Source organism: Sturnira hondurensis, unplaced genomic scaffold, assembly GCF_014824575.4.
Source record: "Sturnira hondurensis isolate 20B ecotype Veracruz unplaced genomic scaffold, ASM1482457v3 Scaffold0022908, whole genome shotgun sequence".
Lineage (NCBI taxonomy): Eukaryota > Metazoa > Chordata > Mammalia > Chiroptera > Phyllostomidae > Sturnira > Sturnira hondurensis.
Window position 1 is genome coordinate 2,027,614 of NW_028095539.1, and position 60,948 is coordinate 2,088,561.

Sequence of the window (60,948 nt, forward strand, 5' to 3'; positions counted from 1 at the left end):
CCGGGCTCCGCGCCCCCCGCATTCCACGGCCCCTCCAAGGGGAGCGCGCGCCCTGCCCTTCCTGGCCCAGTGCCCCCAACCTCACCCCTTGGCGCCCCCTCCCGCCCATGCCCCTCCTGCCTCAAGGATGCGATCGTCGCCCTGCCGCCCTAGGCAGCCCCCAATCCCTCCAACCTAAACCCTCCTTCCAGCCTCTGCGCCCCGAATGCTTCACGGCCCCAAGCTGCTATCCCTCGGCCCGCTCCCGAGCCCCATCCCCAACCCCAACCCAGTCCTCGCCCCACCTGGGGGCCAGGCGACTCCGCGGCTGCTGGGGCTGCCGGGCTCCTCTGACCATCCGGCTCCTGCTCCGCCGCGGGAGCTGCTCCGGCGGCCGCAGGGCTCGCTCGGGAAGCTGAGGCGGCGGAGGATGGAGTAGGCGGAGAGGCGGGAGGAGGGCCTCGCGCCTCTGCCAGGCTTGCCGCGGGGCCCGCCTCCTCTGCGCCTCTCCTCAGCTCCTATTGGTTATAGCTGTACGGTACCCGAAAGTCTGGTGGCCGATTGGACGCTCCGACCGTCACATCCCGCCACCTAGAGTTTGGTTGAGACTGCAGGTGGCGGCAGAGGTGCCTTAGAGACGGCTGGCAGGGCCGGGGGACCTGAGCGCCACCGTGCGTCAGAAAGTGGAATCTGCACCTTTGGCGCCAGACACCTGCAGGCAGGTTCAGCTCGCTAGGCGTCCCGCATCCCACACACCTGCTGGCGCCCCCGTACACTGCACCACGCCAGGACTAAAAGCCAATCACCAGAATTACCCAAACTCCTCTGGCAGATGCGACAGTGAGGCAACTCTCCAAAATGAGCTTCATTTTGAACCACCTCCTTGTATGCGGCTCGTCTGGACATCAGCGATTTTCAACTGGTGTGCTGCAAGAATTTTTAAAACCTGAATGCAATACCTGACTATTTAGTCAGGGGCAATTGACCTGTTTTCCCTTAAATTGACAAATAAAGAAATGACAACAACCATCCGGTGTGAATCAAAATTATACCTATTTTTTGTCAGATCGGCAAAAAATATATTTTTGGTGTGTTGCAGAATACTAGTTTGTGTGCCATGAGATGAAAAAAGTTGGAAATCGCTGCTCTACATTATGCTGAAGAACAAAATGCTCTCACAGCACCCAGATACCCTTCATAGAGAATCCAGCCAGAAAACTCTTAAGAATTTACCCAAATAAAGAGTGGTTTAGATACTCAGTCTTCAGAAAAGATCACAAGCTTGTATGCAGGTTTCCAAGAAAGAAAGATTTTTCTTTCATTGCCATGTAAGAACAACACTGCAAACAACTGATGCCGTAACTAAGAGCAGTGTTCCATTTTGAAAGACCTGAAGGGACTGATCCCTGAGTACATGCTGTCCTGTGACACTACAAATTTTAAGTTCTATGCCAGTTAATCCATTAAAATAAATTTCACTGTATTCTTATTGTTGACGGACGACCAGCACACAAGCACAGTCACCTGTAACAAGGCCATCCTTCAAACGTAAGACGTGGTTCACTGACGTGTTAAAGAACCCTCCCTTGAAGGTAGTATCCCTTTCAGCCTCTCTACATTCCTTGCGTACTTTTTATTTGGTAGATCCTCAGCACCCACAGAAAAAGCTGGGAGGAGACATAAAACCTTCTCTTAAACTACTTCCACTAAAACATTTTTTGCATTAAAAATGAGACAGCCTGTACAGATAGAGGAGGCAGAGTAAATTCACCCCGTATACACCTCAGCCCAGGCCCTTTGCCTGGTTTGTACTGTGAATGAGGGGACATGGAGGGGGGGAAAGGGAAAAAAGGAAGAAAAAAATGAGACAGCTTAGAACAGGACACACCAACAAGTTAGTTTAAAGACAAGTCTCTCACTGATTTTCAAGTATATCAAAAATGATACTCGTTTTTCACAAAACCAAATTTATGGTTGCCTTTATGCAGAAATGGCCTTTTTTACATCTGTGATGTTAAAAATGACCTTCCTTCTATAAAGTAATAATGGTGGTGGTATATTATAGAGAAATTTTTGTAATGGCTATGAGCTGCCCTGGCTGGCTAAGCTCAGCTGGTTAGAGTGTTTTCCTGATATATCAAGGTTGAGGGCAACCAATAAATGCATATATCAATGTAACAATAAGTAGATACCTCTCTCTCCCTCTTCCACGTTCTCAAATGAATAAATTTAAAAAATTCAAAATAAATGGCTACAAGCTATGACAAGGAAAAAATGTCAAACATCTGTTGGTCCCCTATGTTAGCATTTTATGTAATCCTAAAATCATAGAACCACAACCACTTCAATCCCAACCCACGGTATCCACCTGTAACATCACCATGCCAGAAAGAGTAAAGAACCCTAGAATAATGCCAGACAAGACTGGAGAAGGTGGAGCCAGAATTCTGATGGAGAGGATCATATAGATTAAAATCTTCTGCCTGCTTTCCAAATTGGCCAATGCCTCTCTGATACCTGGTAGACATCACCGGAGCTGTAGCTATTCATGAGCACTGTCCAGAGAAGTACCTTCGAGTCATATTTTTGCTGTGTCCAAACTCTACAATCTCTGCTTTTACTATAAGGAATGCACACCCCATCATTCCAGTCTGCATTCAATTCATACTTCCTCTTTTAAGCCTTTCCTGATTACCCCACCCTACATCAAACATTTCCTTCTCCAAATTCATTGTACTAACATAAGCTTTACTATGTCAGCAATTACATATTGCCTCGGGTTATTACTTCCCAACCACACTGAATTTGGACAAATGGTATATTACTAAGTACTCAATAAATAGTAGCTTTGGGCCAAGGACTAAGAGCTTTAGGAGTGCTTTTTAATCCTGTTAACAAGCCTGTATGTATCCTGAATAGCTACAGAATTTCAAGATTCAGAAAACCCAACTTGCTCAGGATCACAGAGCTACAGTAACAAATATTGCCTAAAATTTACATAATAGGACTTATGAGGGACTTTGGTATGCCCGGCAGGGATTCAAGTTCCAGCCCTCCTGCGAAACCTTGGGCAAGTTACCCATCCTCTTTAGGTAACTATTACTCATCTGATTTTTAAAAAAGTAATATATTTTCATAGAACCATAGTAAGGGTACCACAAAATAGCGTATCACATTTAGCTAAGTGTGCTCAATACAGGTTGGCGGCCAGGCATGGTTAGGGTTTCTACTTCTATCTGATCACAAAGCCTATGTTCTTCCCTGTTCCACAATGCCGCCATGCAGTCTCCTCGATCCCATTCCCACTTGCACACAAAAGCAGGTTGCTGAGAACAGTGGGTGCCCAGGGAGTAAGTGGAACTTACTTATATAATAAGTATTTTTGTTGACACACACACAAAATAAAATCTTCATAAATTTCATGCATTTTTGATTTACAAAAAAAAATTTGAATGATCTAAGCCAGCATAAGCATACTCTCACAAGGGCAAGGCACACATTAGTAAGAGGAGAATAAGGAACCAAACTTCCTCAAGCATCAACTGTGTCTGACACCGTGCTAGGGGGCTTTGCGAATGCTTCTTGGTATTTTACTACTGCATTATTTCCCCAGCATGAGCGCACACTGTAAATGTACAACCGAAGGAACTGTGACAATCTCACGAAGCATGGTTCAGGGCACGGACCCAGGACATAACGATGATGCCTTTAAAGGATGAACACTTAGCTCAGAGTCAAGTGCAAAACAAGGCAGTTTCACTTCTGTTTACTAGTCAAGCAACCGAGTGAAGGAATAAGCATTTTTAATTTAAATTGCGTTATATAAAATGCTAACTTCTTGTTGGGACATACTACAGACTATGCATTAGATAAAATTTTCTGACAAACTTCCTATAATACTTTTATTAATTTACACTGGGAATATAGCACCTTTCATCCAAAGAACTAAAGGTGCTTTACAAACATTAGCAGTTAAAAAACAATTACATTTTAAAATCTGGATTCTTGCTATTAAATCTCTTCAACTCCAGGTACACAAATTTCTGGAGGCTCATGTAAAGTAATTCTATTTCTCACAATGAAAGAGGCTCAGAAAGTTTAGATTTGCTTTCACAATACAGGCATTTTCCAAAACCTGGTGCTGGCTTACAAAGCAAAAACACACAAATCTTAATGCAACAATATTTCAAACCTTATTTCAAAAGCAAAACCCAGAATTTAAGACGTCAAATCTTCCAACAGTTCTAGACATCCAGACGGAGTAGGAGCTGATGCAGGTCGCACGTTAGGTGCTCTTGATCCAGGCTTTTTAGGATCACACCCAAAGAAACACATTGCAAATGGTGAGATATTTCAGGAAAAAGCACTAATCTATAAAAAGCTAGCCAAGAATATATTAGGCAAGTAAGGAAAGGGAGTGATTGGCAATTAAAGTAGACAGTTCTCACTATAGCCTAGGATACTTTATTAAAAACCAAGTATATTATAGGCAAATAAAAATAGTTATTACCCCCATTAACACAACATAAGAGATTTTACATTCAGCCTAGATCCAGGGAGTAACAGATCCTTCTGCCTACAAACCTGACTTGTGAGTATCTTCCACCACCTGATTACTCCGTATAGTACATAGCCCTTATTTAGCAGAGGAACCCAAATATTCCTTTTAGGCTTACAAAGTCCAATACATTCACTCTCTCTTCCCTTTATATGTCTAATAGTAAAAACTATTTTTTCCCATGCAAAAAGCCATTATTCAGTTGGAGAGAAAAAAAATCAGGCAGAACAAAGATGGCAGTTAAGGAATGGACAGAACATTATTGGCACTTGCCCAACTAGTGACAAAGAAATGCAGTACACCATGACTTAAAAATGAAAGTCACATCACGGGGATAACTAAAACAACCACATCAATCTAAGCTAGGGAGTGTCAAGTGGGAAGGGAGGGCTCAGGGTTACTGGTTTTATTGGTACAACTTAAAGCAGAGGTGAGCAAGCACTTAAATACAATTTATGGTAACAGAAAAAAAATACTGCAGAGAGCTGTTTAAACACCACACCAAGTTGTCTGCATCATCAGTTTCCAGTGTTCAACAATTAGTAAAATACATAGCTACATATCCCTGTAAGATTAATACCTTTCCCCCTGAATTACACTAGGGTCAGGGCAATGACACGAAGCTACTGACCCAACAGTTCAAGTGTGTGCAGCAAATAGCCACTTCCTTCACACAGCTATACAATCAAAAATTACACAAGTAGCTGGGCGGTTGGGGAAAAAATTGCAAGTGTTGTGCTCATTTAATAAAAGAAAACCCTGATGAAAAATTATGTTCCAAGAAGCATAGACTATAAAGACTTTTATTGCATTTTTAGATAACCTGGAAGTTCTTATCCTGAAGGGGAAAAGTTGGTTTCAAAACTACCTGAACAGATGCTAAAGTGCTTTATTAATTGGCTGGCTTCACAAAGATTTCCTGGAATGACAAAAATTAATTATACTAGTAAAATGATACCAACTATTTCACAAAACGGTAAATTCCAACATCATTTATGACCACAGTCATAAGAGACACTGGAACACTTGTCCTTATTAGTGGACATTGCATATCAAGAACTGATCATCACAACCCTTTGGATGTTCAAATTACTTACACAAAGCCGAAACATATTATCACAGACCTTTACAAAAAAGGACAATTTGTTTCCTTCTACATTTTTAAAAACCTGCTTCAGATTACAGTTTACAAGTACAAGAGTCCTGACTTTTCAACCTTTCCAGTTGCAGTTAAAAAATGAACACTTTCTAAAAGTTAAGGTCAAGTGTTACAGCAAGAGAATGATTCCTATTGAAAAGTACATAGATTTACTTAATGATACTCATGATAGATTGTAAACTGGATTGATCACATTCTACTCAACTGGTATCAAATGAACACATTAGTATTACAAGTATTAAATGTTTTTCTATTACTATAGAGGATATAAACCAAAACATTAATATGGCAGTTATGTTTTTAGGCACAGTTTAGTGATTTTTTTCTTAAATAAATAGTACTGAATTTCAGTTGAAGTTTTAAACTCAATAACCAAAGGGTCAAGAACTCTTAAAAAAAAAAGAATAACTTTAAGCTAACAATGTAAGCTGTTTAAAATTTCTAACACTTTAACCTATCTGGATTTTAAGATTACTTTATTAAAAAATACAAGGAATCTGAAAAAAGATCAATACAATTATCTTAATGTACAAAGTCATAAACTGTAGCAGTTTTTAACTGAAATTTAAAAACACAACAAGGAGGGCAGCCCTTTAGACCAATTTATTTTTATCCATTTAAAATATCATCCAACAAAGGACAATGAAGTTTACAGCTGGGACAAGTATACATAACTCTAGGCATTGCAGTCCATCGTGCCCACTGAATAACAACTTTGCTGCTGAAATTTCTTAAAACTTACCAAACTAAAACAAAAGGCTGAATGATACAAAAGGAGGAGTATTTCAGTGTAGTCTTTTCTGTCAATTGGCTTTTTATAAAAAGGAAACACATCTTGTTTCCCCCAGACCAGTAAATAAGCAAGAGCTACATGCAGCAGTATGAGTATTAAGACATTTCTCAAGTCTTCTCAGATGAGTCCAAGGTGGGGATGGGATGGGGGAGAAAACTGATAGGAAAACATTGCTATAAACACCATAACAAACAATAAATTTAGATAATTTAAAATTAAAAAAAAGGCAAGAGGCAGCATTTCAGCAGCAAAGTGCTCAATAAAAAGTATATTATAGAGGGTAATACACAAAAGTCGGGATAAGAAGAGGGCAGAAAAATGTGACCGGTCAGCAGGATGGGCTAAGGCCTCAAAGGAAATACGGCGTCGTTGTTCTGGGAGGAATAACACGTTCTGAATCTGGAACTGCCCGGAATAACTTTGGTTCTCTTGTATTTACATCTTTGAAGACCATGATCGAAGCAATATTTCCACAACGATAGCAGTAATTAGGAGCGGACCATACTGTCACCAGCTTTTCATCGAACATAAACTTATAGCCTTCGTGCACTAGTTGGTGTGCTCTGCAGATGAGTTTTAAGTTGTTGATATGAACAAACTGCAATTTAGAAAGGTGTTGTTAAGTGTCCAGCATATTGCTTTTTTAAAAATCAACCTACATATATAATAAACAATTAAATAAAGTATAAACCCTGTTACTAAATACAGTTCTTATGATCATAAAATCCATTCTACAGTTACCCCCAATAATTTCACTAAGTTATAAGCTACAGAAATTTGTGTAACATATGTTTGTACAACTCATACAAACGTCAGGAAGTTTGGCCCAACTCTATTAAGCATTAGAAGTCATACAGCCACATAATTAGAAGTTTCTGGAAGAAAAGCATTCTACAATTACTATCAATATGAAACCAAGGTTTTATGGTTTAATAGTAAATACATTGCTACCATATCTATAATTTACTGAGGGTTTAGTATGGTTCCGGCAGAACTTCTGCCAGAGATTTACTGTCCTTCTTTTGCAATTTAAGGGAACAGGAATTCAGACAAGGTAAGTAACAAGTTATTCTGAACCTAGTGCTCTGAGTCCATGATGGATTACTTCCCAGTACAGCTCACCTGTGTGTGTATGTGTGCGTGGAAATAGCTGAACCTCAAAAAGTTGCTTATTCACAATACATACATATATGAAGTCATTATGTTGTAAACCTCAAATTAATATGACATTTAATTGTAGCACAATTAAAAATGTAAATATTAAAAAATGTTTTTTAATATTATTTTAATTGATTTTATTTTTAGAGAAGGGGAAGGGAGGGAGAAAGAAAAGGAAAGAAACATCAATGTGTGGTTGCCTCTTGTGTACCCCTTACTGGGGACATGGCCTGCAACCCAGGCATGTGCCCTGACTAGGAATCAAACCGGCAGGCCTTTGGTTTGCAGGCCAGTGCTCAATCCCCTGAGCCACACCAGCCAGGGCTAAAATATGTATTTTTAAAGTTGCCTATCTTACTCTTGCTTTATCTCATAAGAAAATACCTACATGAGAAATTTGATATCCATAACCACCACAGTTAAAATAAACTAGGCTAGAAGTTTGTTTACTGCCACCATAATTCTTTATTCATTAGCAACCAACAAATCAACATTTTCTGAAAACGTTGGCTTTACCTCATTTGTGACCTTTGCGCCAAAAAGCCAACCTGCTCCTCGGGGACTGATAGCCCAAGTATCCACATCTTCAGGATCGGACCAAACCAGATCACAAAATGCTCCTTTATGAGGAATTTCTTGATTCCGTTCAATGGTTCGAATTTGATCCAGTGTTTTGATATCAGGAGATAAGCCACCATGAACACATAAAATTTGCTCATCTATTAACTAACAAAAAAGATAGAGTTGAACATACAATAATAAACTCAGTCACATCTAAATTCATGAATGAATCCTAATAATATCAATATAACTAAAATGGCAATTAGATAAAAGTATGCAAAGTGCTACTGGTAAGAAAATAATTGAGGTTTTAAAAAGATTTATATAAACTTACAGCTGCCACTGTGAGCATGTCAAAAACTTTGGTACAGTATCTCCAGGCATTAGCATTTCCATATTTGGTTTGGCACTCATCTGTAAAAGAAATGGGAGAGACCTCAGTAAATGCAATTCTGAGTCTGCCGATAAAAATAAAGAATACGTTAAATACTGGGACAAAAGAAATTCAGCTCAAATTAGTAAGAGAGTAAGAGAGGTCAGTTTACCTTTATACTGACAAAATATAAACAGAATATTCAAAATAAAAAATCTAAAACAAAAGGGTTATAAAATTTTCAAACCTTTCAATATATGCCTTAATTATGGGCAAGAAAATGCATATTAATAATCTCAATGATTCTTTTTCAAAGAATTTCTTAACCTTCTTCATTAAAACCTTCAACCATATAGGAAGTGTTTCTAAAAGCAGCTATTTTGCTTTAATGACTGATTTCTGTTTCTCATCCCTGAGGTCCTGGGATTCCCTGGAGCAAGGGCACAGATTTTATATATATATATCATTTTATACATACATGTAAAAATATATTCCTGGATCGTTGGGATATCATATATATGAACATGTGTGTGTGTACACACACACATATAAACACACACGAGGTCTGTCCAGAAGGTACCCAGTCATTTAATATGAAAAATAGAGGCATTTATTGAATATACAAGAAACACTGTATACAGGACAATGACACCTCAGTCTCCTTCAAAGTAGGCACCTTGGGATCTCACACAGTTCTCCCAATTGCCATCAGCCACCTCATCATATTTTCTTGAATCTCATAGATGGTCTGAGATCTCTTCCCTTTCAAAGGTGATTTAGTTTTGGGAAAAGTCAGAAGTTGCAGGACGCCAGATCTGGGCTGTAGGGTGGCAGAGTCACCAGGGTGGTTTCATGTTTTGCCAAAAACTCTGCACTACACATGATGTGTGAGCAGGCATGTTGTTGTGATGAAGCTACCAATCACCAGTTGCCCATAGCTGCAGCCTTCTGAATAATCCAATAGTTTCCATGGAAGAATGTTCAAGCTTCATGCAAACTTTGATGCAGATTCATTGCTCCACTCACTCAGTCATTTTGAATGCCACAGCCAAATGCTACACATGCTCACTCACTGGCGACTACAGCTCCCACTGACTAGTACAGTGAAGTCGTCATTGTTCATGCATGTGCATTCCAGTCCACTCTCCTTGAACACTGTTGCACAACCTGTTCTTGTCACGTTAACAATGGCTGGACTTTTTGAAGACAAACCTCATATGTGTAAAAGGATATTCACTCAGCTATGCATTTAAGAGCAACTTAAGCAGGTGTGATCTCATTTTAGTGTGGTGTGTATGTATACAACAAACACACACAAACATGTACATATATCTAGAACAGATTCTCAAACTTGAGTGTGCAGAACATTCACCTTCAATAGATTCAAGGATCCAACGCTGAAAGATCTGAAGGGAGATCCTAGTAATCTATATTTTTAACAAGCACCCAAGATGATTCCAATGAGGTAAACTGAAGCCTACACTTTGAGGCACTGATCTATTGGGCTGGCCAAAAAGTTCATTTGGGTTTTTCTGGACAATGGCTCTGGTTATCCTTAGTTGCCTCTCACTTTATTTGAAACATTTTCATTAGATTGTGATAGCTGTCATATCAGCATGCATTAAAAAACATCAAAATAGGTGAATATTTGTACAACTATTTTAATACTGAAGATGGAAGAAGATACACAATTATTTCAACATATTATGCTTTATTATTTCAAGAAAGGTAAAACATAACTGAAACTCAATAAAAAGATTTGTGCAGCATATGGAGGTGGTGCTGAGACTGATCAAAGATGTCAAAAGTGGTTTGCAAACTTTCCTGGTACTACTGACATTATGGCCCAGTAATGTCTTAGGCACTGGAAGATGTATAGCAGCACCCCTGGCCTCTACCCACTAGAAACCAGTAACGGGAGATAGGCGACATACTCAAAATATCCAAATCAATGAAGTTATTGGTGAAACTGAAAATGTGTCTTTTATGTTACGGAAAAAATGTAATGGACTTTTTGGCCAACCCAATAAAAAGATACAGACCAAAAAGTTAAGAATGGTTGTCTCTCCAGGAAAGACTTTCCACTGACTAAGGGAAGAGAGGAAGTTAAAGAAAGTGAGAAAGCAGAAAAAGATGCATTTTCTAATTTTACTATAAAGCACATGTATGACTTGTGTGGATTTTTCCCCCAAAGAGAAAAGTAAAACAATATTCAGAATCACAAAAACAGAAGGTCTTACCATAAAATCCATACACCTGTGTTATCTGTCTACTCTCATGATTTCCTCGCAAAAGTGTAATACGATCAGGCCATTTAGCCTTTAGTGCAAGAAGGTAAGTGAAGGTCTCCAAACTATAGTAACCTCTGTCTACAAAATCACCCTGTAAAGTAAAAGTTTACAGTTATTAACAATATAATAAAAACAATATTTTAAAAAATTATATCAAACTTCACGAACTCAGAGAGAGCCCCAAATAACAAAAATGTGGAGTTATACACTGAATTATTTGGAAACTGAGTTTTGACAAAACTTCAAATGGAAATAAAGGGCTATTTTTACTAAGTGTTAGTGCTAGTCTACGATTTAAGAGGCCTACAGGTACCTCCAGCACAATTCTCTCAATGGTTTTCCCTGCAAAACCACCATTTTTCCAATTCTCTATTACCTACATTAATAGTTTTTTCTAAAAAAATCGTGTAAATCCAAATTTAAAAATAAATTTCAAAAATAATTTAAACTGTATCAGAAGAGCTGCCAACTTGAAGAAAATAGGGTTATTATGTAAAAGCAAATACCACAATTATAAGTGTTCCAGGTTCAGCTTGGTATTTAACAATGGCATATGATGACATGCCCATTAATGTTTCACTTAGGCCAATATTAGACCAATACGAAAAGCTAAAAAAATAATAGGAAAGTGACATAGAAACTTTCATAGGACGGAACCATGACAGAATGATTCAGAAAAAGTAAAAAAGTAACATTACATTCTGAAAGAAAAGTTAAGTAAATATGATTCTTAATACCAAGCGTATATATTCATCAATCCACGGATTAGTAACAGATAAAAATGAATGCTCAAAAAAGTCTGGTAAAATAAGAGTAAAGATTTATGCCTTCAAGCAGCACTCCTGGGACACCTTTCAGCCCAACCATTACTGAGGGCCACAACCCAGTCCTACGTACATAGCAGTTTACTAAAGCACTTATTCTCAACTAGAGGACAAGGAAAAATGTAGGAAAATACAGAATCACCTTTTCAGATATTTAGATAGTCATTATCATATAGCAAAAATTACTTTTTAATTTGCATGTAATGGGATAGATCTTTTTATTTTTAAATAAGTACTTGATATCACTGGTGTTTACATACCATAAATATGTAGTTTGTGTCAGGAACCTGACCTCCAGTTCTGAATAGTTCACAAAGGTCATAAAACTATAAAAGAAAGGCAATATATGTTGATCAGAGATTTCTATGAAGGAGTAAAATAATAAAACTGAGAACAAAATATGTGAAGTAGTTAATTAAGAGGACTTTAAATATTTACATTAATAAAAAAAAGTATAAGCAAACTGCCAAGAACGCAGCTCCCAATCCAAAAAAGAGAGAGAGAGACCAATCCAAAAAAGAGAGAGAGAGAGATTACAACAAAGCTCCATTAAAGCCAGATCACTAATGCTGTAGGCCCCCTTCTCAAATTTCCATCATACATCTCCTCACCCATCACTTGAGATTTTGAAATCATTTAACTTACCAGTTACCTAACTTGTCAATAAGCCAACCTAACCATCCCTTCACATATTCAGCCTCCATTTCAATGAAATAAAAGGAAACATGTAGGTAAACATTTCTTTCAGCCCTGGCTGGTGTGGCTCAGTGGATTAAACGCCTGCCTGTGAACCAAAGGGTCACGGGTTTGATTCCCAGTCAGAGCACAAGCCTGGGTTTGGGGCCAGGTCCCAGTAGAGGGGGTGTGAGAGGCAACCACACATTGATGTTTCTCTCCTTTTCTTTCTCCCTCCCCTCCCCTCTGTATAAAAATAAATGAATAAAATCTTTTTTAAAAATTTCTTTCAAAGAATACACTTACACAACACGTTAGGCCATGAAGAACAGAACGCTCTACCTCCCTACACTCTACTATTGGCAACGTGCACCCTCAGAGCCCACAGATACAGAGTGTCTTCTCAGCAACCAGTAAAAACAGAATTGTATATTTCACCATATTCTATTTGACTGAAAATTAGTAAATGACTAATTGTACATCTGGTAACTTCAATCAACTGGATACCCTAATCTAATTCTTAAAGAAAACTTCAATTTTTCTGGAAAAAAAAAATCTGGATTAAAGGAATTGACTGTAATAAACTACACCAATTACAACCACTAATTTCCTATACACTTATCTTTTACACTTGAAAATAAAATAATTACTTAAATTTCTAAAACTCAGTATAACAATCTTGGTAACAGTGAATAAAACTGAAATTTAAATTTTAACTACTCAAATAAAGCATTCCCCCTTTATTATACTTTCGTAAGTCTAAAGGATTATTACTTGCCTAAACAAAACTTTAGAAAATTTAAAATATAATTCTCCAATCTTCTTAAAATTAAGACACAAGTGACACAAATGTTCAATCTCAGTCAAGTGGAAGACTCTTTTTTCCCCAAATATTTGCTGTCCATTTCTACTATGTAGAGTCCCTCCCTTCAAAGGCATATGATGTGTTTAGACATATCCACTCTTTACATATTTGACAGACACACACACACAGTATGAGCAGTAAAAAGGAAATGTCTATATATTTATATACACATGGCCTGCCCCAAAAAAGTCCAGCCATTTTTAATATAAGAATAGCTCACGCGACAATGTTCAAGGAGAGTGGACTGGAACTTGCATGTGTGAACAATGACGACTTCACTGTACTAGTCAGTGGAGGTGGTAGATACCACTGAGTGAGCATGTGTACTGTGTGGCATTCAAAATGACTGAGCAAGTAGAGAAATGAACCTACATCAAAGTTTGCGTTAAGCTCAAACATTCCTCCACGGACACTATTCCGGTGAAGGCTGCAGCTATGGGCAACTGGTGACTGGCAGCTGTCACAACATGCCCACTCACTCATCACGCACATCTGGTGCCGTTTATTGGCAAAACCTCAAATCACCCAGGTGACTCAGGCCTGTTACAGCCCAGATTCGGTGGCCTGTGATTTCTGACTTTTCCCAAAACTAAACTCATCTTTGAAAGGGAAGAGAATTCAGACCATCTATGAGATTCAAGAAAATACGATAGGGTGGCTGATGGCAATTGGGAGAACTGTGTGAGGTCCCAAGGCACCTACTTCAAAGGAGACTGAGGTGTCATTGTCCTATGTACAATGGTCCTTGTATCTTGTATCTTCTTCAATAAATGTCTCTACTTTTCATATTACATGGCTCATACCCTCTAGACAGACTTCATATACATACTCTCGGTGTATAGATATATGTACGTGTGTATAATTCTGAGCTACTAATTCCCGTTCTCTGACTATATCCTAAAGGCAAAAAATAAATCTGTGTAAATATACAAAAAATGTACTACAACAGCATTCAGAATAACAACAAAAAAGCTTCATGATTAACATTAGGAAATATTTTAATAAAGTATGACCTACCAACTCCAGGACTGGGACTGTATGTGGTTATGAATAACGATTATAGTGGAAACTATGTAGCAAAATGGAAAAGTAATTAGGAAAAAGAATGGAACACAAAACTATACCTACAATAAAACTACACAATTTTACTATATAAAGCCTGAATATGTATACACGCAAAGTCAGGAAAGGAACATAAAAAGCTTTACAAAACAGTTGCTTTCATAAAAGTGTGGTAGAAGAGTTGGTGAACTTAAACTTTTCTACTGATATTTATAAAAATATGTTCTTGAATAAAAGCTTTATAAGCTTCTATGCACTCTATGTATGGTTTTTTAAATTTATTTCTAGAGAGAGGGGAAGGGAAGGAGAAAGTGTGGGAGAGAAACATCAATGTGTGGTTGCTTCTCATGTGTCCCCCACTGGGGACCTGGCCTGCAACCAGGCATGTGCCCTCACTGGGAATCAAACCAGCGACCCTTTGCTTCAGAGGCCTGTGCTCAATCCCCTGAGCTACACCAGCCAGGGCCCTATGTATGTTTAATAGATAAAAATTCTGCTTCTGGGATGCATAGTTCCTACTCTATATTGAAAATTTTTTCCAAAACTATTTAATAAGCATTTACTGAGAACATGTGCAGATAATTAACACTGTCCTACATTACTAGAAGTCCACCTTATCATTTCACAAATAATTTCTGCCATCTATTATGTGTTTTTCAAACCATACTCAGTAAATGTTCTCATTTTAAAACAAAACCAATCCTGAGAAGTAGATTTTATTCCATCATTAAAGGCAAGGAAACAGTAGTTTGGCTAGCTCAGTAGTTTTTAAAATATTATTTGATTTCAGAACCCATTCATAGTCTTAAACATTAGAGGTCGCTAAAAAGCTTTTATTTATGTAGATTGTATCATTCAGTATTTACCATATTACAAATTAAAATGGGTCATTTAAAAAATCATGTTAAAAACCAATAACTCATTAAATAGTAACATATATTTTAATGAAAAAAATAAACTGTTTCCCAAAACAAAACAAATTGAATGAGTAGAGTGGCACTGCTGTACATTTTTACAAATCTCTTTTCTGTCTCGCTAAATTCAATACAGCTGGGCTCTCATTCCCTGCTTCTGAATTCAGTCTGTTGGGTTAGGGTGATTTCAGTATACGAAGGAAATCTGTACGTGTAACAGATATGTGTTACAAAAGGAAGGAGTATTTTAATCACCTTTAGAGACAATGGTGCATATTCTTTTTTTAATATATCAAAACATGAAAAGTGGTCTTACCATACTCAGATTGACTGGTATAACACTTTGAGTGGATAACATGGAAATAACATTTCATTAAACATCATCAAAAGCCTTATTCATTAACAGATTATTATAACCACTAGTCTCATCAGAAAAGTATTTAAATATTAGAAGGTGTTAACTTCATGATGGTAGACTCAAATCTAAAATTCCAATTTTTCATTTGAAAACTCAAATTTTGGCATTGGCCACAAATACTATCAATTGTGTTCCCTAAAGTAACTGGCTCAGTACTTCCTTCACTTTTACAAAAATGGCTGCCAAATACCCATAGTTAGTCATTCCTCCTCTCAAGTAAAAATAGCGTTCCCTAAAAAGAGAGGCTACTCAGCTCGCAATACAAAGAACTGCACAAGCACTTTTCCTTGAGCAAGCCTTCTTTCTTTGGTATGCGGCACATGTGCTTTATGCGGACTTCCTAGTTCATCACGTTCAAAAGACCTAATCAACAAAACAAACAAGTGAGCAAAATAGAACCAAAACTTGGAAATAAAGAACAAATTGGCAGTGACTGGGGGGGGGGGGGGGGGGGGGGGGGGGGGGGGGGGGGAACNGGGGATGGGAGGGGGAGAGCCAAGGAAAGAAACAGGTCTAAAGGACCCAGAGACAAAAACAATGGAGGGGTTGCTGGAGGTGGGAGGTGAGGGGTGGGTAGGGCAGGAACGCGTAAAGGGGAAAAAATGGGGATGGGGACAGTTGTAGTTGAACAACAATAATTTTTTTTTAAAGTATCTACTCATGGCTGCAAGTTACAATTGATATTACCGCTTCATGGAGGACAATCTAATGTGATAGTGGTGTTCTATTTCATTGTGCATGCATGCTGGTACAGAAGACAATGACAACCAGCACAGTATGGTGCCACTCTCTTGGTTTGTCCTGAGGTACCAGCAGTTTTACCCTCAGCTGATTTTGTGACACCTTAGGGGCCCTCAAGGATACACAGGCCATACTTAAAGAACTTATGAGCTAGTTTAAGTGGCTTCTGAAACAGCTAGTATGTAGCCAAGTCAGATTTAAAGGAAGCTCTGATACTGAAGTCTACCATTTCCTCACTAGATTACACTGCTTCATTGCCTCTCGATACTACAGTTGGCCATTTTTATCTGCAGATTCTGGATTCTGTATGGCAGACTCATCCCCATTCAACCAACAGTAAATCGAACCTATCTGGGGCAGAGGGGAGGGAAGTTATGTTCCTGCTGACGTACACCACATAGCTGGGCCTACAATGACTGTGTTTGTATTGAACATGTACAGACTTATATTTTTCTTGTCATTATTCTTTAATCAACTATTTGCATAGCATTTACATTTGATTAGGTATTATAAGTAATCTAGCTTTAAAGTATATGGGGGGATATGCATAGGTCATATGCAAATAACTAGGCCATTTTATATAAGGGACCAGAGCACCCCAGGATTTGAGTGGGAGGTCCTGGAGCCAATCTCCTCAGGATACCAAAGGACAGCCATATATGTCTGCTAGGATGTTTATTTATACTCATAACCTAACCCCGCAATTCCAGAACTGCCCAAGGGAAAGGCAACCATACAAGGTCCAAAGGACACATCTTACATTTAGTTTAGGGTTAGAAGCTCCACAAGTCCCATGCTTTTGATTAGCAATTGTTTCAAAGGATCAGGTACAAGAGAAACAATGTTCACAGTCTGGTGGTAGTCTTAAATTAACATAGGCAACCGAGCACCCCAATGAGTTTCAAATCTCTGCTCTGTTCATTTAGGGCTCTGAAAGTTTGGGCTAACTCTTTAATCGTTCAGTCTCAGTTTGCTTCTCTATAAAATGATCCAATCTTACAGGACTTCTGAAAAAAATTTTAAATGAAACATGCAAAAAAGGACTTTGTTAACCTCAAAGCATAAAATAAATGTTAGCAAGAATTGTACATTGGGCTGAAGGTGTATATATGATATAGAACTACAATTTTATAATTTAAATTGATTTTTGTAATTTGAAGTTGCATCTAACTTCCTGACCTTTGAACAGGACTGTAATTCATATACTGAAAAGTTCTTAATACTCCCTCAATTTTAATATAAGTAGAGGCAAACACTGCTTAGTTTATTCTAGCTTTTAGGAATGTGTTAAAGAAGTTTATGTCAGCAAAATACAAATGTTTATTATCTTTTGGAGAGAAGTCACATGGAAATTTTAAGAAGTCCACTCCTAAAATCTATTAACAGATTACAGATGGCATAATGGGGACTCTGTTTAGAAGCTGAGAACATGCAGCTGTCAGAGTTCTTATAATTTCACCCATTCAGGGAACAGACTGAAAAGCCAGTAAGAAAAGAGCCCTTTAAGTAGTGAAATAGGACTTCACTCATCGAGCAGCCCTCAACCACAACCAGCTTACTCACATTTCTGCTTTTAGGCAGTCACATGTAAGTCAGAGAAACTGCATGTAAGACAGTAATTATTGTTAATACTCTTAAATACTATATTGTTCACAATGCATATATGTCTTGTAGCCCCACCTCCACTGCATGGGTACAACCAAGAGTGATCAGTTCACTTTTCACTGCCTTCAAAAAAAACCCCAAAACTTCATAAACACACTGGGCTAAACATTAATAGTGAGAGCCTGAAGATGATGAGGTGTGCCCATCCTGCTTTGAAACTCTTAAAAACAAACAAAAACCAGCAGATGAAAACAGTAAATAAACTAAACCCCTCTCATCCCATCTTAGCAGTGATTTGTTGTGAAATCATGCACCAACAATTTTCTTTCTGAACCTTTGCTATTCTCAATCCCACTAAGGAAATGAGAAATTTCCAACAAAATATGACAGGAGAGAATAGAATGAATAGAAAATTAGTGCCTAAAACCAAAGCATCTCCTATTAGTCATAATAATTACAAGCAGCCCACATTTGTGTTATCTTCCTCTGTCCCCAGAACAACAGGGCTGCTTTCTATTTACTTTGCAAGTATAATTTCAACAAACTCCATGAATAATCTGACCACTGCTTTTATTTGCTGTAACAGTAACCAGGAATGGGTCATATAGACCGAGGTAACCTAGCCAACCACCACCAACTGATATTTTTGTTTGACTGTTCTTTGCAGTACAAGTAGACATGTGTGCACATGACCTATGGACAGTACGAAGCTAAAAATCTGCTCATAAAATTTTACCTGTCCATGTATGTCTCCACACACTGTTACTGGTGTTGATACTGGCTGAACATTTGACTCTTCCAAGAGGAGGTCACAGACATAGTCGCATAGCCGCTGTAAGATGAAAAGACAAAATGCAATCTTTTACTACAATATTAAAATTAAAGATCATATGACAAAAAATAGGAACTAATACTTACACTGTTCAATGGGAAAGGAAACTGCCCTTTAATGATGATGGGATTATGTTTACAGTTACTAGCTCCTGAAATTTATAACCTACTACTTGCATTTTTAAAACCCTAACTCACTTTCATGTATCTTAAGGCTAGCTCCAAAGAATGAATATGCCATATGTGGCCCATATTTTTCTTTTTTTATTTTTATTTTTTTAAATATATTTTATTGATTATACCATTACAGTTGTTCTATTCCCCCCTTTCATTCCCCTCCCCCACCATTCTCCCTTCTTAGTTTATAACCACGTGTCTCAAGTTCTTTAGATTCTATATTTCCCCTACTATTCTTGCCCTCCCCTTCTATCTATTTTCTACCTACTGTCTATGCCATTTTCTGTACCTTCTCCCCCCTTCTCCTCCTCCCACTCCCCTGTTGCTAACCCTCCATGTGCTCTTCATTTCTATGGTTCCGCTCCTGATCTAGCTGGCCTCTTGGTTTGCTTTTGTTTTAGGTGTGGTTGTTAATAACTGTGAGTTTGCTGTCCTTTCACTGTTCATATTTTTCATCTTCTTTTCCTTATATAAGTCCCTTTAGCATTTCATATAATAAGGGCTTGGTGATGATGAACTCCTTGAACTTGACCTTATCTGAGAAGCACTTTATCTGTCCTTCCATTCTAAATGAAAGCTTTGCTGGATAGAGCAATCCTGGATGTAGGTCTTTGGATTTCATGACTTGGAATACTTCTTTCCAGCCCCTTCTTGCCTGGAAGGTCTCTTTTGAGAAATCCGCTGACAGTCTGATGGGTACTCCTTTGTAGGTGACTGTGCCCTTATCTCTTGCTGCTTCTAGGATTCTCTCCTTCATTTTAGTCTTGGCTAATGTAATGATGATGTGCCTTGGTGTGTTCCTTCTTGGGTCCAACTTCTTTGGCACTCTCTGAGCTTCCTGGATTTCCTGGAAGTCTATTTCCTTTGCCAGACTGGGGAAGTTCTCCTTTATTATTTGTTCAAATACGTTTTCCACTCATGGCTGTTTCTTTCCCCCTTCTGGTACCCCTATAATCTGGATGTTGGAACGTTTAAAGATGTCCTGGAGGTTCCTAAGCCTCTCCTCATTTTTTTGAATTCTCATTTCTTCATTCCTTTCTGGTCGGATGTTTCATTCTTCCTTCTTGTCCATTCCATTGATTTGAGTCCCAGTTTCCTTTCCATCGCTATTGGATTCCTGGACATCTCCCTTCATTTCAATTAGTTTAGCCTTCATATGTTCCTCTAATTTGTGGCTATAATCAATCAGTTCTGTGAGTATCCTGATAAACAGTGTCTTGAATTGTGCTTCTGAGAGGCTGGCAATTTCTCGGTCGCTGAGAGTTATCAGCTCTGGGACTTTGAGTTCTTCTTGCTCCATCTTTTGGGCTTGTGGACCATATTTTTCTAATAGCCTTCTATCACCACCTTCTTTTTTCTCATTTTGCCAGAATAAAGAACACTGCCCTTTTTAAGTTAGCTTCATCAAGTAGCAGTTAATAACTTAAAAATGTTTTTTCTGCTACTGTACAATTTTTAAAATAAAACTACCCAGTGATTTTTTTTTAAATTCTCACTCGAGGACATGCTCTCATTGATGACAAACATTGATGTGAGACAGAAACATCAATTGGTTGCCTCCCGACCAGGGATCAAACCCATAACCTAGGTCTGTGCCCTGACCAGGGATGGATTACAATAAACCAAAACTGAGCCACCCTGCCAGGGCAATACAGGGATGTTTTCAAGTACCATCTCAGGACCTTACCTACCTTTCTTAGATATAATGCCTTACTCAAATAATACTTGAAATATTTTTTCAGATACACTCACCAAACCTCTTCAAAGAGAATTCCACCAAAGTATTTTTAGAAGTGCTTTGCTGCAATTTGTTCAAAAGTGGGCAGAGTTTTCTGTTTGTTAACATGAGACATGCATGTTGTCAGACACTTGTCCTATCCACACTTCCTTTCAGATTTCACATCTTTTAAGAAGAGTCCTAACTTCCATCACTGAAGATCAGAGCACATACCACGAATACAATGTAAATGTTTCCTCCAACACATCCTGACAAAAGCCACTGAAGAAGCTCATCTCCCACTCTTCTTTCCACAATGCATTTCTGGGAGAGAAAAGTTCTCTATTTCCTACAATGCCAATCTTTCTATTAATAATTGCCCATTCTCAGTACAGTGCTGGTTACTTATATGTTTGAGGGCTGCACTTATTACACCCCTTTAAAGATCAGTTATTAAAATGTTACCCAAACAAACCCACTATAAACTCCACCCTGAATTAAACTCAGATTGTCCTTTAAAGAGGTCTGTTTTGTACTGCCCTCCTTTCCCAATTGCTTCTTCCCAAATTGCACTTTAATGTCATGCTATCAACCTGTGCTAAGGGACACTGTAGGAGATGGTCCTCTCTATAGCTTGTCACTGTGTAGGCTACAAAGAAGGTACACAGAATGCTGTGATTGAACAGTTGCCTTCAAGGAGGACCCAGGAGAGAACTGTCTCTTTGCTTTTAGAGAGAAAGGAGAGGGGAGCGAGGGAAGGAGAGAGAGAAAGGGAAATGTCAATTTGCTGTTCCACTTATTTATGAGTTCACTGGTTGATGCTTGTATAGAACTTGGCAACGTTGGTGTATCAGGTCAGTGCTCTAACCAAATGCACGGCCCAGCCACGGCAACTCTGATTTTTATTTATTTATTTATTTTTATTTCAACTCTGATTTTTAATTGATCAGTTCTCTTCCTTCAGTAGCCTCCCAGAAAGCTTGGGTCCTATTTCAAAGAAGTAACCTGATCATCACAGCTTTTATTTTATATATGAGAGCATATTTTCACTTTCACTGATAGTTCCATCGTGGTTTCCTACCTTTATTTTCCCTTTGCCTCACTTACTCTGAATATAATTTACCTCACTATATTGAACGCATCTTTGTAAACCACTCTATATCCTTTTGGAACCAAGTGAGTTATTATTTAATTCACATTTTGAAAGTAATCACAGCACAAATTCCTGAGGAACCCTCCGTGGTTTCCATATTTGAATGTTCCAGAATGTGAACCCCCATATAATTGGCTCTCCTAGCCCATAATGCCTCCTGAACTGCAAGGAGATTGCTCCACACCCCAGTACTGATCTGAAAGTAGCAGTACACTATGAAAAACATCACTGTGAAATCCTGCCAAACTCAAAGACCAGCGAGTGTCTGGAGAACACATGTAAACTACTGAGGCACCATCTTTAACTGAGGCCAGGCACACTAACTTGAGTAAAGTGACAGCTGCCTCCTGGAACTGCCACTTCTGCAGTCCCAACTGAGGATTTAGAGGTAAGTCTCTAAGCCAAAATCACTGCTTCTCATCTCTCTAGTTCAGCAGTAGCTTATAAATCCCTATCACGCAAACATAAACATAAGAAGTCCATGAAATCTCAGCACAAACCCTGCATATGTCAGCTAGCTTTATGTACAGTGGCCTCAGGCCAGCCTTGCCATGGGAGAAGCTCCCCCTCCCCCTCCAGTTTTGTTCTGTTGCCTGGTTTGTAAGAAATGGGGTTACTCTTACTTAACCAGAAAGGCAAGATTCTTAATCTTATCCCAAATTTAAGGCAAACTATACCTATCTCTTTCCATGGTGCCTAATTAATCCTTAATCCTTGAATAATCAGGGGTTCATGACCCCCATTCTTAGGAGAAGATCCTATTTCCCTTTTTGCCTACCTTTTCCTTAAGAAACTTGCTCATGGTTCCATTCTATTATCTGTTCCTGTCTTCCTGTTCCCTTTATCCCTCAAATACACTGGGTTTTAAATTCTCAACCACAGCACTACTACTGATTAACTCTTTGTTGTGAGGGCTTCTGTCCAGTGCATTACAGGATGTTTAGCAACATTTCTGGCTTCTACACCCACGAGATACCCAAAGCAACCCCCACCCCCAGCTGTGACAAACAAAAATGTCTCCAGACATTGCCAAATATCTTCCAGTGCAAAATCACCCCCAGCTAAGAACCACTGGTCTAGACCTTCCTCCTGAGTTTGATACTACTAGTGCAGGAGCACATATGGCAATCAATCAATATTTGTTAACTACCCAATGTGTGTATGCAAGGCTTCTGAACATTTCTACCTCTCCAATTTAGTATCGCCCAAACCAAACTCCCTTGCATTCCTTAATCTAGTTATAGCATTTACAAATAAGCCATGCCAGAAACTAAGAGATCACACTAAATTTTTCCCTCTCCTCCATCACCTAGACCTACTCTGTCAACAGGTTCTATTATACTTTCTTCATTTCCTTTTAAACATCAGAGTCACTTGTTACTTCGAGTTCTCATGTCACCTACTCTATTGCTTCTATGAAATTCCTGTCCCATTCCACTCCAGGGTCCATGATGTTGTCATAATAGTTCTAAAACCCAGTGTCGCTTCCTTAAGAATCTCTCAAGGGCACTCTTCTGTTTATGGCAGTGTCCCCGAACTCCATTCAGATACCACTGTCACTCCTACCACACACAACAGTGTATTCCTGTAATAGAGTTCTTTGAATCTACTTTTGTTTTTTAGTGAGCCATTTTTTAAACAAGACCAAAAAAGTCACAGTATGGCATTTCCCCCTAAAATATAAAAGCATTTCAAAGTGTTTATCCTCATACAACCTAAAAGATAAAGAGTTCACCAGCCTTATCTTCCATGATTTGTCCTCTGCCCATCTTCCCATCACCACTTCCAGGCATACCAACTGCCTCAAACTCCTTGAATCAACCATGTTCTTTCTTTCAGATTAACTACACCATGGTGCATAGTATTTACACGTTCTTTCCTTCCTGTTTTGTTTACCTGAGTAGACTCTACTCAGCCTCTCATTTGTACCTCCTCTGTAAAACCATCTCTGTCCTCAGAGTTAGATACTGCTTCTGATTCCCAATATACTGGACAGCCCTCTCTTTCAGCACACCATGCAATGATCATTTGTTTTCTTCTTTATCTCCCTTACTTCTTTATCTCCCTTATATTGAGCCCCTCAAAAGCAGAGAGAAGTATGAGATTCCACCTCTAGCACCCACAGGGAATAGTACTTGACACAAGAAACATTTAAAGAAATGTTTGTTGCAAAGCAATATACAGTTTGATGCAACAAACCTTAACTGATTATCATATACAAGGCAGTGATCTAAGACTGTGGAGAATACAATAAATAAGATACGACCCTGGCTCTCAAGAAGCTTACAGTCTAACAGTAGAGACAGACACACTTGCTATATCATACGGTTCAGAATACATACTCTAAGTGGTATGTACAGACAATGAGATATCAGCTCACACCTGTCAGAATGGCCATGATTAATAAATCAACAAACAGCAAGGGCTGGCGAGGATGTGGAGGGAAGGAAACCCTACTGCACTGTTGGTGGGAATGCAGATTGGTGTAGCCACTGTGAAAACAGTATGGAATTTCCTCCAAAAAAATTCCATATGGAACTGCCTTATGATCCAGCGATTCCACTGGTGGGAATATGCCCTAAGAATTCTGAAACACCAATTCAAAAGAACTTCTGCATCCCTATTTTCATAGCAGCACTATCTACAATAGCTAAGTGTTTGAAACAGCCCAAGTGCCCATAAGGAGATGAGTGGATTAAAAAATCCTGGTACATTTACACAATGGAATACTATGCAGCAGAGAGAAAGAAGCCCTACCTTTTCGACAGCATGGGCGGAACTGAATTATTATGCTAAATGAACTAAACCAGTTGGCAAAAGACAAATACCATATGACCTCACTTATAACTGGAATCTAATGCACAAAATAAACTAATTAGAAAAAGAACCAGAGACACTGAAACATGGAACAGGGAGTAGGAGGGGAGGCAGGAGGGGGGAATGGTGGAAGGAAGAGGAAGGGACTAGTCAAAGAACATGCGTGAATGACTCATGGACATGGACAGCAGAGAGAGGACTGACTGTGGGAAAGAGGGGTGGGTTGGGTGGAGGGGGGCTAAAGGGGAAAAGAAATTGAGACAACTGTAATAGAATAAAAATAAAAAGCGTAAAACAAAAAAGTAGTATGTATGGAATAAAAATGCTATAGAGCAAAGGTTAGTATAGAAAAAATGGGAAGTTTTAGTAATAAATTAATTCAGGCATGTGCTCTGCTGAGTCACTGTGGCAAAAATCACTTAAACTTCACCAATTCATTTACTCTGCTTATCACAAGGAGTATGTAAATAACAGAATGGACATGAAGGTGCTCAGAAAACTATCAGTAACTATGGAAATTTTAATCATTGCTAGTAATTCTGACTATGGAATCCAAGTGCCCTACACGGAGAAACTGGCATCTAAGCTAAAGCTCAAAAGGGGCATGGACCTTACCATGTACAGGAAGCACCAGTGGTAGTTAAGGATGAGAACCCTAGAGCCAGACTTGCCTAGGTTTGAATCCTAGCTTCTCCACTTACCTACTAGCTGTATGACTTTGGAAAGTGACTTAATCTGTCTGTGTTTCAGCTACCTGTTTATAAAGCAGGGCAAATATAAGTAACCACTCACTGAATAGTAAATAATTTAATATTTTTACTATGTACGTATTAAGTAGGTGACGGAAATAGACTGAAAAGAAGCAAAGAAGCAGGGCATGTGGTCAGAAGACAGCAGTCCAATGTGCTTAGAATGGAATGTAAAAAAAAAGTGATGAAATGGAAAACATACCTAGAAAAGCAAGCTATTTGCCATCCTAAAAAGGCTACCAATTGTATCACAAAGAGCTCTGCAAGGAGGCTTTCAACCTAATTAATGGATTAGCCAGACATCTTCAGGCAGATCAAAAACTCTACAAAGCTCGGTTTTCCCCTGGGTAAAGTGAAAAGGGTACAGAACTAGATGAAAGCTCATTCACTCTTGCTCTGCAATTCTAGGGAATGGGTTGAGGAGTTGTTAGAGGCATGCACTGTCCCATCCAATACCCACAGCGACATATAGCTATTGAACACCTTAAACGTGACCAGTCTGAATAGGGATATGTCATAAATGTAAAATATACACCTTATTTCATAGACTTAGTACAAAAAAGGGAAAATATTACATTAGTAACTTTATATTAATTACCTGTTGAGATAATGTTAAAATTACTAAAATTAATTTTGCCTGTTTCTTTTTTACTTTTTTTAAAATGTATTTTTCGCCTTATATTTCTGAGCATTTTATTTCTACTAGACAGTAGAAATAGAGTCAGTGTTACTAGACTGTAACACCATTACAGTCTATTTTCAGAATATACAGGAAAATGTGATTCAGTGGCCAAAGCAACAAACAAAATGCAAGGCCCAGTGAAAGAGTCTTGAAAATACAGAAAACACTCTTCTGGCCCTATACAAAGCCATGGTGTGTGCTTAAGTCCTCTATTTCCTTGCATTAGCTGAAGAAAGATACCATGCAAACCAAACAACTCTAGTAAATAGAATGATCAGTAAGACAAGCAATAAGGTGACAGATATGTATGGACATATACAAGCATGTATAAGGGTAAAAACTAAAATATATGATGACAATCTATACAATTAGAGGCTGAATAAGATGATATAAAAGGCTATTCAAATGTTGGAAAAAAGTTTTCTGAAACTTTATGGAGGCATCTCAGACAAAGGTACAACTTTACAAAGTAGGTAGTCTGAAACGAAAAACTCTGGGATGGCTCAGACTAAGCATAAGAGTGAGTTCTAGAAAGATTACATTGACTATTAATCCACAAAAGCAGTTACTAAGGACTTACACAATTCTTTATATTGCATCTCTGAGATAGACGTCTACTAGTATTCTCCCACCCCCTACCATGGTAACAATCTTCAGTTTCTCAATAAAAAAGTGAACACCAACTCAACGTGCAAGCTTTTGTTTAAGAACTATTCAAAAGCTCCAACAGACTCTAAGTTATAGAACCCATCACCTGCTTAAGTATTGGGTTGGCCAAAAAGTCATTTACATTTTTCTCATAAAATAAGACATTTTCATTTTTACCAATAACTTTATTAATTTGGACATTTCACGTATGTCAGCTATCTCCTGCTACTGGCTTCTAGTGGTGAAAGCCAGATGTGCTGCTAAACATCTTCCAATACATAAGACAGCCCCACAACTAAGAATGATTTGGCCAAAATGTCAATAGTACCAAGAAAGTTCACAACATTTGACACGTTCAATCAGTCACAGCACCTTCTCCATACACTGCACAAATCTCTTTTTGCATTTCAGTTGCATTTTCACCTTTCTTGAAAGAATACAGCATAATATAATGAAAATGTTGTATATCTTTTTCCATCTCCAATATTAAAATGGCTGCACAAAATTCACCAATTTTGATAAGTATTTTTAATGCATGCTGATATGACAGCTGTCACAATACAATCTAACCAAATCGTCAATACAATCTAACAAAATTGTTTCAAATTAAGTTAAAGGTAACTAAGCACTACTAGAGCCATTGTACTAAAAAAAAACCTAAATGAACTTTTTGGCCAACCCAATACTGAAATTTAAGTTTTCAGTACACCTGCCTCTTATCATTCATTCTTCCACTTAGCCAGATACAGGATCTGTATCTTCCATGATCAGCTCTAAAATCTTTTTTGTGGATGAGAATCGCATGAACTCTTTTTTAAGAAAGGTTATGCTTTGGTCCATTCACTTTTACATTTCATCCTTATTCCTTCAAAACAGTTATGTACATTTGAGCCAGTATTAGTGATTTGACTGCTTCCAATTTAGGTATAGAGAAATCATAATTCATTCTAGAACATCCTATGCATTTATTATTTTATTTAGTACCTCCAACTTCTAGTCAGTTTAAAACACAGTGAATTTCCATCTTTTCTACCAGTTCAAATCTTTTCCATAATGATCATTAAGTGGCCCTAATGATTTCTTTTTTTAAAAGATTTTATTTATTTATCTTTAGAGGGGAAGGGAAGGAGAGAAGGAGAGAAATATCAATGTATGGTTGCCTCTCATGAGTCCCCCGCTGGGAACTGGCCTGCAACCCAGGCATGTGCCCTGACTGGGAATCGAACCGCGATCATGTGATTCTCAGGCCCGAGCTCAATCCACTGGGCTACACCAGCCAGGGCTCTAATGATTTCTTTTCTTCCTCTGACAGAAAAGAAATTTTATTTTGGCTTTAAAGCCTCTGAAAAGGTGCTCCTGGAATACTTTCCTGGCCTGCCTAATTTTAGTTTGCACTTCATGCCAAAAAGCAGAAATAAAATTAAATTTCTTTGAATAAGCCAGAGATGAGCAAATTAAATCACAGGCAAATTAATGTGATAAAAACAGTTTCAGGACAAAAAAATTCCATTTAAAGAAAGAATTCATAATTTTCCCCAGTAGATGCCCAGAAGATTTTTTTAAAGAAACACACTCTGGCTGATGTAGCACAGTGGACTGAGTATCGGCCTGAGGACGAAAAGGTCACCAGTTCGGTTCCCGGTCAGGGCACGTGCCTGGGTGCTGGCCAGTCCCCAGTTGAGGGCCTTTGAGAGGCAACTGAACAATGTTTCTCTCCCTCTCTTTCCCCCTCCCCCCTCTCTAAAAATAAATAAATAAAATCTTTCAAAAAAGAAACAGACACATGCTTAATATGTCCAATTGTGTTGCAAGGGGAAATGAAATGGTTTAATAATTATATTTCCTGAAGTGGGAAGGAAATCTAATATTTATCAAACTAAAAGGTCTACAGAAAATTTAAGTGATTATCATCCAAATCATTTCAATATTCAATTTCAAGTTAATATCAAAATACATTTTCATAATAAGCAACATTTTACTAATTATAAAACACAAAACTTAAAATAGCTTCACATATGCCAAGGAACAGAAAATTTCACCATGACTCACTGATATGCAAAAACCCACTTCACCCATGGGGTTAATAATGCTACCAAAAGATACCTGGATAGTTTTCCATGAACTGGATACCAATGTTGGTGGTATCTTTATTTCCTTAAAAAAAAAAAAAAAAAAAAAAAGCACCTAACAGAAAGGAGCCACAAAAGACTCAGATGAGAATGAAAGCTACATTTCTACCAATATTGGCTTTGTCCCCGTTTGAATTAAATCGTCCCACGAAGAAAAGGGAAATGTACAAGAATGACTCCCCTATCATTTAGCACCTATAATTCCTCTATAAATAAAAACAGGTTACATTCACAACAGCTCCTTTGGCTTTCAACATTTTGCATACTTGTTGACCGTCGTTAAATACCAACTTCCTGTATCAAAAGAGCAAAAGACCAAAAAAAAAAAAAAAAAAAACAGTAACATCTTCATTAAGGGAAATAAAGTCAGGGACAAAGATAAACTGCTTTAAGCCCACAGCTTAAAGAATTTTTTTAAAAACCCTACTGACAGTTTACTCACCTCTCAGCAAATCAAAGTTAACGGAACAAATAAAAACAAACAGCAGCACTTACCGCGAAACACTGCCAGACACCTAAGCGCTGGTTTAACAGACGCAGGAAAAGAGACTTGTCAAACACTGACATTCCTTTTCGCCGCGCACACAGGGACTGTGACTTGGATTCGGCCGCAACAGAAAACCACCCACCTCCGTTAGGAAACCCAGGAAAGGCGATCCTGAGTTCAGAAAGGATCATGGGGGGACAACGCAAAGGACAAGAAAGTATTGGTCTTGATGCAGGGACAACTACATCGTCCACTTAAACGAGCTCCACGGCACCCTCGAAAACGGGACTCCGACGCGAACGAGCAGAAGGAAGCCCGCACCCCAGAAGAGCAACTGGGTGCAGAGGCTGGGAGACAGACGCCTCGGCATCCCTTCCTCCTACATCTCGCCCAAGCGGCTGCCCAGTCCTGGGGAATCTAAACACCCTGGGGCAGCGGTCGCGGGGCCGGGACAGCTGTCAGACGCCGGCCACCCAGCGCTCCTGTCACCACCTATGGAGGGATGACCCCCCGCCGAGGGCACTGCCCGCTAAGGCCCGTTCGGACTCCGGGAGGCCGGGGACCGGGTGAGGGGAGAAGGGTCTTCCATGCACAGCTGTTAGGGCTAGGAGCCCCGAGGTCGCCGAAGGCCAGGAGGGGAAACCCTGGGGCAGAGGCCGCGACATCCCCCGAGCTCCGCGCTACAGACCCGGGACGGCATTCGGGGCACTCCCGCTCCCCCCGCTCTCCGCGCGACGCCGAAACGGGCCGGGTCGCCCGGCACCGCGTCAGGCCCTCCACCAGGACGGGACGGGATGCTGGCGGGGGGCCGGCGGAGAGAAGGGCGGGCCGGCGGGCACCCCGCTGCCGGAAGGAGCGAGCCCCGCCAGCGGCGCCCCCACCCCGACCGAGCTCACCTTCAAGTCGTTCTCCGGAAGGTATTTGCACAGCCGCGCTATCTCCACATACTTGTCCAAGTCCAGGGGCGCCATTTTAGAAATAACAAGCCCCGACGGCGGCGGCGGCGGCGGCGGCTGAAGTAGCGGCGGCAGCGGCAGAGGCCGAAGCCGGAACTCTTCCTACGTCACGTCCGGCTCATGGGAGGTGTCTGCGCAGCGGCGTACGGCTCGACCCGAGTCTCCCCGCCGCCTCGGCACGCCCCTCATCTTCCCCGGCAGAACTCGGGCTGCGGGCCCGGAGGGGTACCCCTGGGTCCCGACAATGAAACCTGCTGGGATCCGTAGTTGTTTGCCGCGGAGAGGGCTGGGATTTATAGTTTTGAGTAGTGGCCAGATACTTCTCTTTCCCTCCAGTTTCCTTGCACCAGACTTTCGCCTCTAGGGACCCAGCGGTGCTTTTGTGATCGAACGGCGAAGCAGGTGACCTTAGCTATTCCCTAGCTTCTCACTTCGACTCATTTAAGCATCGTCACCCCAACACCTTCAGTTAAAAATTAGGTAAGCCTAGTCATGGTATCCTGTTTGCACCTCTCCTAGGCCTTTTGAAAACCTTGCCTAAATCTGTGGCAGAGGTGTCAGGCAACCAGTCTTTCAGGCCTTAAGGAAGGGAAACAAATAGTAAAGTGTTATTATGCTAAGTGCTATATAAACGCTGTTTTTCTGTGTAATTCTCATAACGACTCATAGAAAAGCAACACTTAGAGAGATTAAGTAACTTGCCCCAAATTTCAAAGGAAATAGGTGGAAGGAGACTAGATGGGAACACAGGTCTAGCTGGTTTAAGTACAATTCGATGCGTCTCATCAGGTCAGGAATTTTTTTTGTTGTACCTTGAGCACCAAAAACAGGACCTTAGCATACCCTCAACATATGGTTCATTCAACAGTTTTTACTGAACACCAACGATGTGCCAGGTACAGCTGTAGGCACTTGGGACATTCAGCAAACAAAGTAAACAAAGATCCCTGTTCTCAACCAATAGCTACCTTATAGTAGAAGAGACAAAACAAGCAATAAAGAACTGTACAGTATACTGAAAGTCAAAGGAGCTGTTGGGAAGTCATTCCTGTGCATTTTCCCTTTCTTCATGGGATGAGTTAATTCAAATGAGGACAAAGCTGGTATTAGTAGAAATATAGCTTTCATGCTCATCTGAGTCTTCTGTGTCTCCTTTCTGTTAGGTGCTTTTTTTAGAAAACAAAGATACCACCAATATTGGTACCTAGTTCATGGAAAACTAAGCAGACATCTTTTGGTAGCATTGTTAGCCCTATAGGCGAAATGGGTTTTTGCATTAAGCGCTGGGGGTAAGGAACCCCAACAGGATAAGGGAGATGGGATGATGCATTTTAAATGACCAACAAACAAGTGGGGGGCATGCATGTACTAAAGGGGAGTTATAAGGAGGAGCTGATGCAGAGGCCTTAAGATGGAAGCATATGTAGAATCTTGGAAATGGCAAGAAGATTAGTGTGGTTAGAGCAAGGTGAGAGGAGAGGAGAGAAAAGAATGTTTTCTTTTTTCCCTGATTTTTACCTTTATTTTTTAACTTTTTAAAATTTTTAATTTATTTATCTTTAGAGGGGAAGGGGACAAGGGAGAGAAATATCAATGTATGGTACGTCCCCTCTCATCCGTCCCCTGCTGGGAACTGGCCTGCAACCCAGGCATGTGCCCTGACTGAGAATGGAACCGTGATCCTCTGATTCGCAGGCTCAATCCACTGAACTACACCAGCCAGGGCTGTGATTTTTACTTTTAATGTATCAGGGAAATATTGCAGGATTTTGAGCAAAGGAGTAATATGATCAAACTTATTTTAGAAGAATATGGTGCTGTATGAGACTAGGAGATAATGTTTGCAGCTGAAACACCAGTTAGGATACTGTCATATAATCCAGTAGTAGCAGATTCTCAATAAATGTTGTTCAAGTGGCTTTGGACTGAATCTTCTTGCTCTAAAGTATATTTTGGGTACATTTGGCAAAAATTTAATGAGGTCTCTGGGTAAAGTTCTTTGTATTATTCTTGCAACTATTCTGTAAGTATGAAATTGTTTCAAAGTAAAAATAATTTGTAAGTTTGTTGTAGAATGAGCCCTGGCTGGTGTGGCTCAATGGATTGAACACCAGCCTACAAACCAAAGGGTCGTAGGTTCAATTCCTGGTCAGGGCACATGCCTGGGTTGCAGGCCAGATCTCTGGTTGGAGGCATATGAGAGGCAACTGATCAATGTTTCTCTCCCTCACTTTCTGCCCCCCCTTGCCCTCTCTCTGAAAATAAATAAAATCTTAAAAAAATAAAAGATAAATTGCCCTGGCTAGTGTAGCTCGGTGGATTGAGCGCGGGCCTGTGAACCAGACAATCGTGGTTCGATTCCCAGTCAGGGCGCATGCTTGGGTTGCAGGCCAGTTTCTGGCAGGAGCCAGTTCCCTGCAGGGGATGCACGAGAGCTCTCCTTCCTTTCCCCTCCAAAGATGAATAAATAAAATATTAAAAAAAATAAAATAAAAGATAAATAAAAGTTTGTCATAGAATGAATGATGCCCACAAGCATACATTTCTTAATTCAACAAATAGTTATATAGTACCTGTGATGTGAATGAGACCAATATGACCCCTGCCCTCATGGGGCTTACAGTATGATAGGGGAGACAATAAACATATAAATGAGAAAAATAATTAGATGTAAAGTGTGATTAGCACTAAAATGGGAAAGTGGTACTGTGAGTTAAAAAATGGAGTAGAAGAGGCCTCTGTGGAGGTAAAGCATGCAGACTCTAGCACCGGATAGCCAGGGTTCAAATCCATTACTAATCATGTGACATTGGCAAAGTTATTTTTCCTTTCTGTGCAGCAGTGTATTAGCTCCAATATGAAGGCCGTAATAACAGTGCCTAACTCATATGGAGATACGAATAATACTTACCTTGTAGGCTTGTACTGAGTTTTAATAGACTTAAAATATGGAAAGGGCTTAAAACCATGTCATGTACAGAGTGCAATGTGAGTGTTAGCTCTCAGTTTTGGGTCCGCCAAGCAAGGCCTTTCTGAAGAGGTAACATTGAAGACTTTAGGGAAAAGAAAGTATAGGGGGAATGTGCTCCAGGTTTCTTGGAGGGAAAGATTCCAAGTGAAGACAAGATGCAACTGTTGTTTGACAATTTTTTAAAATTACAGTCCTCTTTGGAAAGCTGGCAATTCACTTTTCATCTCTGAACCTCAGTAACTGGAAATGAATCCTACTCAAAATACTTCCTCAAAATTGAGGAGGACAAATAAAGTGCTTGACAGGAAGTTGTCATGAGCATCATTACTTTCCCTGCTGATAAGTCAGTGAACAGGTAGGTAATGAAAGCAGATGGTAACACATCCCAGTGAAAATAGGTGGCATTCCTCACATCACCAAACTGGCTGGCAGGAAGAAGCTCCATCCTGCAGACCCACCTCATTCTATGAATTTCAGTGCTGACATCCAGAGCAGAGAGAGGGAAGCATCCCTGAGTATTGGGAGAGCTCTTAGAGGAGTTGATAGACACATTGGGTGATGTGTTACAAAGACAGTGCAGAGCTTGCTGACTGCAATATGTTATTAGTCTGCCTTGCACAAAGCAGAAGATACAGATTCGTGGTTCTGCCATTTATGTGAATTAGTCATTTTAATTTCTCTAGGCCTTGATTTCCTTTATAAAAATAGACCTCAAAAGTTCCTTCCAGCACCTTCTGAAGTGTGATTTCTAGTCTAAAAGTTTAAGTTTCACAATGAAAACTGGTTGCTTTTTGTTTATGCACAACTCCAGCATGGCACCATGAAATGGATCTAGTCAAAAGACATGGGATGTCACACCTTTCTGCAGCTCTGAGAAGAAATCTCCATCCAGAGGCACATAGACAGACAGCAGAGCCAACTTGGCCTTGGTTTTCCTTGCTGAAGGAGAGCAGAATAACTGAATACTTCTAAACAACTCTTTGGCAGACATTCAATGGGTACTTTTTCATTATTACAGGAATTCACAAAGACTCCAGGTGTTTGAAACAGGATATTTGAACAGTGAGGAGAGCTGCAAACCTGAGATTCCATTTCATAAATACATTTTCATTATGGTTTTAAGTAGCTAAAACCTTTACCAAGTTGTTTTTTCATGTTTTATCCAATGCTCTCAAATACTCCCTCTGTGAGGTAGATATTACTATTCCCATGGTAGAGATGAGGAAACCAAGGCTGGGAGAGGGTAATGAACTTGCCAAAGGTCAAAGTTAGATGGTTAATGTTAGAGCCCATATTTGAACTCAAGTGTGTCCTTCTTCTTCCCACTCTCCTACTATACCCCTGCACTTCAGGGGCTCCCATTTCCTCCCTTAGCTGTTTCCCATATTTCCTAGGTCACTGGCCTCAGCCTGCCTAAGTGATTGTGGGGTTCTCTAAAACATAGACATAGGTGAGCCACATCTTCATTTTGAGGAAAGCTATAGAGAACCTATGGAGACCAGGAATAATGCACATGAACACCTCCCACTCAGGAATGAGTTCGTTTGTATCTAGAAATAGCATCCCACTTTACAGAGGACCAGCTCTGCACCAGCAGCTGGGCACTGCGCACTTCAGATACATCAGCTCGTGTATTCCCCATCATAACCTTGTGACAAATCTTAGCTCCCTCGTACAGCGGTGGCACTGGGGCCCAAAGAAAAGTAACTTCCCCAAGACTAGATACTCTCACCGATGACCTTTTTATTTCTTGCACTTTTTACAAAGGTGCCTAGTTGTTTATTTTCCTTTTTAAGCTCAATCTCTCTCTCCCCCTCTCTAGTTCGACTGTGAACTCCAGGAGGCCAGGGCCTTTGTTTGTCTGGTTCTCTGTAGTGCCTGCCACAGTTAAACGCCCTAATTCTGGAATGAGTCAGCCGTTTAAGGCGCCAAAGCTTGAATTGGCCTAAGACTGAACAGGGAGATTTTTCCCTTTCAGAAACCATTCTAACAGCCGCTGGAACTGAAAATATCCTAGCCCTTTTGGGATAACCCAGAATTGGGTCACGCTAGTAGGCGCCCCACCCCCGGCATTTCTCTGGTGAATCTTTTCCCGGTAGCCCTGGTTTATTGACTCCACCGGTAGGTAAGACCCCGAGAACAGCCGGCCTATTGGTTCCCCGAAAATGCACCCCAGCGGGCAGAACCCCTCCCCGACCTCTTTAACGGCGATCCCCGGAGGCCGGACCCTGCGGGCCTGGAGGAGGCGAGCGGTTGGCTGCCTCGCTCTTCCGGGGTCTGGGATGGAGCGAAGGCCCAAGCACCGCCCTCTAGGGGGCGGAGCCCAGTCCGGGACTGGCCTAGGCAGCCGCAGGTAATGCGGTCTGGGGCTGGGGGTCACCCAACGCGGTCCCGGGGCGGGGGTGGCCGCATCCTTTAGGGGAGTGGGTACTGGTCGGATGCGGAGGCCCTCCTCTGGCTCTGGCTCTGCCTCTGGCTCTGGCCCGGGCACAAGAAGCTAAAGGGGCCGGCGTGTTTTCCCCAAGACCCTGCCTTCTGTTCCCTGTCTCTGCCAAGCGGAGATGGGACTGGGGGATATCTACGCTCACGCGAAGTTTAACCCACTGAGCTTTTAGGCTTTGGGGACAGTAGTCAGTGGCTTAGGCCAAGGTTGGATTTATCCATTCATTTCCCCAAAATCTTATCTATGTTCTTCATTCACTGAATCCCTCACTTGTACTCTATGCCAAGCCCATAGGTAGGTTCTCTGAAGGAAAACTACAGGCCTAGCTCTCTTGGAATTGAGTCTAGTGGAAGTTAGTCTAGAAGCTAGTCGAGACATTTACATGGCTAATTACATTCATGGTGACCTCTGCAATGAGGGCGGTTTAATAGACACGTTCAGAGGGAGAAGAAAGTAATGTGAGGATGTTAACTGAGGAAGGTTCATTGGAAAGGGGCTGTGGAGGTTGACCAGGAGTTTGCTAGTTGGCAGGAAGGGAAAAGGGACATTTCAGGTTTAGGAAGCAGCAAGGGATGAAAGTTATGAAAGGGCTTGTCATGTTAGAGGAGCGATAAATATAGTGAGAACTACTAAATATACCAAGAAATTGTGGAGGTGAGTTCCTGGAAAGAAGATTGAGACCAGAAATCTTGGAATGTGATGATGGGGCCAGGATTTATCCTAGACTTCAGTGTTTCTCAGCTTTGTAAAACGTTTTATCTTTTGATAAACATAAACTCTGAAAATTTATTTTGACACATACCCCTTCACCATGAAAATTACAGATACACAGAAAACTTTAGCCAAAGCACTTCTGTAATTGTGTTAAGAAAGTTGTATTATATTTGCCTCCCAAATATAACATTACATGAAAAGGGTAGTAATGCTTATTCAAATTCATCAGATCTTAGAATTGGTATATCAACAGGAAAGGTTTTAATATGGGCGATGACCTAATTTGTTCTGTTTTAGGTAGAAGCTAATCATAAATGTCTGAAAAGTGCCTTTCTTTCTTGTTTGCAGGACACCATGAAGCAGCTGCCAGTCTTGGAGCCTGGAGACAAGCCCAGGAAAGCAACATGGTCTGTAAGGAAGGATTCAGACAGAAAAAAACCTAAGTTTTTGCTTCATTTATACGTGGTTTACTAACATATTTAAACATCTATGGAAAAGGGGAGAGATGAAACTGTTTGCAGTTTCTGGTAATTAGACTCAAACCCTCGGAGAAGGTCTTCAGAGGGAAGATAGCGGGGCAACAATTATCCGAGCAGATGTTGATTTTATTAAAAGCCATTTACCGGAAAGAGGAAGGTGCTAGCCATCTGGCATCCTCAGCTTCAACACTGTGTCTTCCCCTCAAGCTGAGATTCATTTTTAAGATTTTCAAGGAATAGGATTTGGATGAAACTGGCTTTACTGTTTCTTGACTGCTTGCTCAGTCAACCCTTCATTCAACAATTAACACTGGCCTGACAGGGGCAGCTGCTGTGTAGGCACTGAACGTACAAAGGTGAATAGTCTTACTGAAGTGGGGGCTGCAGATGAAGTAGCTGATGGTGATGAAATGTGACCAGTGCTGAAACAGGGCCCACACAAGGCTGCAGAGAGGGGGCAGGGCTGAAGCAGGACCCTGGAAGAGAGTCTTTGATGTGGCTTCCCTGCGCCCACACTTGCTCTCTACATAGCCTGGTCATGGCATTTCCTCATTTAAAACCTGTTTGTGTCTCCCCATTCGCCTTAGCATCAAAACCAGAGTCCTTAAAACAGTCCACTGGGCCCTGCATGATTTGTCCCTGCCCATCTTTCCTACCTCAAATCCCTGTACTCATCCTTCGTCCTCTTTCTGTTCCTTAACGTGCCTTGTACTGTCCCACTCAGCAACTGTATAGGTTGGTCTCTCTACCTGGATCGCTCTTTCCCTCCATCTTTTATGCCTCTCATTGCCCAACGAACATCTGCTCATATATCAGATTTCAGCTCAAAAGGTGCTTCTTCAGGAAGCCTTCTCTAACTGTCCCCTCCCCCACCTCTCCTAACAGGGTAAGGTGTCCCTATGAGAGGTTCTAACTCTGTATACCTTCTATTCCTTCATAGTGCAATGGGAGTGAAACAGATGTTTGCAAAGTTACCTGTTTAATGCTTCTCTTCTCAAATAGTCTGTAAAGGCTATGAAGGCATGAACATTCTTTGTCTGTCTGGATGCTGTGTGCTCTTGAGTAATTATTTAACATTTTTAAGCCTTGAGTCCTCACTTATAAAACTCAGATAAACATAAACAGTTCTATTATATTATCTGATGATAATAGAACTGTCTGCAAAGGGGTTTTATGCAGATTAAGTGAAGCTGGGGTTGTAATGGAGTTAGCAGCATGCATGGTATATTGTTAGTACTTATTTATTGATCTGTGAATCTGGACCTCAGAAGACAGATCTGGAAAAGAAGTAGTTTAGTATCCAGACATCCGATATGAAAAATAGAGACATTTATTGAAGAAGATGGAAGATACAAGATACAAGGACCATTGTACATAGGACAATGACACCTCAGTCCCCTTCAAAGTAGGCACCTTGGGACCTCATACAGCTCTCCCAGTCACCAGCAGCTGCCCCATCATATTTTCCTGAATTTCATTGATGATCTGAAATCTCTTGCCTTTGAAAAGTGATTCTAGTTTTGGGAAAAGCTAGAAGTCGCAGGGTGCCAAATCTGAGCTGTAAGGGGGCTGAGTCACCTGGGTGATTTAATGTTTTACAAAAAAACTCTGCACGAGACATGATGCATGAGTGGACACGTTGTCATGATGAAGCTGTCAATCACCAGTAGCCCACAATTGCAGCTTTCTGAATCACCTGAATAGCTCCCTTGGAGGTTTGTTCAAGCATAACATAAAATTTGATGCAGATTCATTGCTCTACTAGCTCATTTTTTAAAGATTTTATTTATTTATCTTTAGAGGGAAGGGAAGGAGAGAGGGAGAGAAACATCAATGTATGGTTGCCTTTCATGCGTCCCCTGCTGGGAGTTGGCCTGCAGGGAACTGGCCTGCAACCCAGGCATGTGCCCTGACTGGGAATCGAACCGTGATCGTCTGATTCGCAGGCCCACGCTCAATCCATTGAGCTACACCAGCCAGGGCCTTCTACTAGCTCATTTTGAATGTGATGGCAACACAGTACACAGTACACATGTTCAGTCAATGGCATCTACCGCCTCCACTGACTAGTATGATAAAGTCATCATTGTTCACTCATGTGCATTCTAGTCCACTCTCCTTGGCTGCCAGGTTACATCCATGTCTCATAAATTGTTCTCGTTATATTAACAATGGTTGGACTTTTTCTGGACAGACTGCGTATATAGATGAGTGGTAACTGAAGCCCTCAGTACAGGTAAAATTGGTCAGGCAAGCAAACATAGACTGAGGAGAGGACAAGCCAAGGGCACTGAGGGTTAAGAGAAGACTTAGAGAGAAAGGAGTCACAGAAGGAAACAGAAAGAGCAGCCAGAAAAGTGGGTAGAGGACCAGAAGGGAGGGGAGTGGGGCAGCTAGGTGAGAAGAAGGTACAAGAAGGAGGGCGGAGCCAGAGAGGTCAGATTACACAGAGCCTCAAAAAATAGCTGCAGAATTGTCTTTTCCAACCTGGAAAGTTGAAGTATGCTTTCTCAGTCATAATTCAGAATAACTTCTTTAGACAGTGAAATGACTGGATCCTATATTTGACTTTTTCAAAGGCTTAGCTTTGGCTTCTATCAGGTCGAGCTTTAGGAGTAACTGGAAAAGCGCTTAAAATCAGTAAACCCTGGAGAATATTGCTTGACAGCAGGGAAGCATCCCTGGCTAGTGGCAAGTGCGTTGGGGCTGTAGGCTCCTGTGGGATTGCACCTAAACTCTAGCCACCCCTGACCGAGTCTTTTCCTCCACTGTTACAAGACTTCGTCTTACTCTTTACAGATAGGATCTATTGCTAGCCTCATTTCACAGATAATTAAACTTTGCTTCAGCAAGGTCAAGTGACTTCCAGAAGGTCACACGTCTAGAAAGCGCCTGAACTTGGACTTGAACAGTGTCTGTCTGAATTCACAAACTGTGCTCAGCACTACCATCCTGTGTTTGGACGAACCACCGAAGATTTCTGAGTGTTAGTTTCTCTCTCTACCAGATGGGGGCAATCACTGTCCCCGTGCATCACTGTTAGGTTAATGTAAGATGAAAGTAATGACAAAATTGGGAAGCCAAAGTTTATGTGCAAATGGAAGGCACTGTTATTAGGGAAATGGTACTCTGCTGGATACAATTTCAAGTCTCTGTGTCTGTGTAAGACCCTTGATTCTCATGCATATTTCATGAGGAATGGAAAAAAACTGCTGCTTTTATTCTCTGTTCAGGCCTCCTGAATACATCCTTCCTTTGACAGGTACGCCTTGACCCCTGCTGGAGACAGCCCATGTGCTCGGGTGGGCCACAGCTGCTTGTATTTACCCCCAGTTGGTGATGCCAAGAGAGGGAAGGTCTTCATTGTTGGCGGAGCAGATCCAAACAGGAGCTTCTCAGATGTGCACACCATGGATCTGGGTAAGACCAGCAGCTGCGGAGCCTGTGCCCCATGACCAGACTGCAGGGCTTCATGCTGCTGGCCCAAACCAGAGCACTCCTAGGAACCCCAGCTCAGACCAGACCGCGGGGTTTTCCTCTAAGAACATAAACATCACTGAGAGATCCCTAAGGTCTCAGCAGACCCCTGGAACACATCCACCACCCAACGATTACATCCTTGTTTGCGGGGGAAGAGTCTGTATGGAGCTCTGGACATCCAGCCATTTATTTATTAAATATTTATCTGGGAGACATCGGTGACTCCATCTCCTCTTCCATCCACATATCCAAGTAATCACCGAGTCCTAAATGTTTCTCTCTTCATCCAGGTCTGTCCATTCCCACACTACTAGAGTCCAAAAGTTGTTATCTCCCAACTAGATTGTACAACAGCCCTGCTCCCAGGAACTATTACCGCCTCTACAGAATATTTTCCATATCTAGGCAGAGAGAGTATTATCTAAAATGCAAATCTGACCACGTCACTCTGCATTTCGAGCCTTTCCCCACTTTATTCTTAGCTCTCCCAAACCCCCATTTGCTACACTGAGTAGCCTTCAGATTCTCGAACACATCTTGAACTCTAGTCTCCAAATTTTTGCACATATTGTCATTCCCTCTGCTTAGAAGGCTCCTTTCTTTCCTATCATCTGGCTACATCTTGCAGATTTCTGATGTTGTGATTTATAAGAGATACTTATTTAGTCTTTGTCCACAGTTCCTGGCTCACAGCTCCCAAACCCTTGGAATTTCTTAAATACTGAGAGTGATAAGTATCTTTTATATTAATGAGGTGACTTTTACCCACTAAGGATGTGAGCTCATCACCAGGAGACCCAACATGGTCATTAGAAGGTTGGAACTTTCTGTAATATCCTCCTTCACCTCCCCTCACCATATACCCACACACCCACAGGAAGAGGAGGGGGGCTGGAAGTTGAATGAATTGCCAGTGGCCAGTGATTTAATCATTAGTGATTATGTAATGAAGCCTTCATAAAACCCCAAAAGGACGGGGTTCCGAGAGCTTCCAGGTGGTGAACACATGGAGACATGGGGAGAAGGAGAGAGCATGGAAGTGCCACACCTGTTCCCATACACCTTGCCCTATGCATCTCTTCCAACTGGCTCTTCCTGAGTTAGTATGTCCATTTACAATGAACTGGTAATCAAGTAACATGTTTCTTTCAGTTCTGTAGCTTGCTCTTGCAACTTAATTAAACCTGATGCAAGGGGATCATGGGAAACTCTGATTTATAGCCAATCGGAAGTACAGATGACAGAGATGGGGGCAGAGGCTAGGGCTGAAAGTTTCAATCCTCTCATAATACAGTTGGTTTTCTTGGCAACCAGCCTCATCTTTCGAGGCTTTTATAAGTCACCTCATTAACATAAACTCGGGTATGATTGCCTGGGGCTTGTTGTAGTAGACACCTTTACGGATCTTACCTCTCAGGAAAATCCAGGCGTTTTAGGAGCCCTGTGGCTGGAACCGACAAAAGTCAAATGCACATTTCTGGATATAAATCACAAAGTCACAACCACCCTCTGTATTTTCATAGCGTCCTGTACTTACCCACCATTATTGTTCTTCACAGCCCTTATCTCATGTGTTTTCCTCTCATCTGTCTTCCTCATGAGAGTCTAAGCTCCTTGGAAACAGGAAACATGGTCATATTGCCCGTCCTTGTATCCCCAGCCACTAACAATAGCACCTGACACAGGGTAGGTGCTTTATAAGTATTCGGATGGAAGGCTGGGTAAACAAATAGTTACTGCTACGTACATGTTCACAGTGGCAGAAGAAAACTGGCGACCCACATGTAAGGAGCATGTGGCATGGCTGTTACTGTTTTAATCTGAGTTGTTCACCAACCAGATGTGAAGAAGTCTCCATAATGTAACTGACGTGGTTTGGCTTCTCTTGGTAATTTTGGAAGATATGACATGAGCAGCCTGTATGTCTATACCACGACAGTTATTTGGAGCTGAGCTGCTACCTGTTGCTGGGACTCTCGGGCTCCAATTTACTGCATTCCCTCCACTCCTGTGTGGGCATTTGAAGTTCTGCTCCCTCCCTGCACTAGAATCAGGGCTCTAGTTCAGTTACAGCGTTGTTGTCACCTCTTACTACCTTTGTGACTCTGGCTGACCTGTCTCAACCATGTGGGCTTCATTGTCCTGTAACATTGATTCACTTAACAGTGGTAATGACCCAACAAGATAGGCCCATGAAGGTCCTTTGTAAGTGGTTTGCTAACTAAAACAACTAATTGGCCAGATATTACTATTCCGTGAATTTGTTTTAGACAGAAATCATTCATTTGTGGGTAACAGAAACTCTTTTAAACCAGCAAAAAAAAGGAGGAACCCAAGGGCAGGAGATACAGCTTAGCCTCAGGAGAGAGGGGAAAAAGGAACTGGGAAGCTGTAAAAATAAATCTGCTTTCTCCCTCATGCTCTGTGGGGAGATCTGCTTCTTCTTCTTCTTCTTTTTTTAAGATTTAATTTATTTATCTTTAGAGGGGAAGGGAAGGAGAGAGGGAAAGAAACGTCAATGTATGGTTGCCTCTTATGTGTGCCCTGCTGGGAACTGGCCTGCAACCCAGGCATGTGCCCTGACTGGGAATTGAATGGCGGTTGTTTGGTTCACAGGCCTGCGCTCAATCCACTGAGCTACATCAGCCAGGTCGGGATACCTGCTTCTTAATGTAGATTTTTCATTCTTCTCTCATCTATACTTTGTCTTCCTCTGCCTCTTCACAGGTGGTGGAAGATGGCTACCCAAGTCCAGGAGTTTGTTTGAATTCCAAACTCTTAGGAGGGTGGATCTGATTGGCGCATTTGGGGTCCAGTGGCATTTGGGGTCCTTGACCCAATCAGCTAAGGCTAGAAAGTCAAGGTGTTGCAGTACAAACAGGTCTTCTGGCTTTTACCCCTGTGATTGGGAAAATGGGGACAGTTTTTACAGAAGGTTTGTGGATGGTCCCCAAAGTGTCTGATGTAGAACTTTTTGGCGTTCGACCACATTTCCTGTAAGTAATCTGACTGTTGTTCACTGATGCTTTTGACCATCTTCTCTTCGCTATCCTCCCCCAAGTTTGCCAAGCAATCAAAGCAGTTGGCAGCCCCAGTCTAGAGACTGGGTGAAATGTTTTCTAGGAACACACCAGTGGAGTCTGGCCACCTCGGAGGGCCTCTTGCCCCGGTACGAGCATGCCAGCTTCGTTCCCTCTTGTACGCCGCACAGCATCTGGGTGTTTGGAGGTGCCAACCAGTCCGGAAATCAAAATTGCCTACAGGTTCTGAATCCTGGTAAGTAGTCAAAGGTTGTTTTATTTACCTAAATAAATAAATAAAATTCTAATTTTCCTGAAACAAAACCCATTCGGATTGAACTGAATTATCCATTGAACTTTGCTGACCTCATAGAAAACAGGAATTTTAACTTCTGGCAGAATCCGAAAATAACAGAATTACATTTTGTTTTCCTAGTAACCTGTGCAATTAACAGCTTCCGAAGAGCCAAAGCTGGAAGAGACTTCAGAGGACAGCTATGCCAAGTGGGCGACCCATGTCCAGGGGAAGTGGCTTTCCTAAAGTCACTAGGGAGTCAGTGACTGAGCCAGGCTAGACTCTGTGACTTAGATCAGGGTGGCGATTGTGCTCCCCAGGGGACATTTAGCCATATCTGGAAATATTTTTGGTTATGCATGCTCGGGGAAGGTGGGGGGTAGTTTGCTACTAGCATCTAGTGGGTGGAGACCAGAGATACTGCTGTACATCTCGTAATGCACAGGACAGCCCCCGACGATAACAAATGACCTGGTCCAACAGTGCCTGCCCTTAGATTTTCCTTGTGTATTTCTGTGATCCAGAGTCCTGATGAGTCTCAGTGGCAGTGTCATCCCAAAGGAGGCAGTTTAGGGACATCGCTACTGAGCAGACGTTGCTGGACCATTGACGGATGGGAGCTGGACTTATCTTTTTATTAGTTAAAAAGTTGGGTTTTTTTTAATAAATATAATTTAGGCCCTGGCCAGGTAGCTCAGTTGGTTAGAGTGTCATCCCAATACACCAAGGCTATAGGTTCAATTCCCTATTGGGGCACATACAAGAATCAACCAGTGAATGCATAAATAAGTGGAACAGCAATTCAGTGTTTCTCTCTCTCTCTCCCACCCTCTCTCAAAAAATCTATCAATAAATATAATTTATATTCATTGTAAAATATTTAAAAAGTATAAGTATGTAGGTCAAAAACCATTTACAATCGTATGATGCTAAGGCTTTTAACATTTGTGTGTTTCCTTTCTGTCTTTTCTCTGCATTTTTATAAGCCTTGGCACATACTATTTAACCGCTACACTATTATACCTTTTTCCTTTTAATTTCAAAATTACTGCATACATGATGTCCTGCTCACAGCAATGCTTTGACATCAATTCTAATAGCTGCAGGAACACTCCATTGTATGACAGTACCATAATTCCGTGTTGTAACATTGAGGCTATTTTCAGATTCTTGCCATTATCCACAACGAAGCGGTGTAGCAAACCTCTTCGTTCAGAGGACATAGACTGTATTTCAAATTATTGCCTTAGAACTCGTGCCCAGAAATTTTAAACAACTAGCTGAAACACAACTTTCAGTCTTTTGGTACGTGCTTTCTAACTGCTCTTCAGAAAGATTGTTCCAGCTCACCTCCAGCTGTGTTTAATAGTGCCTGTTTTACTCCTGACTGACATTGAATTTATCATTTTTAAACATTGCTAATTTGATTAAGCAAAACAACTTGTATCTGAATGCTTAAATATGCATTTATTAATTTCTGGTAACTTGGACATTTTTTCACATGACAGTTCTTGCCCAGTCCCCTCTATCAGCAATAGATTTACTTACACAATGGTTGGTCTTCTGTTTCACTTTGGGGTAGTAATAGTTCCTACATTGTTAAATTTGGCAAGAATTTGTTTTTAGAGATTTTATTTATTTTTAGACAGAGGGGAAGGGAGGGAGAAAGAGCAAGAGAAACATTGATGTGTGGTTGCCCCTCGCGCACCCCACACCAGGTAACCTGGCCCACAACCCAGGGATGTGCCTTGACTGGGAAGCAAACCAGCGACCTTTTGGTTTGCAGGCTGGTGCTCAATCCACTGAGCGACACCAGCCAGGGTGGTTTGGCAAGGATTTGAAATTAACTCAGTATCTGGCACAAGGTTAATGCTTAATAATGGTGGTTGTGATTGATGTAGCTGTAGTTGGACAGGTGGAAGTTCATCTGGAACCCTCCCTGGTCTTTTGATTTTCAGTGATGGCAATTATTTAAATAAAATACACTGAGAAGTTGTAAAGCCTCTGTCAAAGGATTGATTTTACACCAGATCCCTTTTCTCTCCTAAAAAGTGTAATTTGACACCACGCCCAAGAAATATGAAAAATGAAAGTGAATTATTAGTTGCTTTTGTTGCTTAGGCGAATCAGTCAAATGGCGTAGGGCTCCTTTGTGATTGTGCCGCCGTCTGAGTTGGCAGCAGCACCATCCCAGGATCCTCCAAACCTTGGGATCCGAAAGCTTTCCAAGCTCTGTAGCCATGGAGACGATTCATTTGGCTTTGGATATAGGCTTACACTTGTTTGGTCTCTGGGTTCATGTCTGAGCCCCACACATACAGATGCTTCATGGGTCACTGTATATTGGACAAAGACTTTTACCAAAGGCACAGAATTTGCCTGGAGAGAAATAACTCCTGGTATGTTATGGTAGAGTGAGTGTGGAAGTTTTGACGGACCTGAGTTCAGACCCCTACCCTGCTACTCACAAGCACTGTGTGACTTGGGGAGAGGATTTAGGTTTTCCAAACTTCAGTTCCCTTGTCTGCAGAGTCGAGCTAGGTTCTGCCCACCTCCCAGGGTTAGGTGAGGACGGTGGGGGTGGCAGAGTGCTCAGGGCACCTGCCTGAGGAAGGTGGTCCGCTAATGGGTACGTTTCTATAAAATGTCCACTTCATTCTGGAAAGAAATGAGCTTCTAAACACTCACCCAGGTGATGAAATTTTACTCCCAAGTCAGAAGAGTGGGAAATACTTAGCTCTTGGTGTTATCGAAACAGAACTTGAATGCCAACCCAACCATGTATTAGCCATGTCATCACCTTAAGGGAGTGAGTGACTTCATATAGCTCTGCTCAATTCCCTTATTTGTAAAATGGGAAACTGATGCACTCTATTTGTTTAGCACTTACTATTTATTAAGGACTAATTGCTACTACTGAAACCATAAAAACACTGTCTACTTTCTTTTAATAGCCACACATCCTGGGGAATTTGGCACATTTGCTTTCTAGCATCCAGAGAGAATGACTTTTAGCAGATGTTGGGCTCCTGTGAAGGGCATGGGGCAGGAGTCAGCGAAGTTGAAGAGGGCTCAGAGGGGATGTTTGAGAGTCTCCAAAAACAAATCAACCTCATTCTTATGCACCTGTGGCTTTTTCAGTCTTGGTGACGTGGGTCTACCTGGGCAGATTCTAAGAATCTCCTCTCACCCATCCTTGACTTCGGCATGACGTCACTGCCTTCACTTATGCTGTCCTGCTTGGGGTTTGGGGTTTGGAAGGTGACCCTGTCCAGCCCCAGATTCAAGGTCAGAGGCCCCTCAGTCTGGGTATTTTAGGGTCTCCCTTCTCTCTGGAACAGAAACCAGGACTTGGACCACGCCAGAGGTGATCACCCCCCCACCTTCCCCAAGAACATTCCATACATCTTCGGCAGTCATTGGAAACCAGCTGTACGTCTTTGGCGGCGGAGAGAGAGGTGCCCAGCCCGTGCAGGATGTGAAGCTTCATGTGTTGGACGCAGGTATGGACGGGCAGGCACCTTGGGGCTGCCACTGAGCGGTCCACCGCTTACCTGATGTAGGACGCAGAGGCTAGAAAATGACACCCTGGCTGTGTGTCTCACTGCTAGACTTCTTCAGTGTAACCCTCAGCTGATACCTTCTTCCCACAGCAACACTTGCATTTAAAAAGTATAAATGGTCCATTTTAAAAATTTGAACAGTATAGTTTATAAACTAAAAAAGCAGAAAATTCTTCCTTTAGTATTTCTTTCCCACTCCCCAGGCAGAGGTAGACACTGTGGGCAGTTCCTTATTTCTCCTTCTAGACTGTCCTATGCATTTATAAATCATATATATAAGTGTATATGAACATGTACAATTTTTGAAATTATATAAAAGCTTAAAACCCTGGCTAGTGTCACTCAGTGGACTGAGCGCCGGCCTACAAACCAAAAGGTCACTGGTTCAGTTCCCAGTCAGGGCACATGCCTGGGTTTTGGGCCAGGTCCCCATTTGGGGACGTGCGAGAGACAACTGATCAATGTTTCTCTCCGTCTCTTTCTCCCCCGACCCCTTTCTCTAAAAATAAATAAAATTTTTAACAATACAAAGAACTCTTAGGTTTATTTGTATGTATTTATTTATTTATTTTTAGAGGGGAACAGAGGGAAAAAAAGAGGGAGAGAAACATCATTGTGTGGTTGCCTCTCACTCACTCCCGACCAGGGACCTGGCCTGCAACCCAGTTAGTTATGTGCCCTGACTGGGAATCAAACTAGTGGATTGGGTGGCATTCAATCCACTGAGCCATACCAGCGGGGGCAGTTTTATTTAAACATACACACACACACACACACACACACACACACACGGACTCAAATTATAAATACGGTTCTGCAGCTTGCTTTTGCAGGGGCAAGGTTACATCTTCATGGGTGGAAGCATGAGTTTTGAAGCCACATGACCTGGACGTGACCAGCTCTGACATATACTTTCTGTATTACTTTAGCTTAGTTACTTAATCTCTCTAGGCCTTGGTTTGCTAATCTGTAAACAGAAGTAGTAGCAGTGCCTACTTGAGGATATTGTCTTAGTAAAAGAACGTTCTGAAAGCTTGTCTTAGAAGAAGCAGCCTCATTCTTTTTAAAACTCTGGCAGCTCTCTGTTGTAGCTTAAGGGAGGTCTTTTTAAATTCAAAGCGAGGGATGATTTCCTAATGCCCAGTAGAAGGGGCAGGCATGCCAGGCAGTGAGCTCTCCAGCACCAGAAGTGTCAGAGCAGCGGCTGTACAGACTGCAGAGAGAGGGAGGCCTGGACCAGGTTGGCAAGTCAGAGTGAATGACCTCAAGGTCACTTTCTGCTTGGAGCATCTCTGCATGCTGGGAGGTGAGGCTTGGGTGTATTTCTTGTGTTCTTGCTACATAGCTCTGTCATCTGATGTCAGTGAATTTACTTTTCTAGACACTCTGACCTGGTCACAGCCAGAGACACTTGGAACACCACCATGCCCCCGGCATGGTCATGTGATGGTGGCAGCAGGGACGAAACTCTTCGTCCATGGAGGCTTGGCAGGGGACAAATTCTATGATGATCTTCATTGTATTGATATAAGTAAGTAGGGTAGAGGGCATGGGAGCTTGTCTGCTTAAAATTATTTTATTTTATTTTTCAAGATTTTATTTATTTATTTTAGAGAGAGAAGTGGGAGGGAGAAAGCGAGGGAAAGAAACCATCAATGTGTGCTTGACTCTAACACACCCTCTACTGGGGACCTGGCCTGCAACCCAGGAATGTGCCCTGACTGGGAATCGAACCAGCGACCCTTTGGTTTGCAGGCCAGCACTCTACCCACTGAGCCACACCAGCCAGGGCTCTGCTTAAAATTAAATAAAATGTGCTTTAATAGAATATAGCCTTGATCTTAGGTGTAGGTAACTTTACTAGCCAGCAGAATCTTCACTAGATTCTGTCAAATATGGCCTGAATATTATTATTAATAAGTAATAATGATAAAAGCAGTTGGTTCCTCAGCATTTGTTATGTACCTAGCTATGCTATTCTTCTTGCGCTTTCATTTAAATGCATTATACTTTGTGTTCCCCAACTGGATTCCTTTCAGGCGTTAGTCCTTGACCCCATGCCCAGGAGAGGCACGGACAACTTCTAGAGTGTGTCTGGCAGGGGGTGGTGGGAACTGTTGTGCTACGTAGTTAAAAAGCACCGATAAGAGGAGTTAGAACAGAACATGAGAACTCTCTTAAAGTGTCTGAGGGGCTGACGTGCCCTGGAGAGCCTGGACTCATTCTGGGTCATTGTTTTAGGCTGTGAGCTCCCTTAGAGCAGGGACTTCATGTTTTTTGTCCCCCAGTGTATTTCTAGCACTTAGCACAGTGTCTGGCAGGTCATGGGTGATGAGTGTATATATGTTAGGGGCTGGAGGGATGCACTTGCTCTTGGTTGGTCCAGACCACAGGAATTGGAACAGTGTGTGGAAGGCATGAGAACTGCTGTGTGGTGTATCCAGCTACCATGCCAAACAATGGGTTCTCTGGTGAGGGCAACACCTGAGGCCAGGTGACACTGGCTGGGATTCCTGCGTTGGCTAGAATTTTGGCTGGACTGGGTGATTTTCCCTTCTTACTCTGGACCCCTATCTTGAATTGACAGGTGAAAAATATCTTCATGGAAGCATTTCTTGTAGGCAGTCAAAAGAGGTTTGAATGCTTATTTTCAAAAAGAAAGTCCTTCTGTGCTGAGGAACTACTTCCTGTCTCTTTTTTATCCAGGTAGTTCTCCAAACCTAAAGTCCAGTGATATCATGCTTCATTTAAATGGTTGTTTGAAAAGATGCAAATACCCCTGCAGAAATAGGCGGGGAGGAGGGGCTGAGGCAGCCAGTTCCGGTACAGAGAGCACAGGTTTGGGGGTCGGACCTGAACAGACGTCTAGCTCTGCCACTTGCTGGCTGTGGGGTCTCGGATGTCTTTCCTCAGAGTTGCTTTTGAAGGAACTGTTGGTATTTAAAACATGCACACATGTGCATGCACATGGAACCTCACTTACTTCTGGGCTCCAAAATAGCTAATGGTGATGGTCACCAAAGGTAGTATCACATTCCTTTTTTTAAAAGATTTTTAATTATTATTTATTTATCTTTAAAGGGGAAGGGAAGGAGAGAGGGAGAGAAGTATCAATGTATGGTTGCCTCTCATGTGTCCCCTGCTGGGAACTGGCCTGCAACCCAGGCATGTGCCCTGACTGGGAATCGAACCGCGATCTTGTGGTTCGCAGGCCGGTGCTCAATCCACTGAGCTACACCAGCCAGGCTGTAATATCACATTTCTCAGTGTGCTCTGAAGACCACCTATATCAGAACCCTCTGGTATGTCCTGGCTGATGTGACTCAGTGGATTGAGCACCAGCCTGCAAATGTAAAGGTCACCAGTTCAATTCTCAGTCAGGACACATGCCTGAGTTATGGCCAGGTCCCCATTTTGGGGCATGCAAGAGGCAACCAATAGAGTTTTCTCTCACACATTGATTTTTCTCTCCCTTTCTTTATTCATCCCTTCCCCTCTCTCTAAAACTAAATTTATTTTTTAATGTTTTAATGATTTATTTATTTTTAGAGAGAGGGGGAGAGAGAAAGAGAGGGAGAGAAACCTCAAGGTGTGGTTGCCTCTCGTATGCCCCCAACTGGAGACCTGGCTCGCAACGCAGGCATGTGCCCTGACTAGGAATTGAACTAGCGACCTTTTGATTCACAGGCCAGTCCTCAATCTGCTGAGCTGCACCAGCCAGGGCTCTGAAAATAAATTTATTAAAAAACCCAAGCTATAGATTCCTCCCTCTCTGGATGACCCAAACAGGATTTCAAGTTCCCCCAGTTAATTTTTACACACACTAACCTTGCGGTGTCTCTTAAAGCTCCTAGTCGATGAAGTTCAGTGATCGGCTTGAGAACTACAGGAATCTGACAGATAGGTTTGAAACCACATGTCAGGCCACAGTATGCCCACTGTCTTTCTCTTGCCAGGTGACATGAAGTGGCAGAAACTAAGCCCCACTGGAGCAGCACCCCCAGGCTGTGCTGCCCACTCAGCTGTGGCTGTCAGGAAGCACCTGTATTTCTTCGGAGGGATGACTCCCACAGGGGCGCTGGACACGATGTACCAGTATCACACAGGTGAGCAGGTGTTCCCTGTGTGTCTCTATGAACAGATGTGACTGTTTTTTGATAAGTACCACAGTGCTTGGGCTTTTCAGTTTGGTCCCTCCACATTTAAATCCAAGGGCATGAAAACCAAATTTTTAGGGAATGACATAATCAAAGTGGTAAGATGGCCATTAAATTTTCTTGTTCCTTTTATTTCCTATTTGTTTTAAGGCTCGGGTGATAAAGCAAATCACCGAGCATTCCTGGAAATGTGTTAACACAGAGCCTTTGGTTTGTTTTTCACCCCCCAACAGAAAAGCAGCATTGGGCCTTACTTGAATTTGATACTTTCCTCCCCCCCGGACGATTGGACCATTCCATGTGTATCATTCCTTGGCCAGTGACGTGCACACCTGAGGAGGAAGATTCAAATCCTGTCACTCTAAACTGTGATGCTGAGAAAGGGGACTCCACTGACAAAGGAGTGACCCGAGGTGGCGCTGGCTCACCAGAGGAAAGTCAGACTGACTCACTGCTCTGCTTTGTGTTTGGTGGGATGAATACAGAAGGGGAAATCTATGATGACTGTATTGTGACTGTAGTTGACTAATAAAACCCACATTTTTGTTACTTGTAAGTCAATTACTTCCAGAAGTGAAACCTTAGCTGTTTTATACTTCCAAAATATTTTGTTTATCCCTCTTGCTCTTTCCTACTTTGGTAGGTGAGCAAAGGAACTGAATAGCCCAGGGCAAACGTTTCAGTTATATAAAGGGTTTTGTGAGCAATACAACCTAGGTGAGATGGATTGCTAAAGATATGAATCACAAAATGTTGAAGAATCGTAACTATGAGATACAACATAAGCTGTAGAAATCAGAGACTGGATATTTACAGATTCAAATGTCTTTTTTATTTTTAATTAAAAATATTTTTTTTTTAGAAAGAGAAGAGAAACATCAACTTGTTCCACTTATTATGCATCCCATTGCCCTGAGGATCGAACCCTCAACCTTGGTGTATCAGACACTGAACTACCTGGCCAGGGCTTATTTGCCTTTTTTAAAAAATATTTTATTTATTTATTTTTAGAGAGAGGGGAAGGGAAGGAGAAAGAGTAGGAGAGAAACATCATTGTGTGGTTGCCTCTCATGTGTCCCCTACTCGGGACTTGGCCTACAACCCAGGCATGTGCCCTGACTGGGAATCGAACCAGTGACCCTTTGCTTCACAGGCCCGTGCTCAATCCACTGAGCTACACCAGCCAGGGCCTTATTTGTCTTAATGATCACTAGCGGCTCCTCAGAAAGAGGCAGACTATTGGCATTTGGTAGTGAGAGCCACTGGGGACAAGAGCCACTGGCCCTTGTCTTTCCCAACTAACCCCTAAACTCACTGCATACAGCATTGCAGGTGGTTTTTTATGTTCGTATTCAACGTGGCCTGATGACCAAGTATTACTCCAGACCTGTCCGAATGATCCTGGGCATTGGAGCCGAGATCTGGGCCTCAGAATAACACAATCATGCTGTCAGGTACCAGCTCTGCCAGTTAGCAAATTAATCTGTCAGCCACTGCCCATCTGAAAAATAGCTATCCTTGGGTTGTATTGGATTTCACATGAGCGCCAGATAGGCTGCCCCTTATACTCACCTAGGCCGCCTTTCCTCAGGAAGCCAATCGTGGTCTCGAACCTGTCTTGACACAAATGGCTGTGTTTGATCCACAACTGCGGTGGTGCTTAGTGTAAGTTGAAGGTCACCATCCTAGATCCCACCCTAGTGCCACTTGTTATTAAGAAAATTCAGAGATGGACATTTTAACATAATGAGGTTCAAAACAAGCCTTCACACTCTAAAATACATGGAGTCCAAGGATGTCAAGTTAACACATGACCCACCTCAATGTCTTGAGAATTCCAGCAGCCATAAAGCATCACTAGCAAAGAGCCACCAGGGCGAGGACTGAATATGGGAGGTGGGGGTGGATAGAGCAGGGGAGATTAAAGGGGCAAAATGGGGACAGTTATAATTGAACAATTAAAAAAAAAACCTTAAAAAATAATTAAAAAGCCACCAGTTTTAGAAAGATAAGGAGAAATAGGGAATTTCAATTATGTTTAAGAAAACTCCATAGGGCACTGTGAAATGGCCCTTTTGCATAAGTGAGGACATGGATTACCCTCCTACCCCTTTTTCTTAAAAGTTCTCAAGAGTATTGAATAAAAATGTTTGCTTACCTAAAAACCCCACCTCCCATAAGAATTTAATCTTAAAATGTCTTAATTAGAAAGCTTATCACAAAAGTTAGACCAGTGTAAATAACAAACATTTATTGGTGTCACTTATGGTAGAAAATAAAGTTCCTACACCGGATGCACATGACCCAATTGTTAAATAGAACATTTCCATGGTGAACGCGCATGAGATAGCCAATTTCTCCTCTCCCCCCACCCCAAGACTTTTGAGCAACTGCTAATGAAAAGCAGTAAACAGCCACTTGGGCTATAGCATTTTCAACTCCACTCCAAGGTGAAGATTCCAATCACATTAGAGACTTAAGTTCTCTCAATTTTCTCCTAACGAAAGTTCCTGAGTCCAGTATTTACAATATCTTAGCACTGGCAAAGCAGTGTCTACAACTCATCTTTGTCTGCTGATTCCTCTTCGCCAGTTGGGGGAGGGCCTGCACTTCCATATAGTTTGCTGATAATTGGCTGCACGATTTCTTCTAGTTCCTTCTTTTTAGCTTTGAAATCTTCAATGTCAGCATCTTGGTGACTTTCCAGCCATTCAATCTTTTCCTCTACAGCTTTTTCCATGGTCTCCTTATCTTCAGAGGAAAGTTTACCTCCCAGCTTTTCTTTATCTCCAATCTGATTCTTTAGAGAATAGGCATAACTCTCCAATTCATTTCTCGTATCAATACGCTCCTTGAGCTTTTTGTCTTCTTCAGCAAACTTCTCTGCATCATTAACCATCCTTTCAATTTCTTCAGGTGTCAGGCGATTTTGGTCATTTGTAATTGTGATCTTATTTTTGTTGCCTGTACCTTTGTCTTCGGCTGTCACTCGGAGAATGCCATTCACATCTATCTCAAAGGTGACTTCAATCTGTGGGACCCCACGGGGAGCAGGAGGAATTCCAGTCAGATCAAAAGTTCCCAGAAGGTGATTGTCTTTCGTCAGGGGCCGTTCACCTAGAAGTTGTATACAAAAACCTTGTTATAGTTACTGAAAAAGAGTACACCTCCATCCCTCCACTTCAGTCTGTTAGAGCCTACAGTGGCTAGGGCACACTCATCAGGCTAGAAGTGGGTCACTGATCTGCAAGGAGCAACAAATGAGACTAACAGTGAGTTAAAGTAACTAGAACTCAACTGAATTTCACTTACTTTACATGAACCCTTTTGTTCTTGTATTCTAGAGCTAGCTCAAAAATTATTTTTAATGAGAAGTACTACAATACCTGAATAAGATCTGGATTTTAATGCTGACTATACCAAACTCAACTCTAGTCAAAAGAGAGACCCACTACTGAAAAAAGCAGCTTATTTCCCCGGTCTTTTTGATAGAGTATATTAAGCAAGAAGTCATGCTGTTTACACACACACCATGGCACTAACAAATGTACTCAATTACCTTCATAAACCTTGATTGTAACAGTTGGCTGATTATCAGAGGCTGTAGAGAAGATCTGTGACTTCTTGGTGGGCACCACAGTGTTCCTAGGAATCAGTTTGGTCATGACACCTCCCACAGTTTCAATACCAAGCGTTAGGGGACATACATCAAGCAATACCAGATCACCTGCAAAGGTAACACAGAGGTAGTTCTAATTGAAGAGTCATAAGAGCACTACCAAGCAATCTCCCCATGAACAATGCAACTTTACCTTCTCCACCTTGCTATCTGGTTAGGTGCTATGCAAAACCAGTTCAGAATTAAACACTGCAAGGGACCTTGAAACTACCATGTCTTGCCCGCCTCCCTGTACCCTTTATTATCTGTGTGACCTTGTTGTTCATGTTTTATTGCTTTCTAAAGCAACAGCTAATTATATTCTTCCCATCAAGCTGCTGAAGCAATGTGGAAGATGCTTGTGACATTGACCTACCTGTATCTTGATCGCCAGAGAGCACACCAGCCTGGACAGCAGCACCATACGCTACAGCTTCATCTGGGTTTATGCCACGGGATGGCTCCTTGCCATTGAAGAACTCCTTAACCAGTTGCTGAATCTTTGGGATTCGAGTAGAGCCACCAACAAGAACAATTTCATCAATATCAGATTTCTTCAAATCAGAATCTTCCAGCACTTTCTGGACAGGCTTCATGGTAGAACGGAAGAGGTCCTAGAAAAAGAGACATTAATTACTGTGATGATGATGCCTGCTATACTGAGATACTGTCCAGACTTCTAAAGGCAATGCCCCAAACACAAGAGAATCTCATTAGCAAAGCAAAGAAACAAGAAACATACCATGTTTAGCTCTTCAAATTTAGCGCGAGTCAGGGTCTCAGAGAAGTCTTCTCCTTCATAAAAGGACTCAATTTCAATTCTTGCTTGATGTTGAGAAGACAGGGCCCGTTTGGCCTTTTCTACCTCTCGTCGGAGTTTCTGCACAGCTCTGTTGTCCTTCCGAACGTCTTTACCAGTCTTCTTTTTGTAGAGCTTAATGAAGTGTTCCATGACACGCTGGTCAAAGTCTTCTCCACCCAGATGAGTATCACCATTAGTGGCCACAACTTCAAAGACACCATTGTCAATGGTGAGAAGAGACACATCAAAGGTTCCACCACCCAGGTCAAACACCAGGATGTTCTTCTCCCCTTCCCTCTTATCCAGGCCATAAGCAATAGCAGCTGCTGTGCTGTTAGGAGAATAAGAAAAAAAAAGTTCCATTAAGTTTACATTTTCCTTACTTAGGAAGTATGCCATACCTTTCAATGTAATACTTACGGCTCATTTATGATCCTCATGACATTCAATCCAGCAATAGTTCCAGCATCTTTGGTTGCCTGGCGTTGGGCATCATTGAAATAGGCTGGTACAGTAACAACTGCATGGGTAACCTAAAAGGATAATAAAAGGTAACTAAGTGTATTTTATCATAGCGCTTTATCGGAAGTTATAGTCAAACCACTACTTTAGTTTCTAAGCCAGCTTATTTGTAAGATGGGCATAATATATATATAGTTTTGTACCAGGGAAAAGTCCCTAGCATTCTGTGTGGCCTACAGGAAATTATACAAGTAATTAAAACTGATAGGAGGCATGGATGTCATTCAGATTCAAATTATTAAAACAATGAGGGCATTTATATAACTCAGTCAATCCTGGCAATAATAAAATTACTTAACACTATTCTGGAGACACTTACCTTCTTTCCCAAATAAGCCTCAGCGGTTTCCTTCATTTTAGTGAGAACCATAGCGGATATTTCTTCAGGAGCAAATGTCTTTGTCTGGCCACCTCCAATATCAACTTGAATGTATGGTTTAGTTTTCTTTTCAACCACCTATTTTAAAGAATTTTTATTATTTGCAGACACAGAAGAACACTTCAAGTTTTTAACAAAAGCAAAGCCGTATGAGAATCTTCTTCACTCAGTTTGGTGAAGTGAAGATAATTTGATCCCTTGGAGCTGAATATTGACCAGGAATACGTCCCTCAATCCTAAACTACTGGACAGAGTAGTTATGTGTGAAATTTGTGACAACTTTAGTAAGTTTTATGACACATCAGAATGATTAAAAATTATTACATATTCTACGTCTCTATCCTTTTTTGTAGTCAACACTGTTTTCCTATAACTTCTCAACCTTCAGTTGAGAAGGTCCTACCACCCACGTCCTATCTGGTGAAAAAACCCAGTCGAACCTTGAAAGGCAAGAACTTGATGTCCTGCTGCACAGACGGGTCATTCCAAGTGCGGCCGATGAGCCGCTTGGCGTCGAAGACCGTGTTCTCGGGGTTGGAGGTGAGCTGGTTCTTGGCTGCATCGCCGATCAGACGCTCCCCTTCGGGAGTGAAGGCCACATAGGACGGCGTGATACGGTTGCCCTGATCGTTGGCGATGATCTCCACGCGGCCATTCTTAAACACCCCGACGCTGGCGGAAAAACCGAACGGAAGAATCAGCACAGCCATTCTCATCTCGGCCCAGAGCCACGCCCCGTTCTCCCCTTTCCACAAACCCCACTCACCAGGAGTAGGTGGTCCCCAGGTCTATGCCGACCACCGTGCCCACGTCCTCTTTCTTATCATCCTCCTCGGCCCGCGCCGCGCCGAACAGCAGCAGCACCGCAGCCACCAGGGAGAGCTTCATCTTGACGTCGCTGTCGGTCAACAGGCAGGCCAGGCGTCGCTAGCAATCCAGCCACAGGCCCGAAACACGAGAACGCACCAAGGTTACCAACCTGAGAGTGACACAGGGACTGGGGTCAAGAGGAGCAGCCGACAAAGCGATGGCAAGTCTGAAAAAAGCAGGCCGCGGCGCTTACCTCTCACGCTCAGGAAACACCAAACTCAATTTCCCTGTGAAGTCTGACCAGTGTCTACCGCGCGGTCCCCTGACTCCGTTTATATACCCTCCCCCCAGTCCTGTCGTGGAGGCCGTCGATTGGCCAAGTCGCTGCTAGTTGGAGGTCTCTGATTGGTCCAGGCCACCAAGCTGGCCGCTGCCGATTCGAAGCAGCTTCCTCCGCAACTAACGTCACCGTTTCACCTCCCAGCCTGACTCATTGGTTGTTGGTCGCGCGCAACAACCACCAATGGGAGGCAACATCCGCCCCCGTACGATGGACTCTGTGGCTCTGCTGCTGTCCGTCCCTCTTACGAACTCTCACCCGGAGGCTGTTTCTGCCGGTTACCGCTGAGGTCCCTCCTCCACGCTGCGCCCTTTGGGGCCGGGGTCGGGTGTCTGCTTCCCTCCTTGGGCGGTGGGACCTGAGTTTTTTGCTTGTCCACTTCCCGTCTGCCCCTCCTCTGTCCCTCATCCCGAAGCAGGAAGCGGGTCATCCTTCTCCCGGCCTCCATCCCGTCTCATGCAGCAGGTCTCCGCCCGGGTGCTATGACCGCCTCAAAAGAATTTATCTGTCCTTCATAGTCACTAGGTGTTCAAGCCTTAAAGCCTCTTGTTCACCGGCCTGCAGCTCTCGAGTCGGGGACTTGGTCTGGGCACTGCCTGGCCGCTCCTCCTAGCCAGTGTGTCGCCCCGTACCCTCTGCCCAGCTATCTTTGGCTATACCAGGTCTCTCCACATTGCCATACCCCATGGTAAGTCATAGGACAAGCCTGGCCAAAGTAATTGTCTCATATCCCTGAATCCCCTCTCCATTGTGGCAACTGGCGCCTTGAAGAGCTTCCTGATGCCTTCGCTCCCTTCCTGGAATGTGTCAGTTTTCTAGTGTACTACTCCTTGTCTTCTTCTGTCTATCCTTTCCCTTTGTGGCTCAGGTTATCATTTACAAGACCTCCCCCATCCTTTATTCTCGATACCTTTCTGCCCTCACTCTGTCTGATTGTGCTTAAACGCTTTTGGTACATTGAGACTTGATAACGCCTTAGTCGTGTATAACAACCTGTAGCAAAAAATAATACAGGTTACTATTTACTTCATGTTTACTGTGTGCTAAGTTTAGTTCTGTTTCCTTTGTCATTCAGTCCTTACAGTTCAGTATTTGGCATTTCCATTTTTCCAAACAGATTTGTACAATTCTATAATACATCATCTGTGCATTGTACTGTCTGTTCACCACCCCAAGTCGAGTCTTCCAACACCGTTTATTACCCCATATTCTCTTCTACCTCCTCTCACTCCCCTTTCCCTCTGGTATCACCGTGCTGTGTCTGTGTCTATGAGGGGATGGAGTTAGGATTGATAGCCAAGTCAGCATGGGTCCCTAGCCCGTGCTCTTAACAATTTCTAGAAATAAATTAATTCACCAGATGTTTTTGGAGGACCTACTAGGGACAATCCAAAGGTCTGATATAAAATATTCTCAGAAAATACGTGGGACATTATCGCGGTCAGAAACTGATGACTCCAGTATTTGCCCACTAAATGTGTTTTTGAGATTCATGGGTATAAGCAGTACTGTGTCCACATAGCATTGAAGCATCTTACACACAGTTCACTAAGATGCCGAGCGTAGGAGTCAGTACTCCAGAATTCTCTCTCCTTTAGTGCTCTTCAAAGGTTGTACTGGTGACTCAGAGTTCATTCCATTCTTACTATTGAAGTTGCATCATCCATCTCTTTCAACAGGGCTTGTAATACTGCAGTAACACTGACCCTTCTTTAGGTCGCATCAGTCTATTATCAAGACAGAAATCACCATTCAGCCACATTACAGCTTCCTATCAACTCAAGCAAATTTCCTCTGTAGATGCCACAGTCCACCTCCATTAAAATCAAAGCTTTAAATTTCAGCCTCATCTTTGATTGATGGAGTAACCTTTTGCATCTCTCCTTTTTCTAAAATTTAGAAAAGTAATACCTGGCTAACTTCTGAAGGGAATTGGGTATATTGGTGGTTGTAATATATTAGATATATATTATAGTATTTTCTAAAGTTTCTAGAGTATATTTTTATGGCTTGAATAGGAAAATGTGTGAATCTAGTTTGCTGAAGTATCAATGCCAAGTTATCAATATTTAAGTAAATGCTAGACACTAAGCTAAATGCTTTATGTGCCATATATCTTTTAATCCTTATGAAAGCATTTTTAATGCCTATTTTAGAGCTAAGGAATCTGAAGCCCCAAGAAGTAAAGAAAATTGCCCAGAAGATCACACAGTTGAGAAGATATGGAGCCAAGTTTGAGCCTTGGCAGTTTGGTTTTTAATTTCTGTACTCTAAATTGTCATCCTGAGCTTCAGGTTTATAAGGTATTTGTTTTAAGATAAAGAATAGTTACATAGTTTGCAAATATTTTGAGAATGGGTTGTAGATGTGTAGATTTTATCCAGTGCTCCCATAAGTATGAAAATAAATTTCTATTTCCCAGCTAATCTCACGAAGCTAAGCAGAGTTAGGACTGATTAGGATTGGATGTCACTTAGCTGCTAAATCTTCCTTTATGAAAGGGAATGAAAGTCAGAGAGATAAAGGAAAAGGCCTATGACAAGGTAAAGGACAAGTTGAATGTTTAGACCCTGATACTTGAGAATTTTCCATATACTTTGTGGGAGAGAATATTCAACTAAGAGATAAGACACATGACCTTGGAAAAAACCAACCTTCCAGAGCTTCCGTTTCATCATCAATTGAATGTTAGGGATTTTTGTCCAGCCTGTTTTAGTGGCCTTTTGCCAGGATCACATGAGATACTGTATGTGAAAATGCTTGGAAAATTGTGAAATAGTGGAAATATTATTAATCATATCATTGTATTAATACAATGAGAAGAAAATCAAAAGCTCTTCAAGAAAACTGCCTCCTTACTGGAAATATTGGGGGGAACATTTTGTAAAGTGTATGGTCATCTAACTAATGTGATGTACACCTGAAACCAATACAAAATAATACTGAAAGAAAGCTGTAACTGAAAAAAATTAAAAGCCTCTTGTGAACCAATT

General features: G+C 41.7%; 4 protein-coding genes, 1 long non-coding RNA gene and 1 pseudogene across 14 annotated transcripts in view; 3 read left to right on the plus strand and 3 right to left on the minus strand.

Moving 5' to 3' along the window:
- Positions 1–440, minus strand: part of SCAI (suppressor of cancer cell invasion) — a 106,405-nt gene extending 105,965 nt beyond the window's left edge. For all 4 annotated transcript variants that reach the window (XM_037036447.1, XM_037036446.1, XM_037036445.1 and 1 more), the window contains exon 1: positions 285–440. In XM_037036447.1, the coding sequence (XP_036892342.1) occupies positions 285–337 (53 nt within the window). In that variant the 5' untranslated portion in view covers positions 338–440. The remainder of the gene's footprint in view (positions 1–284) is intronic.
- A 1,222-nt stretch (positions 441–1,662) lies between these two features.
- On the plus strand, positions 1,663–1,810 carry LOC118980409 (uncharacterized; annotated as a pseudogene).
- Positions 1,811–3,867: 2,057 nt separating this feature from the next.
- Positions 3,868–30,432, minus strand: PPP6C (protein phosphatase 6 catalytic subunit). 2 transcript variants are annotated; one of them, XM_037037040.1, is made up of 7 exons: positions 30,263–30,432; positions 18,713–18,808; positions 11,957–12,022; positions 10,822–10,963; positions 8,543–8,622; positions 8,164–8,373; positions 3,868–7,087 (listed from the first exon to the last, which is right to left on the minus strand). In XM_037037040.1, exons 1-7 carry the CDS (start codon positions 30,335–30,337, stop codon positions 6,839–6,841), a joined length of 918 nt encoding a protein of 305 aa, XP_036892935.1. In that variant the 5' UTR covers positions 30,338–30,432; the 3' UTR covers positions 3,868–6,838. The 2 variants fall into 2 exon arrangements, with proteins under 2 accessions (XP_036892935.1, XP_036892936.1); XM_037037041.1 differs by lacking the exon at positions 30,263–30,432 and adding an exon at positions 30,055–30,235.
- Positions 30,433–30,525: 93 nt separating this feature from the next.
- On the plus strand, positions 30,526–51,996 carry RABEPK (Rab9 effector protein with kelch motifs). Of its 6 annotated transcripts, none has more exons than XM_037037034.1 (8): positions 30,526–30,802; positions 36,799–36,857; positions 40,192–40,349; positions 43,533–43,685; positions 47,066–47,227; positions 48,669–48,818; positions 51,244–51,393; positions 51,678–51,996. In XM_037037034.1, exons 2-8 carry the CDS (start codon positions 36,805–36,807, stop codon positions 51,971–51,973), a joined length of 1,122 nt encoding a protein of 373 aa, XP_036892929.1. In that variant the 5' UTR covers positions 30,526–30,802; positions 36,799–36,804; the 3' UTR covers positions 51,974–51,996. The 6 variants fall into 6 exon arrangements, with proteins under 6 accessions (XP_036892929.1, XP_036892930.1, XP_036892934.1 ...); XM_037037035.1 differs by lacking the exon at positions 30,526–30,802 and adding an exon at positions 35,392–35,414; XM_037037033.1 differs by lacking the exon at positions 30,526–30,802 and adding an exon at positions 35,586–35,646.
- Positions 51,997–53,674: 1,678 nt separating this feature from the next.
- HSPA5 (heat shock protein family A (Hsp70) member 5) lies at positions 53,675–57,973 on the minus strand. The gene is made up of 9 exons (XM_037036533.1): positions 57,869–57,973; positions 57,572–57,784; positions 57,246–57,477; positions 56,746–56,883; positions 56,325–56,437; positions 55,845–56,235; positions 55,479–55,716; positions 55,004–55,171; positions 53,675–54,561 (listed from the first exon to the last, which is right to left on the minus strand). The coding sequence occupies exons 2-9, from the start codon at positions 57,691–57,693 to the stop codon at positions 53,999–54,001; spliced, it is 1,965 nt and encodes a 654-aa protein (XP_036892428.1). The 5' UTR covers positions 57,694–57,784; positions 57,869–57,973; the 3' UTR covers positions 53,675–53,998.
- A 270-nt stretch (positions 57,974–58,243) lies between these two features.
- LOC118980138 (uncharacterized) lies at positions 58,244–60,589 on the plus strand. The gene is made up of 2 exons (XR_005065057.1): positions 58,244–58,643; positions 60,112–60,589. It is a non-coding gene; the product is annotated as an uncharacterized LOC118980138 (long non-coding RNA).
- The last annotated feature ends 359 nt before the right edge of the window (positions 60,590–60,948 follow it).

Excerpts from the sequence above, each read along its gene's own strand:
- PPP6C (XM_037037040.1), bottom strand. The coding sequence starts at position 30,337 with ATGGCGCCCCTGGACTTGGACAAGTATGTGGAGATAGCGCGGCTGTGC. Across the intron at positions 18,809-30,262 it reads TTCCGGAGAACGACTTGAAG|CGGCTATGCGACTATGTCTG; the intron begins GTGAGCTCGGTC and ends TTCATCTTACAG. Across the intron at positions 8,623-10,821 it reads ACAGGTGTATGGATTTTATG|ATGAGTGCCAAACCAAATAT; the intron begins GTAAGACCTTCT and ends TTTCTTTTACAG.
- RABEPK (XM_037037034.1), top strand. The coding sequence starts at position 36,805 with ATGAAGCAGCTGCCAGTCTTGGAGCCTGGAGACAAGCCCAGGAAAGCA. Across the intron at positions 36,858-40,191 it reads AAGCCCAGGAAAGCAACATG|GTACGCCTTGACCCCTGCTG; the intron begins GTCTGTAAGGAA and ends TTCCTTTGACAG. Across the intron at positions 51,394-51,677 it reads GATGTACCAGTATCACACAG|AAAAGCAGCATTGGGCCTTA; the intron begins GTGAGCAGGTGT and ends ACCCCCCAACAG.
- HSPA5 (XM_037036533.1), bottom strand. The coding sequence starts at position 57,693 with ATGAAGCTCTCCCTGGTGGCTGCGGTGCTGCTGCTGTTCGGCGCGGCG. Across the intron at positions 56,884-57,245 it reads TCAAGTTCTTGCCTTTCAAG|GTGGTTGAAAAGAAAACTAA; the intron begins GTTCGACTGGGT and ends TCTTTAAAATAG. Across the intron at positions 54,562-55,003 it reads TACAATCAAGGTTTATGAAG|GTGAACGGCCCCTGACGAAA; the intron begins GTAATTGAGTAC and ends TACAACTTCTAG.